The sequence below is a fragment of the Cervus canadensis genome, chromosome 3 (genome assembly GCF_019320065.1).
Source record: "Cervus canadensis isolate Bull #8, Minnesota chromosome 3, ASM1932006v1, whole genome shotgun sequence".
Classification (NCBI taxonomy): domain Eukaryota; kingdom Metazoa; phylum Chordata; class Mammalia; order Artiodactyla; family Cervidae; genus Cervus; species Cervus canadensis.
Window position 1 is genome coordinate 6,945,222 of NC_057388.1, and position 72,089 is coordinate 7,017,310.

At 40.3% G+C, this 72,089-nt stretch overlaps 1 protein-coding gene and 2 non-coding genes across 3 annotated transcripts; 1 reads left to right on the plus strand and 2 right to left on the minus strand.

Annotated features, from left to right (window-relative positions):
- The first annotated feature begins 17,687 nt into the window (after positions 1-17,687).
- Positions 17,688-41,702, plus strand: PTTG1IP2 (PTTG1IP family member 2). Its single transcript, XM_043462554.1, has 7 exons — positions 17,688-17,966; positions 24,831-24,877; positions 32,413-32,506; positions 33,898-33,991; positions 37,422-37,483; positions 39,825-39,890; positions 41,440-41,702. The coding sequence occupies exons 1-6, from the start codon at positions 17,819-17,821 to the stop codon at positions 39,836-39,838; spliced, it is 459 nt and encodes a 152-aa protein (XP_043318489.1). The 5' UTR covers positions 17,688-17,818; the 3' UTR covers positions 39,839-39,890; positions 41,440-41,702.
- A 17,061-nt stretch (positions 41,703-58,763) lies between these two features.
- LOC122438970 lies at positions 58,764-58,870 on the minus strand. The gene has a single exon (XR_006268715.1). It is a non-coding gene; the product is annotated as a U6 spliceosomal RNA (small nuclear RNA).
- A 5,589-nt stretch (positions 58,871-64,459) lies between these two features.
- On the minus strand, positions 64,460-64,564 carry LOC122438989. Its single transcript, XR_006268732.1, has one exon. It is a non-coding gene; the product is annotated as a U6 spliceosomal RNA (small nuclear RNA).
- Between the last annotated feature and the right edge of the window lie 7,525 nt (positions 64,565-72,089).

Sequence of the window (72,089 nt, forward strand, 5' to 3'; positions counted from 1 at the left end):
TTGATTAATTCTTGTAAGATACATTAACTGTAGTTTCACGTAGCTTATGGCTTACTTGGGCTTCCCAAGTGGCGATAGTGGTAAAGAGCCCGCCTGCCAGTGCAGGAGATGCAAGAGACGCAGGTTCGATCCCTGAGTCAGGGAGATCCCCTGGGGAAGGGAATGGGAACCCACTCCAGTGTTCTTGCCTGGAGAATTCCATGGACGGAGGAGCTTGGCAGGCTACAGTCCACGGGGTCACAAAACGTCTGACACAACTGAGTGAGCACACACACAGCACATGGATTACTTCCCTAAAGCCCTAGCACTGTCCACTCTTTCTTCCCCACTCTAGTAACCTATTTTATCAGTAAGAAGTTTGATTTGACATTTGATTAGACATTTCTGATAAAATAAGATGATATGCTCTTTAATACTTTTAAAGGGAGAAATTTCTGGTTCATGGAGCCAGAAGATAATTGAATACAAAAATATCTGACATGAAGTTTATTTCTTCCACCAAATTTCAGTCATGCAAGACTGCTTAATCCTAGGGTTTTTCCTCCACAGTTGACTGATTTCATCTATATTTTATGTGGAGTAAGTAGCAAATACTTTTGACGTTCTTAGAATTCTTTTAAAATTATTTATATAATTTTACTCAGTCTCGTTCCAGAAAGGATTTAAAGTCCTTAGTAAAAAAATACACAAGGTTTAAAAATAAGTAAAGTGTAGCCAGAGAAAGGAAAGTGTAAAATAACTGGGTGGAGAAATCAAGATAAAGAAAACAGGACAGAAGGAGAGAGAAAATGAAATCGCAAGATGAAATCTATCCCTTAAGAGCCATTTTTCTTTTGAGGGTGATCTGACTCTTCTAAATAGCTCCCTCACCCTAAAAGAAAGAGGTCAGAGTTGGGGAGGCTCAAACTGTTCTGAGATTGAGGCCAAAGGGAAATGAGTCAGTGCATGAGGCTGATATAGGACAGTGACAGTGGCCAGAGCTTCTACTCAGGCTTCCTGCGGGTCAGAAACCAGGCTAAGCTCTGTAACTCTGTTTTGTTTTTTTTTTAATTGATGTGTGGGTTTGTGCCATACGTCAACGCGAACCAGCCACAGGTAAACACAAGTCCCCTCCCTCTTGAACCCCCTTCTCGTCTCCCACCCCATTCCACCCCTCTAGGTTATCACGGAGCACCAGCTGACCCCCTGTGCTACGCAGTGACTTCCCATTAGCTTTCTCTTTTGCACATGGTAATGTGTATATTTCGACGCTACTCTCTCGGTCTGTCCCTCAGGGGTGTGTGCCCAGTAGTGGGGTTGCTGGGTCGTGGGCAGTTTTATTCCTGGTTTTTAAAGAAATGTCTGTACTGTTCTCCATAGTGGCTCTATCAGTTTACATTCCCACCAACAGTGCAAGAGGGTTCCTTTTTCTCCACACCCTTTCCAGCATTTATTGTTTGTAGATTTTTTAATGATGGTCATTCTCACTGCCGTGAGGTGATACCTCTCTGTAGTTTTGGTTTACATTTCTCTAATAGTAAGCAGTGTTGAGAATTTTTTTCATGTGCTTATTAGCCATCTGGATGTCATCTTTGGAGAAATGTCTGTTTAGGTCTTCTGCCCATTTTTTGATTGGGTGGTTTGTTTTTCTAATGTTGAGCTGCATGAGCTGCTTGTAGATTTTGGAGATTAATCTTTTGTCAGTTGCTTAATTTGCAGTTATTTTCTCTGATTCTGAGGGTTGTCTTTTCATCTTGTTTATGGTTTTCTTAGCTGTGCAAAAGCTTTTAAGTTTAATTAGGTCCCACTTGTTTATTTTTGTTTTTATTTCCATTACTCTAGGCAGTGGGTCATAGAAGATCTTGTAATTTATGATAAAAGTGTTCTGCCTACAGAATAGAAAGCCCAGAGATAAATCCACGAACCTATGGACACCTTATCTTTGACAAAGGAGGCAAGGATATACAATGGAAAAAAGACAACCTCTTTAACAAGTGGTGCTGGGAAAACTGGTCAACCACTTGTAAAAGAATGAAACTAGACCACTTTCTAACACCATACACAAAAATAAACTCAAAATGGATTAAAGATCTAAATGTAAGACCAGAAACTATAAAACTCCTAGAGGAGAACATAGGCAAAACACTCTCCGACATAAATCACAGCAAGATCCTCTATGACCCACCTCCCAGAATATTGGAAATAAAAGCAAAACTAAACAAATGGGACCTAATGAAACTTAAAAAGCTTTTGCACAGCAAAGGAAACTATACGCAAGATGAAAAGACAGCCTTCAGATTTGGGAGAAGAAAATAGCAAATGAAGAAACAGACAAAGGATTAATCTCAAAAATATACAAGCAACTCCTGCAGCTCAATTCCAGAAAAATAAATGACCCAATCAAAAAATGGGCCAAAGAACTAAACAGACATTTCTCCAAAGAAGACATACAGATGGCTAACAAACACATGAAAAGATGCTCAACATCACTCATTATCAGAGAAATGCAAATCAAAACCACAATGAGGTACCATTACACGCCAGTCAGGATGGCTGCTATCCAAAAGTCTACAAGCAATAAATGCTAGAGAGGGTGTGGAGAAAAGGGAACCCTCTTACACTGTTGGTGGGAATGCAAACTAGTACAGCCGCTATGGAAAACAGTGTGGAGATTTCTTAAAAAACTGGAAATAGAACTGCCATATGACCCAGCAATCCCACTTCTGGGCATACACACTGAGGAAACCAGATCTGAAAGAGACACGTGCACCCCAATGTTCATCGCAGCACTGTTTATAATAGCCAGGACATGGAAGCAACCTAGATGCCCATCAGCAGACGAATGGATAAGGAAGCTGTGGTACATATACACCATGGAATATTACTCAGCCATTAAAAAGAATTCATTTGAATCAGTTCTAATGAGATGGATGAAACTGGAACCCATTATACAGAGTGAAGTAAGCCAGAAAGATAAAGAACATTACAGCATACTAACACATATATATGGAATTTAGAAAGATGGTAACGATAACCCTATAAAAAAACAGAAAAAGAGACACAGAAATACAGAACAGACTTTTGAACTCTGTGGGAGAAGGTGAGGGTGGGATGTTTCGAAAGAACAGCATGTATATTATCTATGGTGAAACAGATCACCAGCCCAGGTGGGATGCATGAGACAAGTGCTCGGGCCTGGTGCACTGGGAAGACCCAGAGGAATCGGGTGGAGAGGGAGGTGGGAAGGGGGATCGGGATTGGGAATACATGTAAATCCATGGCTGATTCATATCAATGTATGACAAAAACCCACTGAAAAAAATTAATAATTAATATTAAAAAAAAAAAAAAAAGTGTTCTGCCTATGTTTTTTTTTTCCCCTAAGAGTTCTATAGTTTGTGGTCTTACATTTAGGTCTTTAATCCATTTCGAGTTTTATCTTTGTATATGGTGTTAGGAAGTGTTCTAATTTGATTCTTTTACACATAACTGTCCCATTTTCCCAGCACCACTTATTGAAGAGGCTATCTTTTTCTCCATTGTGTAGTCTTGCCTCTTTTGTCAAAGGTAAGATGCCCATAGGTGTGTGGGTTTATCTCTGGGCTTTCTATCTTGTTCCATTGGCCTGTATTTCTGTTTTTGTGCTAGTACCATACTGTCTTGATGACTGTAGCTTTGTAGTATTGTCTGAAGTCAGGAAGGTTGATTCCTCTAGCTCCATCCTGCAAGTCATGGTTTTGCTTCATCTTTACAATAAAACCATTCTTGGTGGGAGACAATTTTTTTCCTATTTACCATGTTTCTTCTCCACTCCCCAGGTCACTTTGGGAGTGACTTGTTGGGCTGCGTAATCTTCTCCTATGTAACTCCTTCCTCTTCAGGATGAACTTGGCAGAGTTGATGGTTTAGAGAAGGGAACGCAGCTGCAACTTATTCCCTGGGGGGCTGTGCCCCAGCCTAGGGGACTCTCGGTCCCTCTGTACACACTCAGAACCCTGCCTCTGTACTTCTGGGGTTCTGATGTGTTCCCAATTCAGCCTTATTCGTAATGTACCTGACACTACAGAATTCCTTATCTGAAGTTCCTGGGACCTGGTCGGTTTCAAATTTGAGAAATTTTCAGACTTCAGAAAGGTTATATGTCTTACAGGTTCTGGGACAACTCCCCATTGTCAAACACATGGTTATTTCTACAATAAAAGGTATGAATGTTCATGCAAAGTTAAGACTATGTCTTATTAAGTCAGATTAGATTTTGCTGTCAAATGAGTTCGAAGATGTTGGATTTTGCTACCAAATGATTTACAAAAACTCTTTTGGGTTTTGAACCTTTTTGGATTTCGAATTGTAGATAAAGGATTGTTTGGCTGTATTTTGATCTCCAACTGTGTCTACTTTCTCAGTTGGTTCCTGCTTTGGAGAATAGAGAAATGTAGAGGTAGATAAGGGCTTCCCAGGTACCATTAGTGATAAAGAACCCACCTGCCAATGCAGGAAACATAAGAGACACAGGTTCAACCCCTGGGTTGGGAAGATCCCCTGGAGGAGGGCATGGCAAACCACTCCTGTTTTCTTGCCTGAAGAGTCCCATAGGTAGAGGAAACTGGCAGGCTATGGTCCATAGGATCGCAGAGAGTCAGATATGACTGAACCCTTCACTGGCCTTATAACTTTGTATTTATACTTTTATATTCTTTCTCTTAAAGAGATCCCTAAAAAATACAAGCTTCAGACCCCATGAAACCTAGGGCCACCCCTGGGGAGAGTTACGATTGCCTTCTCTAAAACCCAATAGCCTGCAGTCAGGTACCATCATCATCCCCATTTTACTTAGGAAGGGACCGAGGGAAAGAGGTTAACAAGTTGGCATCAATCACAAGTGGCAGAGTCTGCAGTCAAATCCAGTCAGTGGAGCTAATGAGTCTGTGCTTTTAGCCACTGACTTTCTACATCTGTGGATAAAAATAAAGAATAGTTGACTGTCTCTTTTCAGTTAAGGTAAATCCTGGAGGCTCGCCCTCACCCCACAAAAATAACCTAAGGCATCTTAATTTCTACCAAACTCAGTCTGATAAGAGAAGAAGGAAACTCTTCAAATAATGTCCTCTAGTAACGTAGCGGGGGAAAGCACTAAAATTAACATCTCTGTACATGTTCTTCTAAAGAGAATCCTTGGGATTAAATTCTGTTCATGCATGATCATTCCCCTGATATTGAGCCTTTGATATTAGGCAGAGTTTATTCTTTTTCCCCCCAAAGTGATTGTCTTTGCACTCCCCTGACATCTTAACTACACTTGGCTTTTTATAATGTTCAGCCTGAAAATCAGTGAAAACCATGTACATGGGATCCTCTATCATTTCTACAACCGTAAACAGTGTCACATTTGCATCACTCCATTTACTCTGCACAACAAGTCTGTGAGAAGGGAAACGGGATACCCACATGTTACAAATGAAGAGACCGAGGACGGGAGAAAGGAGCTTCTCCAAAGTCACCAAGTAGCGGGTCAGCTGGCCCCAGACTCAGGGCACTTTCCTCCCGAGTCCAGAGCCACAAAAACCACGTCTGTTTCGTAAGAGCTGGAGGGATAATTTTCTCTATTAGGGGAACTGTAGGAGGTTGTTTTTCTAAAGCATCAACTCTGGTCATGTAGGTTCCAACTTATTGCATGTTTCATCTCTGGCTAACTTGCTGGCGAAGTGCCTAAGAAAAACAGAACTGTTCATTCATTCAGACTGATTCTTACTGCACACTCAGATTCTCCACTTGGTATAAGAGAACAATAAAAAAAATTTTTTGTGTGCCATTCCTTACAATTACAATAGCATTTAAAAGCATTTTTATGAAATATAAGTAGTTATCATGGCTGATTCATGTCAATGTATGACAAAAACCACTACAATATTGTAAAGTAATTAGCCTCCAACTAATAAAAATAATTGGAAAAAATAAATAAATAAAATAAAAATGAGCAGAAAAAAAAAGAAAATAATGATGATCCCTTGAAGAAAACAATGATGTTCACCACACAGCTACAACACACATGATCATTTTACCATGTGTTTGCTTCAGATTTTTTCTTAAGTAATAAAGTCCCAGTGAATGTTTCTCCAATTCCATTCTTGACTTGCACCTCCCAGAAGTAACCAGCAACCTAAAATTTTTATATTAATCCATAAATGTTTATATAGTACTTTAGCATGTAAATTTTTAACATCAGTTTTGTACTTATATAAAAAGATAAAATTTATCAAATTTATATGACTATCTATCTTGTGTCTACCATGCTGCACTTTGTTTTTTATATTCAATGTTGTTTTGGAAACTATGTTGATATTTAAAGCTAATAGATTTATATCTTTAGCTTTTATGATATTGTATATGGGCCCTTTGTTTCAATTACATTTTCCAACTGGTTTTGACTAGCGTATGAGAACACTATCGATTTGAAATCAAGGCAACTTTTTGAACTCATTAATTCTCATAACTTATAGATTCTCTTGGATCTTCCATGTGAGTAATCATCTGAAAATAAGAAGAGGCAAGCATTTTTAGAAGGATCATATTTCTTAGTGTGACCTGCTGTTATACAGAAAAGCAAGCTCCTAAGGTTATCTGATTTCTGAAATAAAATCAGTATCCAGTATCTACAAGCATATGTTCCAGTGATATTCAGGATATCCCAAATGTTTCTAGAAGTATATTAAGGGTGTCCCTGGTGGCTCAGATGGGAAAGAATCCGCCTGCAATGCAGGAGACCTGGGTTCAATCCCTGGGTTGGGAAGATCCCCTGGAGGAGGACATGGCAACCCACTCCAGTATTCTTGGCTGGAGAATCCCCATGGACAGAATATCCTGGGGATTACCGTCCATGGGGTCACAAAGAGTCAGACACAACTGAATGACTAAACAGGGTACACACATATGAATAGTTATAACCATGTTCTTTTCTTGCTCTGTTGCCCAAAGACTGTTCCTTGGTATGACTTCAAATGGAACAGCACAAAACCAAAGAATTGGAAGCAAATGGGTGATACTCAGAAGAGCATAGTATCCCACTTAATATCTGTGATTTAAAAAAAAAATTTTATTTGACTGTGCTGGGTCTTAGCTATGATACTCAAGATCTTTGATCTTTGTTGTGGCATGTAAGACCTTTTAAGTGAGACATATAGGATCTTGTTCCCTGACCAGGGATGGAACCTGGGCCCCCTGCATTGGGACTTTGGAGTCGTGGCCACTGGACCACCAGGGAAATCCAATACCTGTGATTTTTTAAAGAACAGAAGTCTTCGTGGAGAAAAGTCTTTAGATTTATGTAGCTTCTAATCACATTTCTCTGTAAATAGAATGACACAAAGCTGTTTTCTCTTTGTTGATCGGTAAAAACAAGCTGGAGGAGAGATGTAAAGTCAGCATCATCCATTCCCTTTGAGAAGTAACATAATGTCATATAATGAAAGTCAAGGTCAAAGACCCATTATTTTTGTGGCCATTTATTCTGACCACCTGTCAGTGCTAGGGAAAATGATCAGTAGTCTTAATAAAGCAAGAGTCTCCTGGGAGAACATAGTCTGGTTTCCATGTGAACTTGAAGCCACGGATTTACTGTATGTCCGTTCTTATTATTTTCAACTGACATTGTTAAGGGATATTTCCCCCAAATTCTGCTCAATAGAAAACATTATTGGACCTCCCTGGTGGTCCAGTGGTTAAGAATCTGCCTGCCAATGCAGAGGATGTGGATTCGACCCCTGGGCCGGGAAGATTGCACATGCAGAGGGTCAGCTAAGCCTGTGCATCACAACAAGAGAAGCCACCATAATGAGAGGCACATGCACCAAAACTAGAGAAAGCTCATGTGCACCAACAAAGAGGAGCCAAAAATAAAGAAATAAATAAAATTTTAGAAGAAGATAAAAACATGACATTATCAAATAAACTCTGTGTGTCAATTAGAATTCTTTGGATGCAAGCAATAGAACTTACTTTGCCTTTGTAGATTGGTGCAATTATCCTTGATTTTATTCCATGGTGCTTGCCAGATCACATAGCTTTGAATTCCAATCTATGAGCATGAAAATGTGTGTGCACGCATTGAATGAGAGAATGACGAGGGTCTAATATTTACTGAATGTTGCACATCAGATACTTTGCTAGGTTTATTATTATTATTATTATTATTTTTGGTAACAAACAAAAGCTAAGAATTTTCTGAAAAAGATTTTCAAAGCAAGATGCAAACATATCTCTCAGAACTGCAAACACTCTGCTGAAAGAAGGGGCAATTCAGCCATCCTCCTGAGAAATTTGAGCCTCATTTAAGACTGAAGCAAGGATTTAGATTTAATTTTCCTGCTAGGAATAGGTAAATTCTCTGCCAAAGACATGACCTTCAGTCCCCCCCGCCCCCCGCACCAAAAATGTCTTTCAGAGCCTGCAAAACAAATTCAACTCACATGAGAATGTAAATCAAGTTAGGATATGAGATCACACATGCTGCTTCCAGGCTCCACAGACGTTTGACTGCAGAGTTTAGGTTGCAACAAGCTTCGAGGTATCTGAGAAAACCTTTCATTTCAGGGCCTAAGATGATTAGCTGATTAAAATTGCTCTTTAATAATTAACATGCCATCTGTATAAGGCAGAGTGTGACCTTTCACCCAAGGTCTCTCAGACTGTTCTAGAATTTCTGCAGTTGGCACATATGGTATCAGAAATCCATTGCTGGTCTTCCTTTGAAATTTTAGAGCAGCAGACTTAAAGCAGCTGTTCTCCTGCTGCCAGGTTTCATTGAAATGTGGGTTTTAAAAGCCCGTGGCTTGTCATTTTGAGTTAGCTTACCTTAATCACAAAGTTCACCATAATATAATTCGACTGATGCCTGAAACTCAGTATCACGGAACATTTGATGAATAATGCACTTAACCACAATGACCAACCAGAATGTACATTTTCTATTGAAATGTCCTTTTCATGTTATACGTGCCCTCAGAAATGCCCAACAAATCATAAACATTCCTTTTCTCCTGTAACAACAAAATACCAAGAAAACAATCCCCACTATGCTTTCTTTCCACTGGTTCAGAATGTAAAAAGAATGTGAAGTCTAGAGAAATATCTACTGTATTACCGAAGTATTGCTGAAAAACTGGTGCAACCTTGTCATTAAGCCAACAGCAGTGATTAGACAGTAAGTGATGAGTACACTTGCATGCTTGCCTTAAACGTCATCTCACACAACTTTCAAAGCTCAGTGACCCACAGGTAAAAAAAGAATATCAGTCACCAAAACACAATTTCTCTATATTTTGTGGGAAAGTGGCATCGGCACCAACTTTAACAGTACTCACTAATTAATCCAGTAGTATCCTGGGGACTTTTCGTCTACTTGCCTTTGATAAGCAGTTTAGTTATTAAGGTTCAGCTGTCAGACAACATTTGAATGCTTTAAATTTTCACTTTAGTGCTTCTTTTGGGGATAAACTCAATTTTTCACTTCCTTAATGGAAGGAATTAATTAATAGGTTATTAATTAACCTATATTGGAAAAGAATCTGAAAAAGAAGATGTATGTATATGTATAGCTGAATCACTTTGCTGTACATCTGAAACTAACACAGCATTATAAATCCACTATTCCCCAGTATAAAATTAAAAGATTAAGTTCAAAATAAGAAATAAAACTGTGGACTTTCAAAGCCAAAACCAAAGATAAATGAGCTAGTCTTATTTTTTTTAAATAAGGGAAAATTAATTTTTAAAAGGCAAATTGTGAAAAATAAATGAATAAATAAATCAAAGGCAAATTGTGGTCCAAATTCTTAGATTCTGCTGTTTGTTTCTCCTGTCCACATGTAGCCAGCAATCAGGAGAAATTATCCTGTTTGTCTTATTGATGTCTTTATTATACTTGGGAGCCAGATGGAATTCACTGGTCATTAAAATATAACACAAAATAGTGTACATTTTCTCTTATTCTCCCAGCAAAATTTTAAGCCATGGGGACAAACAATAAGTATTCATTCATTTAGCTATTCAAAAATTATTTATTTATTAATTCTTCCTATAGTGGGTACTGGCGTACTTAACACCATGAATGAGGCATGTAAGAACTGAGTCGAGTTAGTACAGGGAGCCAAACACATAAAATGAATATTCATAATACAACGTGACTTTATATACAAATACATATTTGTGTGTAAGTGTATATCAGAGGAGAGGGCTATTTGTTTTGTGAAGTAGAGGTATGGATTATTTACCAGCTAAGCTTTCAGACCCTTTCTCCACCCTCCTCTGCCCTGCCCTGACGTCCATAAATTGCATTATTACCTCCGTTTCTTTGCCTCTTTGGCTTTGGGAGGCTTGTTGTTCAGTCACAGAGTCATGTCCTACTCTTTGCTACCCCATGGACTACAGCATGACAGGCTTTCCTGTCCTTCACCATCTCCTGGAGTTTGCTCAAACTCACGTCCATTGAGTCAGTGATGCCATCCAACCATTTCATCCTCTGTCGTCCCCTTCTCCTCTTGCCCCCAATCCCTCCCAGCATCAGGGTCTTTTCCAGTGAGTCAGTTCTTCACATGAGGTGGCCAAAGTATTGGAGTTTCAGCTTCAACATCAGTCCTTCCAATGAACACCCAGGACTGACCTCCTTTAGGATGGACTGGTTGGATCTCTTTGCAGTCCAAGGGACTCTCAAGAGTCTTCTCCAACACCACAGTCCAAAAGCATCCATTCTTTGGTGCTCAGCTTTCTTTATAGTCCAACTCTCACCCATACATGACTACTGGAAAAACCTTAGCCTTGACTAGATGGACCTTTGTTGGCAAAGTAATGTCTCTGCTTTTTAATATGCTGTCTAGGTTGGTCATAACTTACCTTCCAAGGAGTAAGCGTCTTTTAATTTCATCTGCAGTGACCATCTGCAGTTATTTTGGAGCCCAGAAAAATAAAGTCAGCCACTCTTTCCACTGTTTCCCCACCTATTTGCCATGAAGTGATGGGACCAGATGCCAAGATCTTAGTTTTCTGAATGTTGAGCTTTAAGCCAGCTTTTTCACTCTCCTCTTTCACTTTCATCAAGAGGCTCTTTAATTCTTCTTCACTTTCTGCCATAAGTGTGGTGTCATCTGCATATCTGAGGTTATTGATACTTCTCCCAGCAAGCTTGATTCCAGCTAGTGATACGTAAGATATATATACACAAATTTGGTCTTCATCCCATTTCTGGCACAGAGCTCCTAAAACTCTTGGAATTTCTTACAGCCATTATTTTGTGATAAGTTTCAGTGGAGTACAGCCTGTAAAATTATTGACTCACTATGCGGCACTCCTGAAACTAGTATACTATTATAAATCAACTATACTTCAATCAAACAATCCCTTGGGATTTCTAAGTAAGGACCATGATGGCTGTGTGCGTGCATGCTCAGTCACTGCAGTTGTGTCCGCTCTTTGCGACCCTATGGACTGTAACCTGCCAGGCTACTCTGTCCAGGGGATTCTCCAGGCAAGAATACTGGAGAGGGTTCCTCACTGCTGAGCCACCAGGAAAGCCCCAGGACCATGATAAAGGTGCCTCTTTTAATGTAAATGAGGTGACTTTTGGAGCCTCACCTAAGTAAGGGAGCTGATTGCCAATCATCCCCTCTTCCCTCCTTTTGCACCCCCCACAACCCCCTCCACTCAAGAGAGGCTGGAGTTTGAATCAGTTGCCTGTGGCCAGGGACTTAATCAAACACATCTATGTAATGAAGCCTCCATGAAAACCACAGAGGAGTGGGCATGAAGAGCTTCCCAGCTGGTGACACAGGGAAATGGGAGAGTGGTGGGGCTGGCGAGCCCGTGGAAGCCCCTCACCCTTTCCCTGTACCTTGTCTAACGTATCTCTTCCATCTGGCTGCCCCGGAGTTGTGTCCCTGTATAATAAACTGATGATTTTGTAAGTACGATGTTTCTCTGTGTTCTGTGACCCACTCTAGTAAATTAATTGAACCAGAGCAGGATGTTGTGGGAACCTCGAAAGCACAGGTGATAACATGAACTTTCTGACTGGTGTCTAAAGTGTATTGGGGTAGGGGTGCAGTCTTGTGTGACTGAACCCTTCCCTGAAGAATCTGAGGCCATCTCTAGGTAGACAGCATTGGAATTTAGTTGAATTGTAGGACACCCAGCTGTCGTCCAGAGCACTGTGGGGGAAATATCCCCCAACATGTTGAAATTGGTGCCCAAAGCCTAAAAGAGTTGTTTTTTTTCCCTATTTTTTAAAATGTTTTACAAACAATTCTCTCCACCCAGTAAACACAAAAGCAGGGAATATACTGAAAAACTATTTTCACAGGCACACATTTGCTTTTGATAAAGGCAAGAACAAAGATGAGCTGGAAAACATGCAAACTAGAGAGAAAACAAAGTTTGCATGTGCACAAGGAATGAATTTTTTTGACAGGGATAATTCTAAAGGACAAAGAGTGGAAGTGCTATGTCTGACTGTTAGGGACAGAATATGCCCCTCGAATTCATATGTCTGTGGAATTTCTCAGGCAAGAATACCGGAGCGGGTTGCCATGCCCTCTTCTGGGGATCTTCCTGACCCAGGGATTGAACCTGCATTGGCAGGTGGATTCTCTACCACTGAGCCACCAGGGAAGCCCATGTACGCCAAGAGGAAAGGCCACATGAGCGCACAGCATGAGGGCCTCAGGAGAAACGAACGCTGCTGGCACCTGGAACTTGGACTTCCAGCCTCCAGGACTGTGAGAAATTAACTATGTAAGCCACCAGTCTGGGATATTGTCATGGCAGCCCAAGCAGACTTATGCACTGTTGCTGCTGCTAAGTCGCTTCAGTCGTGTCCAACTCTGTGCGACCCCATAGACGACAGTCCACCAGGCTCCCCTGTCCCTGGGGTTCTCCAGGCAGGAACACTGGAGTGGGTTGCCATTCCCTTCTCCAATGCATGAAAGTGAAAAGTGAATGTGAAGTTGCTCAGTTGTGTCCGACTGTTAGCAACCCCATGGACTGCAGCCTACCAGGCTCCTCTGTCCATGGGATTTTCCAGGCAAGAGCACTGGAGTGGGGTTCCATTGCCTTCTCCAGACTTATGCACTAACCAATGGAAAATAATCCACAAGAGACTAGGACAAGTGACTAAAGCAATTAAAAAATGTTTGTGTATGTGGCTAAAGGGCTGTAATTGATATCAAATGACTGTTCGCCTCTGGAAAGGGCTAGGCATTTGTTCCAAAATTAAAAGTGAGGAATGACTCTGAAGCTTCCCTCTTAGGTGACTGGATGGATATTGGTGCTGTGAATCTAACTGTGGGAAGACAGGAGGAAGAACAAATCTGATGGGAAAAATGCGACTGACCTTGGGCATACTGGGTTTGAGGCATCTGAAGGATATTCAGGTAGAGATTTCTTGGAATATAAGACCAGAGCTACAGTGATGAATGCTTTGGGATATAGATTCAATTTGAAAAATTGAGCATGTACTATGTGGTAGGCATTCTTCTAATGTTTGCGTTGTATCGGTAAACAGAAGAGACGAAAATCCTCTCTCTGTGGAGTTTATATTTCCAGTGGACAGGAAAAAGGAAAAAAGCAATAACGTAAGTAGTAAATTTTATAGTATTTTAGAAGTGAATACAAAGCCTAAAGACAACAGAGCATGCTAAGGGGATTGGGAGGACCGTTATAAGGGGGTGTGGCTTGCAATATTCTCCAAGGGGGTTCAGCTGAGGCCTCACTGAGAAGATGCTGTTTAAGCAGAGACTTGAAGGAGCTGAGGGAGTTAACCAAGGGGCTATCTAAAGGAAGTGCGTTCTAGGCAGAGGAAACATCCATTGTAAAGCCCTGTGGTGACAGCAAACTGAGTATATTCGAGAAACAGCAGAGATGCCAGCATGGCAGTTGCCCAATCACACGAGGAGAGAGAGTAGATGATGCCAGAGAGGCCAGGTAGGGAAGTGTCAGATCACACAGTCATCAGCTTTTTGTAAGGAGCTTGAGTATTACTCTCAGATGGAAGTTTCCAAGTAGACATGTTACCTGGTCTGACTCTTAACCGAGTTACTAGCTGCTGTGTTACCGATGGGCTGGGAGAGTAGGGCAGGACAAGGTTGTGAGCAAAAAATAACAGAAGAGGAGGGAGAGGTTTATGCATTTGAAGACAAGAGGTGATCTGCTAATGAATTTGGGTGCAGAGTTTCAGAAAATAAAACAACAAGGTTGTTTAAGGTTTGGGGACTGAAAAATTAGAAGGATAGGAACATGGGTGGAAGATCATGAATTTTGACTGTATAGAGATAAGATGTTGTTTGAAGCTGTTGAATAGGCATTTTGATATATTTGTCTGGAGTTTAGGAGAGAAGTCCAAGTTGAAAATAGAAATTTAGGAGTCAGCAGCATATTGGATGATATTTGCCATGATATTTAAAACCGTATCACTAGACGAATAAATGTATTTAGAAAAGAAAACGAAGGATTCACTCTAGACTACTCAAATATGAACAGGTCTTGGAGAAAAGTAGCATCAAAAAAAAAAAAAAAACTAAGCAGGAATAACCTGAGGGGTATAACATTCAAGAGAGCTTGGTGACCTAGAAACAAAGCATGAGGGGGTATCAAGGAAGATGGTGTGAGCAGCAATGCCAATCGTTGGCCATAAGTCAAGGAAAAGGAAGGTTGAGCTTTGATCATTGGATTTAGTACATGGAGATCATTAGTGTCCTTGACAAGAAGTGCTTTGGTGGAGTTGGGGTTGGGGAGTATGATTAGAGAGGGTTTAAGAGACAATTTGGACTCTTTTAGGAAAAGACCCTGATCCCGGGAACGATTGAAGGCAGAAGGAGAAGAGGGTGACAGAGGATGAGATGGTGGAATGGCATCACCGATTCAATGGACCTGAACTTGGGCAAACTCCAGGAGATGGTGAGGGACAGGGAGGCCTGGCGTGCTGCAGTCCAGGGGGTTGCAAACATGAGTTGGTGACTGAACAACGACAACAAGAGACAATAATGGATGAAAATTGAAATCACTTAGTATAGGCTCCTCCTGAGAAATGAGGTGATACCCAATAAAAGAAGTAGAGTTAGGACAAAGTTTGTATGTGATTTTAAAGACAGAATCAATAAGAGCATGTTGTATACTATTGAGAATGAACCAACAGAGACTGAAAAACAAATAATGCAGAAGAAGAACAAGAGGAGAGTTGATCAGTTTCAGTTTAGTTGCTCAGTCGTGTCCAACTCTCTGTGACCCCGTGAACCGCAGCACACCAGGCCTGCCTGTCCATCACCGGCTCCCAGAGTTCACCTAAACCCATGTCCATTGAGTCGGTGATGCCATCCAGCCATCTCATCCTCTGTCATCCTCTTCTCCTCCTGCCCTCAGTCTCTCCCAGCATCAGAGTCTTTTCCATTGAGTCAGCTCTTCATATCAGGTGGCCAGAATATTGGAGTTTCAGCTTCAGCATCAGTCCTTCCAATGAATATTCAGGATGGAGCAAGGCTATTGGAGAGACATGGAGGGTGAGATCTAGTGCCCATGGAGCAGCTTTGCCTTTGAACAGGAGCACGAAAAATTTCTCTGTGGTTACGAACAGGAAAGCAGAGAATGTGAGTGCAGATGCTGGGCGAAGTTGGAAGTGAAATCTAGGTAAATTTCCTTTGGACTGGTTCATTTTCTCTGGTGTAGTAAACAAGGCCATCAGTTACAAGTGGTTTGGGAGGGTGATGAGTAAGTGGCAATTGTTATGTCGGAGTATATGAGGCTGGTTTCAGGTCAGCCAGAGTTGGGGCAACCTCTCTGGGCATGATGGTACTTGTGATGAGGTGATAAAACCTAACTCGTGTAGTGCCAAGAGACTGAGGTCAGTCCAAGAGTTGCAGGCGTGGTGGGTGATCACATCACATTCTCATCCCTCTGCCTGAAGTGGAATGTTGCAGTTTTCTGAATAGATTCAGGGACTGAGAGCTGCTGAGGTCCACATCAGGACCAGGGAAGGCATTAAGTAGGCACAGGAGAGAGATGCCGTGGGAGAGTATCCTGACCAGGCTCTACAGTTCTGCTCTAGAAATTAGGGTTCTCCTGTGACAATCACAATGCTCTGTTCTGAATGTGGGACTATATAGAAGTGGTACCTTATCTTTTATGTATTTGGATAGATAATTTTGCTTATTTGGATAGGTAATTTTTAATGTGTATGTACATATGCAAATGAGTATATGCATACATAAGTATGGAAATATATATGTAGATAGAACAAGAGAGCAAGCCTCATTTATGAACAAAAGGAGCTTCATACATGGGATCTGTCGAGTTACAGATTCCCTTTCCTCATTACAGATATTCACATCAACTCCAGGAAGGAGAACAGGGACTTTGCTTAAGAACAGTGTCACAAATCTGTAATCACCGCTTTTCCTTCCTAGGAGGAGTCTTGATATGTTACTGTTGAGGAATGCTCAAAAAGACAGAAAACATAACTCAAATTGGCTTAAGCAAAAGGAGACTTATTGAGTCAGATGATTGAACAATTTGATTCCAGGCACTGTCTGATTCAGTGTCCAAAAGGATCGGCCGGGACTTACTTCTTCTTATGAAATGACTATTGTTTTTCTTTCTGTCCTTACCTTGTCAGTTTATGAGTACTTTTCATATTATATTAACAGCTCTATCTGTCCTCTGCATTACAAAGAGGTGAGGAAAAGAGACTCCGTGCCTTGTCCCTTTCACTGTCTTTATTGTCAGTACTGAATCCATTGTCCTCAGTGTGAAGTCTAGATCAATGTGTCAAGGCCATGGGACAGCTCCATCATTCAGCTTTAAAAAATAGAACAAGATAGAGACTTCCTGGTGGGCCAGCAGTTAAGACTTCACATTCCAAAGCAGGGGTTTCGGGTTTGATCCCTGGATAAGGAGCCAAGATCCCACATGCCTTGGGGCCATGAAACCAAAACAAAAAAAAAGATGCAATATTGTAACAAATTCAATAAACACTTAAAAAACAACAAGATATACCCTGATCAAGGAGAGGCCTCTATGCCCTGTTCCTCCCCACCATACCCCTGGGCACTGGGGCACCTTCACAATTTTGCCTTATCCTTTAAATCATACTATTTATATTTCTGAAACATGACATTTTTACCTAGATTATTTTAAAAGAATAGCATATATTGTTGCCAATATATCATTATGACTTTATTGTTCAGTCGCTCAGTCGTGGCCGACTGTTTGCTACCCCACAGACTGGAGCACGTCAGACAGGCTCCTCTGTCCTCTGCTGTCTCTCAGAGTTTGCTCAGATTTGTATCCATTGAGCTGGTGATGCGATCTAACCATCTCATCCTCTGCTGTCCCCTTCTCCTTTTGCCTTTAATCTTTCCCAGCATTAGGGTCTTAACTACTAGTTATATTTTCCGCATCACTTTAAAAATAAAAACTAATAACCAGGCGAAGAAAGCTGCTACTGCTTTCTAGCTATTGAATGGTGGAACTTAGAATTCAGGCCTTCTTCAAAAGCAACAACCCAGCAGGGAAGCACTGTGGGTTTCGGAGGGTAATAGACTTTGATCGAGACCAGTGGACAAAGTGTAGGTGGTGACCATGGCAGGCAGCATTGCATGACAAACATTCTGCATTCTGGCTGGAACATTAGTGGTACTAAAATTCTGCAAATTATGCTGGAGTCCAAGGCTCTGAAAGCGCTGCCTCAGAAGGGACTGCTTGGATGGCTCATGGTCCGTGAGTGGGTCCGCAGGTCCAGATAAGTACCTGATGCCTACCGCAGTCCCTCTAGCCAGCCACTGGTGGCACCCAGGTCTGAGGAGCTATGTGCTGGCTGCGGTCGTGGAGCCAAATCCTCCTGCCAGTTTTTCTCTCTCTCTTTCTCATCCAACTGTTTATCAGCTTCTCAGAAAATAGCTTTTCCCAAATCTCCAGATACCAGAGCAAGCACAGACCAAAATCTGTGAATGACGGTAGGTAGGCCATCCTGAGCCCAGAGGCACTGCTTTATGTGTGCAGTGGCTTTTATATTTGAGCCTTCCTGGAAGGCTAAAAGTTTCATCTCTAAAGTTGCTTTTGGGTGTTGATGGTGTTGACTAAAAAGATGCACAATGTGTGAGATACCAATTAAGTTTTTGGGGGGCAAAATAAGGACTGCAGCCTGGGAGACAGCACCTCAAATAGCTCTGAGAGACTGCTCCAAAGAGGCAGTGGGGGAAGGTCAATATGTAAGGTTTTGGTGAAGGGAGAGCTCAGTGCAATCAAACACTTACTTTACAAGAGATTTTCTGCCAGTCACCAGGAGCTGATGTCCTCATGAAGGGATTTAGTGATTTTTCTATATATGAAGAGATGCAAGGATTGGGATTATGCAGTCAGTTCCTGAAAGTATCTAACTTTCTAAAGACCTGTCCCACCAGTTTCCCTGGAGCATAGAGTACCTCATTCCACCGTGAACTCCTTCAGGGAGTTTGAATGAAGGTCAACAGCTACAGCAGCATAGGGTTCAGTCTCCACAGGGGCAGATGGCAAATGCCCTTGGCAAGTGCCAATTTGTAGTTGACAGTCGGAAGACATTTTTAAAAGATCTTCACGTTTTTGGTGAAATCCAGTTAAATTGGGGTCTTCCCAGGTGGCTCTAATGGTAAAGAATCCACCTGTAATGCAGGAGACAATCTTTGGGTTGGGAAGATCCCCTAGAGTAGAAAATCAGAACCCACTCCAGTATTCTTGCCTAGAAAATTCTAAGGACAGAAGAGTCTGGCAGGCTACAGTCCATGGAGTCACAAAGAGTCGAACACGACTGAAAGTCTGACTGAGCACACAGTTAAACTGGATTCAAATTCATTTGCTTTATTTGAAATGTGAAAAGTGGATTAAAACTTTTCAGTGTGAAATGCATGTTCCGCGCCCCCCGCCCCCCCACCCACATGATTTGCAAGCCCTGTACTGCAAAAGCTTTGTGCTATGAATAAGGTCTTGGCTTTTGTTCTAATCAGACCCCACCCAGTGTCTTGCCTGGAGAATTCCCATGGACAGAGGAGCCTGGAGGGCTGCAGTCCATGGGGAAGCAGAATCAGACATGACTAAGCACGCACACAGTCTTTTTTTTTTAGTGTTTTAAGGTCTTAACTAATAAATTACTTAGTTTGGGTCTTATCAAGTCATTACTTTGGTTTAGAGACTTCCGTTGGTTCCCCTCCCCAACAGAAGAAATGTTGAAATGTTAAAAGCCTTACTGAGTTAAATTTATGAACCTGCAGATGAAGTTTCCAGTATCCTAAAATGAAATTGTATAGATAGAATAAGGATGGGATTTGAACTACTTGGAAAATGCCGTGTAAAGCCAAGGTTGCCATTTTTATGAAGACTCTGAGACAGAATAATTACTGCTTTCTGGTTTTCAGAGTCAAAAAGATAGTATCTATAACGAAGTTTGTCTTCCTTCCTAAAACCGAACCCAAAGCTCTTAGCTTTGCCCTGAAATGAGAAGTTCCTTTGAGAGGGTGGGGAGTGGGGGCGGCTGAACCAGAAGACCTGGCTTGTTCCTTTGGTCTCCTCTCTCCCGTACATTTTCCTCTCACTTAACCTCGCAATCATTCCTATACAGACTTTAGGCAAAACAGTGTTCTCTTACCACACCTGTCACCTTCTCCCCATGAAGAGTGCCTAAAAACATAGGCTGAACGTAGAAACACACCTTTCCCTCTGTCCCCTAGCAAACTGGAGTCATACTAGAATTTTTCAGAAAATCTTGTTAAAATACTGAGGAAGAACAAAAAGGGAGGAAACAAAAGTAAATCAAGAATCATAGATGACAGCCATGAAATTAAAAGAATGCTCCTTGGAAGAAAAGCTATGACAAACCTAGACAGCATATTAAGAAGCAGAGACATTACTTTGCCAACAAAGGTCCATCTAGTCAAAGCTATGGGTTTTTCCAGTAGTCATGTATGGATGTGAGAGTTGGACTATAAAGAAAGCTGAGCACTGAAGAATTGATGCTTTTGAACTGTGGTGTTTGAGAAGACTCTAGAGAGCCCCTTGGTCTGCAAGGAGATCAAACCAGTCAGTCCTCAAGGAGATCAGTCCTGGGTGTTCATTGGAAGGACTGACGCTGACGCTGAAGCTCCAATACTTTGGCCACCTCATGCGAAGAATTGACTCATTGGAAAAGACCCTGATGCTGGGAGGGATTGGGGGCAGGAGAAGGGGATAAGAGAGGATGAGATGGTTGGGTGGCATCACCAACTCAATGGACAGGAGTTGGAATAAGCTCCATGAGATGGTGAAGGACAGGGAAATCTAGTGTGCTGCAGTCCATGGGGTCACAAATAGTTGGAAATGACTGAGTGACTGAACAACAAATAGATGACAGAGTTTGGTCTTCTAGCCAGCTTGGTTCTGGGGCTGACCAATCTTGGTCAGTGTTTCTAAGAAAACAACTTCCCTTTTGGAGGGAAGACCTGGTTCAGCCTATTTCTGAGCCTGTCCTGAGTGTTGGCTTCTTAGCGTGGGGTAATTTCCCCCTTTGAGCTCACATTCAACCTTCCCCTTTTATAAGCATATGGTTTCTTAGACATGATTCTTTCACTTCCAAAACCTCCTCTAACCTCTCACTGAGATTTCCACCTCCATCATTTCTAACACTCCGAGTGATAGACCTTCCCACAGGCAACCCACAGGCATCAGTGAATGACCCCACATCAAGTGAGATCTCCTACCTAGTGGGTTACTTTGATCCCCAGAGCTTTTAACCCTGATGTTCACTTACATTTGAGAGTTTAGTAAGCAATATCTGAAGAAGTTCTAGTTTGCTCTTGGTACTTTTAATTAAGAATCTTCTTCTCTAATACTAGTGAATGAACAAAAAATACCAAATATTGTAGAGAAGTTCTCTTACTGTGAGCAACCAGACAACAAAGGGCAAGCATGGGAAGAAATAGAAGGCTCTGGATCAGACTAGAACAGCACAGCATGCAACACTCCAAATGCCACCATCACCCCTTAGAAATGACTGAGTCACTAAATTCCAAAAATTTTCATTAGTACTCCCAGATCTAGAGAGATGCAAACTGAGTCGGTGTCCTATTTTTCACCCTGTTCTGAAGAACAGAGGAATAGTTACAGAGAAGACATAAGGAAAACAGAAATTGAACAATGGATCTGACTCTGATGGAAACACTAGTTCCTGGGCTACAAACTGGCTTTAGGGGGCAGTTCTACAATTCAAAGATACCCGCTGTTTGGAAATTAGCAACTTTAGCAATTAGCTGGAGTGAACCCTGGCAGTGGAAAAATGACAAAAGCTCAGAAGAGAGGACAGAGTCCGGATATCGTAACGAAGTTTGGTGGCACAGACTCACGTGAGTTCTCTCCCTTTGTCAAATGCTTAGAACAGCCAAGTGGAAAGAATGTGCTGTTTGTGTGCTCAGTCACTCAGCCGTGTCTAACTCTTGGCAACCCCATGGACTATAGTCCACCAGGCTCCTCTGTCCATGGAATTTTTCAGGCGAGAATACCGAAATGGGTTGCCATTTCCTACTCCAGGGGATCTTCCTAACCCTGGAATCAAACCTGTGTCTCTTGCCTCTCCTGCATTCGCCAGTGGATTCTTTACCACGAGCGCCACCATAAAATATGGTAAAACTGTAGTTTGTCAGAAAAAAATTTTCAAGGACAGTGGTAAGGTGACCAAGATGTCACTTATACTATGTCAGCACACATGGAAGGTCTAAAAAAAGCTGTCAAAGATGAAAATAGACAATACAGAACCTAAGCAAACACTGCACAGCTAACAGTAAATAATGAAGGAGTATATGATCACATGGGCTTCCCAGGTGGCGCAACAGTAAAGAACCCACCTACCAATGCAGGAGATGCAGGAGATGTGGGTTTGATTCCTCGGTTGGGAAGGTCCCCTGGAAGAGGAAATGGTAACCTGTTCTCTAGTATTCTTGCCTGGAAAATTCCATGGACAGAGGAGCCTGGTGGGGTACAGTCCATGAGGTCGCAAACAGTCAGACACAAATGAGTGACTGAGCACACACATATGGTCACATGCAGAAAAACTGATAAACTATCCTAGAAGAATGCATAACTCGAGGAGCAGATGAAAATCTCCCCCACAAGGGCTGAGCTAGGAAACCACCAAAGGAGAAACAGACTCAGTGAAACGTATCTCAGAGTCAGAATGAGATGAAAAGTCAGGTCTCTCCAAGGAAATAAAATGAAGGCTTCCTATTTGAAAATGAGGCAAGGCTTGCAGGTTTTCTCTTTATTTCCATAGTATATATTTGTTTATTTCTGCTAATGCTGAATGCACCAAGAATATCTGTCATGCAGACTCTACATAAACTTATTACACTGGATTCTGGTAGCTGCCTCCTTCCTCTGCCCTCTAGCCTAGCATGTGCTGGTATCTGGGGTGAGCTGGGTCTTCACTGTCTTCCTCCTGGCAGATTCCTCAATCTTATCTATCACCTGGGTACCTGATTCCCAGGACTACACTCCCTATATTATATATAATCAAAGTGACTTCTGTCACTCTTCAGACCCTCTCTGAGAAAGGTGTGCTCAGGGATATGTTCAGCAAAATGAAAATAAACTGAGGGGACAGGTGGGCTTCAAAAAAGAGTAGGAAGCAAAGAAGCCAGTGCACCAGAATCAAATATAAATGATTGATTACAAGTCGATAGCCGTGTAAATGCATTGATAGTCTAATAATAATTGATAACTATTTAATAATAATTGAAATTCAAGATGATTTCTTCCTGGGGAGTGGTGTGGGAAGGGAAAGGAAGAAAGTTAAAGCACATTAAGATCCTTGTATAGGTGGAGAATGTAGATCTTTATGAATCAATGATAGAAAGAAGAATATAAAACATATCTCAAAAATTTTTAAGGAAACAGAAACAGGTGTGACTGCAGGGTGTGACTAGAGGAAATAAAGGAACAAACAATAAATTGATGAAATAATATATACATTGCAAATGCTAATGAAAAATAAAACAAGTGTAGCAACATAGTTAGATGAAACAGAATTTAAATAAAAAATATTTAAGGAGGATAATAAGCAATATTCCATACTGACATATAGCACAATACATGGAGATGACATATTATGAATCTTTATTCACTTAACAATATAATTTTGAAATATAAACTATGGAATAGAACTACTTTCTAGCCAAAGCTGATAGAAATTTAAAAAAGCACTTAACAGATTAAAAACCCCATGGACTCACTTTACATGCCTATATCAGAAATCAATAAAGTAAATAAAATATAAGAAGGTGGTATAGAGGATATTAATAGTAGTATATGAAATCTTGTTATCCATTGCCTAAATTTTTCTTATACCTGTTCGTCAGAAAATTTTGATTCCAAAAATATTTTTACTCATCCTAGATAAACTTTAGAATCAACTTGTCAGATTCAGTTGTTCAATTTTTAAATTATTAATTATTTGCAACACCAATCAAAAAGAAAGTTTTTGTTTTGATATCGAGTATAATATATGTTGATGCCTGGCGTCTCTAGGTATTTGAAATTGTGATCCCTCATGGAAGAAGAGAAGAAGACCAAGAATGGAACTTTATGGAATAACAACATTTTAGGCATTAATTGAGGAAATAGAACCAACCAAAAAACTCAAAAAGGATGGCCAGTAACATTCCAAGAGAACTAGGAGAGAGCGATGCTACAGGTATTAGGGAAATGTATTCAGGAGGACGGAAGTGACTAGATAGAAAACAAATACACACAAAAAAGTCTGTTTTCAGAGTACAGGGAGAATCTGGCCCTGAGAATGCTGTGGAAATAGCTAATGTGTCTTTCTTCAGGCACAGAGTAAAAGAAGGAAAGAACATATTGCTTCATGTAGCAGACGGTCATATAGGTCAGCTGTCCTTCATTGGTTTTTCAGTAATAGGAAGGAAGACTACAAGAAGGATTACTGGTTAGTTCTACAAATACTTAGTCTCAGTCTCTGAGATGGACCGAGATCAGGTCATTCCCTGACCTGAAGTTCAGGCTGGAGAGAAAGGAATGAAGCCATAAGGAGCAAATAGATTTGGAAAACAATTGAGACGTCAAGAAAAGTAAAGGTCTGAGTCATGTCAAAATGCAAACTAGACGAAAGGAGAGAAGATTCTATTCAGAGACTAGAATATTGGTATTTAAGATTTCATGGTTGCAGTCCTCTGCAATGATGGCAAAATTCAAATTTAGATCATGGTAATAATTTGTTTAAAGTAAGATGAGGCATCAGAATTTCTCTGGATGGTGGAATTTCAGCTGACTTTTGATTTTTATGTATACTTATTTCTTATATTGAATATGTATCACGTTTATAATTACACAAAGGTAAAAATCATATTTAAATTTTTGAAAAATTAGAGACCCCTGACCCTCAAGTTCCAATCTGTAAATCATGGAAGGAGGCTTCTGATTGGTCTGACTTGGTCAGATTCCTTCTCCCTGGATCGATGAATGCGCTGTGGGATTAGTCCAGTTTGCTTCAGAGGTGTAGCCTTTAATGTCTGGTGGGACCAGGGAGTTAGTGTAGGAGAGGGAGGTTATTTTTTATAACTTTACTTGTCTCATCAAAGTTGGATGATGCTCTCTCATTTTTTGAGTTTAAGAGGAGAAAGTAAGAAGGAGTTAGGATTTAAATAGTATCAATGAGAGAGTGTCTAGACTTATGAAAATAATAAAGGAAAATGCTCCAGGTATGGATACATTTGCCTTGAAACAGAAATGACTTAACAAAATGCATTTTATCTAAAATTGAGTGATAAAAATATTTATATTTTTGTACTTAATTTTTTTTTCAGAATGTACTGCAGTGAATAATTGCCAATCATGTATAAACAGAAAGAAAGTAAGTTAACTTTTATATGAAGAAATTGTCTTGGGAGTATTATAAAGTCATGTAATTTACAGTTGTAGTCTAAAAGGTATGCCAAACTTCGTTTTACACAGTTTTTTAATAATAGGAATGACTGGTCACAGTTATTAAGATGTATTTCTTCATTTCAAACCGTTCCTTGAGAACCTAAAAATAAAACAAAGGAAAAACTTAGTGTGAACATGTACTTCCTTCTAGAAAATTATACTTCAAAAACAAAATAATTTTTTGTTTGAAAAAAATTATAATTCAATTTTTAAAAAGAAAAGAAAAAACACACTCTTTAGTCTGGTTCAAAGTCCATCTCCATTTGAGAAAAGTTTACCTTTCCAAATAATTCCACAAAATCCCATGATGACAGATTTCACTTCTACCACTGTGGAAGCATGTTCTTTTGTATTTTTCATATTTCATAATTTTACTGATTTATCTTTGGCCGTGCTGGGTCTCTGTTGCCGCTTGGGCTTCTCTAGCTGTGGAGAGCAGGGGCTAGTGTCTCGTGGTGGCGCTCAGGCTTCATCTGCGCCGGCTTCTCCTGTTGGGGAGCACAGGCTCTGGGGCATCGGGGCGCTCAGCAGCTGTGGCACGTGGGCCCTGCAGAGCCCCTGACGCTGGGAGCGCCAGGCTCCCGGGCTCAGGAGTTGTGGCGCAGCGGCTTAGCTGCTCTCAGGCATGTGGGATCTTCCTGGATCAGGGATTGAACCTGTGTTTCCTGCACAGGCAGGCAAATTCTTTACCACTGAACCACCAGGGAAGCCTGAAACCTGTTCTTTTTTAAAATTTTATTTTAATTGGAGGCTAATTACTTTACAATACTGTAGTGCTTTTTGCCAAACATTGACATGAATCAGCCATGGGTGTACATGTGTCCCTCATCCTGAACCCCCCTCCCACCTTCCTCCCCATCCCATCCCTCTGGGTCATCCCAGTGCACCAGCCCTGAGCACCCTGTCGTTGAACCTGGACTGGCAATCCACCTCACATATGATAATATACATGTTTCAACACTACCCTCTCAAATCATCCCATGCTCACCTTCTCCCACAGAGCCCAAAAGACTGCTCTAATTTACATCTGTGTCTCTTTTGCTGTCTCACATATAGGGTCATTGTTACCATCTTTCTAAATTCCATATATATGCATTAGTATACTGTATTGGTGTTTTTCTTTCTGACTTATTTCATTCTGTATAATAGGCTCCAGTTTCATCCACCTCATTAGAACTGATTCAATGAATTCTTTTTAATGGCTGAGTAATATTCCATTGTGTATATGTACCACAGTTTTCTTATCCATTTGTCTGCCAGTGGACATCTAGGTTGCTTCCATGTCCTGGCTATTGTAAACAGTGCTGTGATGAACATTGGGGTACGTGTGTCTCTTTCAATTCTGGTTTCCTCGGTGTGTATGCCCAGCAGTGGGATTGCTGGGTCATATGGCAGTTCTCTCTCCAGTTTTTTAAGGAATCTCCACACTGTTCTCCATAGTGGCTGTACTAGTTTGAATTCCCACCAACAGTGTAAGGGGGTTCCCTTTTCTCCACACCCTCGCCAGCATTTATTGCTGAAACCTGTTCTTTATTCTACCATAGCTTCTGTGTCTAAAGCCCTCTCTTCCTATATAGATTTTTACCTATTCTTCAAAAGTCAGACAAATTCTTCCTATTCTCTGAAAGAAATCTTATATAGTTAATCAACTAGGAGTGAGTACTTTCTCTTATGAACTACTATCACATTTATTACCTGTTCCACTCCTTTCAAAATTATAATATTTTTCCGCTTAGAGACTTTTTTTTTTAATAGAGTGGACATATTATATCTGCTGGTTAAATTTTCAACCTCTAGAAAACAATGCTTTAGGGCTTCCTTGTTGGCCCCCAGTGGTAAAGAATCTACCTGCCTATGCAGGAAACAGCTAGGTTTGATCCCTGATCCAGGAAGATCCCACATGCCACGGACTGTTAAGCCTGTGCTCCAGAGCCTGGGAGCCACAGTTACTGAGCCCACGTGTCCCAGAGACCATGAAAAGTCACCACAATGAGAAACCTGAGCACTGCAACTGGAGTAGCTCCCGTTCGCCAAAACTGGAGAAAAGCCTCTGCAGCAATAAAGACCCAGTACAGTCAAAAGTAAATAAATGAATGAAATTATAGAAAACAATACTATATATATCAGTGTAATCTAACCTCTATTATCTCTAACATTTGCCCTTAAATAATTAGTAAATACTCTTTTTATCCTACGTCCACTACTATAAAATCCCTCTTTGCACAATAAGTACCTTCCTCCTCTCTGCATTTTTTTTCCATTTTAATGATATTATCCATCAGTCTAAAGTCTGTTAGCTGACTTCTCACTTGTCACTCTCTGAAGGGTCTCTGGTTGGCATGGCTTTGTATTTATACAGGTCATCTTCCTTAGCTACCAGAAAAAAAAAAATCCTGTAATTTGTCTTAAATTCAGTTCAGTTCAGTCTCTCAGTCGTGTCCGACTCTTTGCAACCCCATGAATCGCAGCACGCCAGGCCTCCCTGTCCATCACCAACTCACGGAGTTTACCCAAACTCATGTCCATTGAGTCAGTAATGCCATCCAACCATCTCATCCTCTGTCGTCCCCTTCTCCTCCTGCCCCCAAGCCCTCCCAGCATCAGGGTCTTTTCCAATGAGTCAACTCTTCACATGAGGTGGCCAAAGTATTGGAGTTTCAGCTTTAGCATCTGTCCTTCCAATGAACACCCAGGACTGATCTCCTTTAGGATGGACTGGTTGGATCTCCTGGCAGTCCAAGGGACTCTCAAGAGTCTTCTCCAACACCACAGTTCAAAAGCATCAACTTTTCGGCGCTCAGCTTTCTTCACAGTCCAACTCTCACATCCATACATGACCACTGGAAAAACCATAGCCTTGACCAGACGTACCTTTGTTGGCAATGTAATATCTCTGCTTTTTAATATGCTATCTAGTTTGGTCATAACTTTCCTTCCAAGGAGTAAGCGTCTTTTAATTTCATGGCTGCAGTCACCATCTGCAGTGATTTTGAAGCCCCCCAAAATAAATTATGCACTACTAATTTAGAGAGGTTAAATATATTCTACTGTTCTTCTGGGTAATTTGAAGTTCTGCTCTTTGAAGACATTTTAGCCTCAGTTAAGGAATTAGATCTCCTTGTGGTAAGTGACAGACACCCAGCTCAAACTAATTTAATCAAAAGAATATATTGACTCACAAACCTGGTAAGCCCAGGGTGGCCTTGACTTCATGCACAGCTGAGTCTTAGGAGCTGTTATTCACATTTCCTCTCTTTCTTTTTATCTCTCAGCTCTGCCTCCCTCTGGATGTGCTTAGTCGCTGCAGTCATGTCTGACTGCCACGCCATGGACTGTAGCCCGCTAGGCTCCTCTGTCCATGGGATTCTCCAGGCAAGAATACTGGAGTGGGTTGCCATGCCCTCTTCCAGGGGATCTTCCCAACCCAGGAATCAAACCCAAGTCTCCTGCATTGCAGGTGGATTCTTTACCGCTGAGCCACTGACCTCATTGTGTTCTATAGTGAATGAACATTCCATCGAGCTGGGGAAGAGGCAGCTCTCCGCAGACCTCTCCCAATGTCTGTACAATTCCCTGGAAGATTCTGGTTGACCCTATTTGTGTCTCATGTCCGGTTCAGCACTCATTACTGGGCCAGAGGAATGGGCTGCTCTGGGTGCCATTACCTGCATCAGGTGATTCCAGTAGAAGCAGAGTGGTGGAGCAGAGCTGGCTGATTGCTGTAGCACCCCAGAAAGTTGGGGAAGAGGCCCACAAAGGAAAGAGGATGTGGTTACCAGAGGAAGCAGGGTGGTGCAGAAGTCTAGGCAGACAGAGAGGAAACAAAGAAACTACTTAGGTGCCTGTGTTTCGTCCTTTGACCTTTAGGAAGCACAGATTTTATCTTCCTCATCCCTACATTTTTAAAAAATGCTCTTGGCAAAATAATGCATCTGGCCCTCAAGTAAAATTGGACTTACCCAGAGTCATTGTCAGTTATTGCCCCCACTGCCCCCAGCTATAACTTTGGAATATCTCAGGGAAATGTGCAGATATTCTGTGGAATTTCCCTAACCAGACAGTAAGCTATTGATCACCCAGTCGGGCTGCTGCCCGCCCCCCCACGCCTGACGCCCTGGCTCAACCTGCAAAGCAGCTCCCTCTTGTACTGTTCCCTAAGCTCCTGTCAAAGAGAGGGATAGGGGATAAAGTCTCTTCTGGGGACTGTGCTGCCTTAGAAGCTCACTACTGTGAACCTGGTGTCCAGGGCCAGGCCACCAGCCTGGTGCTGAGTGACCACAGGCTCCTCTCTGACAGGTTCAGGTTTTCCCTGGCAATTCATCTCCCATAAAACCCTGCTAGAGCTTCAAGAAGAAGCACAAGCTGGAATCAAGATTGCCGGGAGAAATATCAATAACCTCAGATATGCAGAGGACACCACCCTTATGGCAGAGAGTGAAGATGAACTGAAGAGCCTCTTGATGAAAGTGAAAGAGGAGAGTGAAAAAGTTGGCTTAAAGCTCAACATTCAGAAAACTAAGATCATGGCATCTGGTCCCATCACCTCATGGGAAATAGACGGGGAGACAGTGGAAACAGTGGCTGACTTTATTTTTTTGGGCTCCAAAATCACTGCAGATGGTGATTGCAGCCATGAAATTAAAAGACACTTAGTCCTTGGAAGGAGAGTTATGACCACCCTAGACAGCATACTAATAAGCAGAGTCATTACTTTGTCAACGAAGGTCCGACGAGTCAAGGCTATGGTGTTTCCAATGGTCATGTATGGATGTGAGAGTTGGACTGTGAAGAAAGCTGAGCACCGAAAAATTGATGCTTTTGAACTGTGGTGTTGGAGAAGACTCTTGAGAGTCCCTTGGGCTGCAAGGAGATCCAACCAGTCCATCCTAAAGGAGATCAGTCCTGGCTGTTCACTGGAAGGGCTGATGCTGAAGCTGAAACTCCAGTACTTTGGCTATCTCATGCGAAGAGTTGACTCACTGGAAAAGACCCTGATGCTGGGAAGGATTGAGGGCAGGAGGAAAAGGGGACGACAGAGGATGAGAAGGCTGGATGGCATCACCGACTCGATGGGCATGAGTTTGGGTAAACACCGTGAGTTGGTGATGGACAGGGAGGCCTGGCATGCTGCCGTTCATGGGTTTGCAAAGAGTCGGACATGACTGAGCGACTGAACTGACTGAACTGAGAGCTTCCCTGGTGGTCCAGTGCTTAAGAATCTGCCTGACAACGCAGGAGACGTGGGTTGGATCCCTGGTGCAGGAAGATCCCACATGCCGCAGAGGAAATAAGCCCCTGTGCTACAGCTGCTAAGTTGCCCTGGAACCCGTGCACCACAAGAGAAGCCACCACAGTGAGACACCTGTGCACCATAATGAAGACCCAGGACAGCGGGAAAAAAAAAACAAAACCCTGCTAGATGGCATGAACCTGATTCTTAGAAACTTCAAGATCTAGTAATCAAGGCCTGAAGTCTCTAGGGTGTAATCTTTGATTCTAGCCCTTGACTTTGAAGTTCCAGTCTTTAAGCAAAAGTCCAAGAAGCCAGGACCCATTTAGCCTAAATGATTTCAGTCTGAAACTTACCTTCACTTGACCTTTGATCTTGGTTAACACGAAACGAAAGCTGACCTGTGATGTATCTCTTACTCTCAGGAAGTGTCTGAAAAGTGTTAGTTGTTCAGTTGTGTCCTATCCATGGAGTGTAACCCTCCAGGCTCCTCTGTCCATGGGATTTCCCAGGCAAGAATATTGGAGTGGGGTGCCATAAGGAGTGACTTTTTGCATTGGAATGTACTGATATATCCTACTGGTCTCAGGATATACAGCAGGAGGTGATTGGGAGGGGTCTGGGGTCAGTCTCATAGAATTGGTTACCAGCATAGAACCAAATTGGTAACATTAGAACCTAAGCTTCCCTATTTACTAGATGTGTGACTTCATGTGAGTTACTTGATGGCTCTGTGCCGCCCTCTGCTCCTCTATAAAGTGGACATAAAAGTCCATAGCTTATAGGGTTGTCATGAATGTGAAATGAGTTAATACATATAAAGGGCTCAGAATAGTGCCTGTCACGTGGTAAGCCTTATGTAAGTGACAGTGGTTTTTACCACTCTGCTGTCCTTTTTTTTTTTTAACTCTTCTAGATTCTAGTCTTATCTCCCACCAGTGGTTGCCACCTTTATACCTTGCTTTTACTTACTTCAACAAGGGACTTAGAATTCAGCTTTCCTATTTACGAATGATCATCAACCACCAGTGAGCAAAAGGGGGAAGGGGGCAAGGCAAGGCTGGTTGACAGCACCTCCAGGCCCATGTGTAATAGAAGAGGAATCCCCAGAGGAAAGTGAGAGTGCTGCAGACAAGGGGAGTCGGAAAGAGTGTTAGAGAGAGGGGGCAAAAAGCAACCTATCTACTGAAGTGTCCTTATTAATGCTCTGTGAAATAATGTCTAGTGTTAGTTCACTAGGGCTTCCCAGGTGGCTCAGTGGTGAGGAATCCATGTGCCAGTGCAGGAGGTACAAGAGACGCAGGTTCGATCTCTGGGTTGGGAAGACACCCTGGAGGAGGAAATGGCACTCCAGTATTCTTGCCTGGGGAATCCCTTGGACAGAGGAGCCTGGTGGGCTACAGTTCATGGGGTCCAAAGGAGTCGGACGTGACTGAGCGCACACACACAGTCTAACCACAGAGCCCGAGAAAGAATTCAGGTACATGTGACTCCTTGAGTGACTGTTGTTCAGCAAAATTATTAACATGAAGGAGTAAGGGGCTCAGAGAAGCTAAGGGACAAGAGCCAAGCAAAGACGTGATCTCGGCCAAGGCCTACACTTGGCCTGAACCCTGGGCAGCCCTGGGGCCAAAGGCTATATGGTGGACTGGTGCCTGCCGTGAGGCAAGCAAACCCATCGTTCAGAGCCCCGTGCATCTGTCAGCTGGGGATGCACAGTGGCTCAAGTGATGAAGAATCCACCTGCCAATGCAGGAGATGCAGAAGACGTGGGTTTGATCCCTGGGTCGGGAAGATCCCCTGGAGGAGAGCATGGCGACCCACTCCAGTATTCTTGCCCGAAGAATCCCATGGACTGAGGAGCCTGGCGGGCTATAGTCCATGGGGTCACAAACAGTTGGATACGATTGAGCACACACATGCAACAACACAACATACCTGTCAGTTACTGATGGAGGTGGAAGTAACCTCATAGGCACGTTGCTGCCTATCCTTGAGGACAAGGCAGGAAAAAGGGCAGCTTGAGCCACTGTCTGTCACCACACGCTGCAGCTGGGTTTGTGTGCGTGAGTCTGGTAAAGCAGATCTGAGCAGCCCACCAGCAGCATCAACCACAAATAATAATATGGTGACGATGATGGTGGCTGTTACAAGTCGAATACTTACCAAACCTGTACCAGAAACTTACTGAAATTGCGATTATTATACTTTTTTTCTCTTTCCAAATGCAGTGTTTTTGGTGCAGTGAAGAAAAGGCTTGCAAAAAAATTTGTTTTCTAAATTCTCAGTGTCCTGTCAGTTGTTCATTTTGGTTAAACTGTCAAGGTGAGTTGTACATATTTGAATTTTTATGTACTTTTTATAATAGACTTGCAAACACTAGTGATTTGCTACAGTTGAAGAATTATTATATTTACTTTATTAAAATGCAGCAAATTCGTTCATTTCTGTTTCCCCTGGTTGCTTCCAGCCAGTGTTGGTTCAAACTAGGTCAAGCTTTATTCTGATTGGTGGGTGCCTTACCTTACTGATTGTTAAATACTTCAAATTTCATCTCTAAAATACTCCTATATACAATGACTGTAACCCAGTGAAAGGAGGTTTGTGTTCTTCAGTTGCTTTAGGAACTCCAGGAGTTTCTTATAAACTAATCCTGGGGATTGAGGACATACTGAGCCCAGTAGTGTTATTATAATTTATATTGTCTCAGCTACTGTGTTCAATACTGAGAACTGCCAATCAAAAAGAATGATTCCCTAGGACTAAAATCATCTCAGTCATCAAAGAATCTTTAAATTATTTCTGTAATACTGTATTTTGTTTTTTTTTTAATTAAAGTGAAAGATTACAAATTTTTCTCACAAACCCTTGTTTTCTTCAGATACCACCAGGTAAATTGAATTCATAATTGTTTGTTGCAAAGAGCTGATATGAATGAGTGACACTTTGTGTATTTAGTATGAATGGGGAACCCCTAGTCTCCTACTTCATCTTCTGCCTGCTGGTTTCATTTTACAGGTACACCAGGCTGATAAGTTAAATAGTATCGAGAGGAGATAAAGTTTCCAAGTGCTGGAGATCTGATTCCCCAGCAAACACTGGTTGTCTTTTTGATAAGGAACTCTTGAAACTCATCCCCCACTACCTGCTGTTTGTATTTGTACAGAAACAGTAGCCTGGAGGATTTTTTTTTTTTTTTCCTGTTGAGATATTGCCTGGGAATGAGTTTAGAGATAAAATAAAGGAAAAAAATAAGCTAGTGGCCTAATAGTTTACCAATCTAGAGATGAAAGTAGCGTTAGTCATTCAGTTGTGTCTGACTCTTTCTGACATGATGGACTGTAGCCTTCCAGCCTCTTCTGTCCATGGAATTCTCCAGGCAGGAATACTGGAATGGGTTGCCATTCTCTTCTCCAGGGAATCTTCCCAACCCCGGGATCGAACCAGGTCTCCTACATTGCAGGCAGATTCTTTACTGTCTGAGCCACCAGGGAGATAAAGAACATTTTTTAGCAACCCAGATTATTTTCAGATGTTAGTGATTATTGCGTTAAAGATGGTTTTATTGGAGTGTATAATGTACGTTACTGTATAATTTTTAATAATGACCTGTGAATTTGTATTTAAGAATCAGACTGCATGGTAGTAGAAATGATGAAACTATGAGAAATTAACCTTCTGTTGGCTTAAAATATAGTTCTTTTCATTCATTTCAGTTGACATGTTTGGATTCCTGATGCTCCTACTCCTTGCGGTCATGGTTATAGCGTTCATTTGTCAATGCTGCATTTATCAACATTACCTACAGAGGTATGTTCATTTATCCTTAGTGAGAATGCACTTTGGGATAATATCACTGAAGAGAATGAGCTAGTAATCAAGGAAGGGTTTATCTTTTTCATGTAATAAAAATAATACATGTATCCATATGATAAGGACACATCACTTTTTTGAAAAGTATAGAAAAGTGCCAAATAAAAAGTTTAATTTTCAAAAAAAAAAAGTTTAATTTTCCCACTCCCCACTCCACCTCTGACACCTCCTCTCCAAAAGTGATCCTTTTAGTATGATTCTATTTGTAGTTCTTCTCTTGGTTAACTCCAAGTCTTTGAACAATATGGCTTTTTCTCTTTTTCATGATTTATTGACTTTAGATATTATCTATCTGCTCCCCATCATGAAAACTGAAAAATGTATCTTGTATGATCCATATTTCTTTTTGTTTTTCAGTGTTACAGGATATTATTATTTTGCTATTTTAGAATTGTGACTATCCTTGTTCACTACAAGCTGTTAAGATGCCTAATATTTCTTCTGTTAGCTATCTTTTTTACTTTGAGTAATCTATTTAGCCCTCTATTTCTCTACCTATCAATACTTTTCCTATTAATTAAAATAAGAAAATCTGGAAACCTGTTTCCTTCCATTTGTCGTCTTCTCTCTCTAGCTCCTAAATTCAGTAAGCTTTCTCACTCATTTGACTTTTTTCAGTGTATAATATTTGCATTCTGTTCTTTATATCTTGAAATTTATATTCTTTATTTATATCTTGAAATACTCTATAATTTGAATCTAAATTTTTTTAACTATTAAAAAGAATAAAACATATTATGATTGTGTAAATAATGTTTAGGAAAGAACTGAAGTGGAAATAGGAAAGGTAATTCTATGTCACAAACCTGTATTGCTTAACAAAGAATTACCTAGTGTTCCAACCAAATAGTCTCTTTCTTTACTCTCCATTTCTCAAAATCATGATACATTTCAGCTTGTTTCATGTTTACATTGTAACTTTCTTACACAGCTTTTGGATTTCCTAGAGTTTTAGCTACCTTCATTATTTCTTGACAAAAAGGACACAGGACACATGTATCTTTATTCCTAACACTGTGATTATTCATCTAGTATTTGGTAAAATATAGTCATTTTCTTCTTATAAATATTCTTTTAAAAGTCCTCTGACTTCCTGTTATAATTTACAAAAATTAGTTTCTTCACTAATTTCACTGCTCTACTGAGTTAGAAGAACTTTTTGGATCCCATATCTTCATTTTTTTAGAATTCATTCTTTTTTTCTTTTGCTGGAGTGTATTTTCAAGTAATTGTTTCAAAAGGAGTTCACAAAAGGTATGGAAAATATTTTCATAGTCCATACACTTTGAGAAGCTTTTCTCTATTCTCCTTCAAGCCAACACAATATTATTTTCTTTCTTCAGTTTGTGTGCCTTTTTCAAGAAGAACCCATAGACAAGATAGAAAGACCCATAGATACGGCAGAGGCACATTAATAGGCCCATCTGTAACTAAAATGTGCCTGTGTGAAAAAGTAAGTGTTGGCCAAATGTTCTGTTTGCTTACTTAAGACCACTAGTTTGTCCAGGACTTTGTATTTTTCTGGCTATGAGACTTTATATCCTCTTCTTATTAACATATTAGGATAAAAGAAACAGTAAGATAGAAGATAACTCCTTATTCTTTACATCTCATTACAAGTATATACCCAAGAGTGAAGTCGCTCAGTCGTGTCCAACTCTTCATGACCGCATGGACTGCAGCCTGCCAGGCTCCTCTGTCCATGGGATTTTCCAGGCAAGAGTACTGGAGTGGGTTGCCATTTCCTTCTCCAGGGGACCTTCCCGACCCAGGGATCGAACCTGGGTCTCCCACATTATAGACAGACGCGTTACCGTCTGAGGCACCAGGGAAGTCCCATATACCCAGAAGGAAGAACCAAAAAGTGTACACTACATGTGTGCCAAGAGGCTGTAACAAACATGTTGCTTTAAAAAAAAAAACAACAACATATATTTTCCCCTAAGGCCCTGGTCTTTTATAAATGTCATCACTTTTTTGCATAGTTGCTTATCAGTAGAGTGGCTAATTATTCCCACAAGAGAATAGGGGCCCGAGCAAATATCCATCACTGAAGCTTCTGCAGTTTGAAAGGAAAGCTCTGAAACTTCTGCAAATATGGGCCAACAACTGCCCTCATTCTGGTTTTGCTCTACTATTCACCTGCTATCTATCTCTTCTTTTTTTGTTTTCATTTAGAGATCTGTTGTTGTACAGTCGCTAAGTCATGTCTGACTCTTTGCGAGCCCATGGACTGCAGCACATCAGGCTTTCCTGTCCTTCACCATCTCCCGGAGCTTGCTCAAACTCAGATCCATTGAGTTGGTGATGCCATCCAACCATCTCATCCTCTGTCTCCCCCTTCTCCTCTTGTCCTCAATCTTTCCCCGTTTCAGGGACTTTATCAATGAGTTGGCTCTTTGCAGCAGGTGGCCAAAGTATTGGAGTTTCTGTTTTAGCATCAATCCTTCCAATGAATATTCAGGGTTGATTTCCTTTCTGTCCAAGGGACTCTCCAGAGTCTTCTCCAGAACTACACTTCAAAAGCATCTTTCTTCGGTGCTTAGTCTTATTTATGGTCCAACTTTCACATCCGTACATGACTACTGGAAAAATAACAGCTTTAACTACACAGACCTTTGTCAGCCAAGTGATATCTCAGCTTTTTAATACACTGTCTAGGTTTGTCACAGCTTTTCTTCCAAGTGTCTTTTAATTTTGGAAATCTTACTAATTCCATGAAAACTACATTCTGTTAGGGGAATTTGTGTTAAGGACTTATTATGTTTCATAATACAAAGATTGTTCTTGGGTTCCAGAAACATCCATATTTCAATTAAAAAATGAATGAGTAATGGGGCATTAAAATATTGATTACTACATCTGATCTAATAGTCTTGTTATCTAGCAGATATGATTCTAAGTTAAAGCACTTTTTAAAGTTCCAAATGTCAGATAACATAAGTATTTAACTATTCATGTACTCAATGCCTCCTTGACTCTCGTCTATTTCAGTAGATATTTACTATTTATTATGCCTTATGTAATGTGGTTGTCACTAGGGACATAATTATAGCAAGAAAAGAGAAATCCTTGCCTTCATGTAGTTCACATCCTACTGAGAGATGTGGACAAGTAAATTAGCAGTTGTTAATTCTATTGCTAACTTATTGAAATTTTAAATGACATTTCATTTATTTTAATTTTATTACCATATTCTTAATCAAACACTTTAAGTCTCCTGATGGATAAATATAAGGAGAACTTAATATGTAATAAAACAATGGTAATAGAACATTACATAAATGTCGCCTAGTGAAATAAAATTACTCCAATTTATTTTCAAAATAAACTTCACTAATTCTAAATTTACCATCCTTTTGAACAGAACTCAAGTCTATATTGGTAGAAGACCACACACAGTTTACCTTCCTCATGGGGGTGATCCTGGCAAGTATTTTAATTTATTTGATGAGATGCCCCATACTCTTTCAGTAACTCACAATTGGAATTCTTTCCTTTACTTATTCCAGGCATCAAAATTAAAGTATGAGTACTAAATACTGTTCTCATTTCTAAAACATATTCTTGTAACCTCAATAGCTAATCTAAGATGGGTAAAAACCATAATATTGATAGAGAAGACTAAAATTTCCAGTCAGAGTTGGATATTAATAGCTTTCCCAGTTTCCCCTATTCTAACTCCACAAAAAGAACTCAACGAAAAATTAACTTTGCTTTAAGAAATCCTTGAAGACTTTTCCCAAATCATTTTGCCTTACTTAGTTGACTGACCCTCTCTACTTTTTTCCAGCTTGATTCTTTAAACCTTCCCCTACTTACAAGATACCTCCTTAACCAGAACTCAAATCTTAGCTTCCTTCAACTAAACATGGACAGCTCTGGGTAGGTTCTCACATGCTTGCACCCATGCCTGGACCCTGGAAAGTGAAAGTGAAAGTTACTCAGTCGTATCCGAGTCTTTGCGACCCCATCAACTGTCCATGGAATTCTCCAGGCCAGAATATTGTGGGGAGCCTTTCCCTTCTCCAGGGGATCTTCCCAACCCAGGGATTGAAACGAGGTCTCCTGCATTGCAGGCAGATTCTTTACCAGCTGAGCCACAAGGGAAGCAAGAATACTGTAGTGGGTAGCCTATCCCTTCTCCAGGGGATCTTCATGACCCAGGAATCGAACCAGGGTCTCCTGCATTGCAGGAGGATTCCTTACCACCTGAGTTATCCGGAAAGCCCCTAGATCCTGGAAGCCCAACTAAAGTCAGAACCGTTGTACCTTTGTTCACCTGGATGACTGAACCATAAAATATTGACTGATGAAAGGGTACTGCAAGGTCCTTTATAATTGCCATTAAAAATAATGTCAGGGGATATCCAGGTTATTGTGTTGTTTGGGGCCTCTGGGACATGATACTATATCTGAATGAGAAGCAGGGTAAAATTTGTATGGTTTAAGGATCAACTGTCAAGCATATATAAACTCCATTGCTAGCCCCTAGCTCTTGTTACATAGAAATCGTTTTGATGGTAACAGGATCATGAACTATTTGGAAAAGCTATTTGAGAGAGTGGCATTAAAACATACACATTACCATATGTAAAACAGATAGCCAGTGGAAATGTACTGGATGATGCAGGCAGCTCAAAGCCGGTGCTCTGTGACAACCTAGAGGGGTAGGATGGGGCGGGAGGTGGGAGGGAGGTTTAAGAGGGAGGGGATATATGTATGCCTATGGCTGATTCATCTTGATATATGGCAGAAACCAACACAATATTGTAAAGCAATTATCTCCCAGTTTAAAAAGAAAAAACTTTTTGAGGAGAGGAGCTGAGGTGCAGCTTTTCTGCTGCCTCCTAGGATTGAAATCAAACCAGAGGACCGCAGAGAACGATGTGGCATTTCAACTTGTGTCCCTCCATGTTCAATCCCATAGCAAACTGGGCCAGGAGAAATGCTTTGAAAAGAGCACAGAGTTGTATGTATGTGGCTGAGTTGCTTTGCTGTGTACCTAAAACTATCACATTGTTAATTGGCAATACTCCAATACAAAATAAAAGGTTGGTATTTTTTTTTAAAGGAGCACAAGGTTGGATATTCATTTTAGATAGAAGCAGTTATCTGTTCACAGATTGGGAACAGTTAGTTACACGAGATTCATTGTAGGAATATAATGTAATCAAATTCACAAAGCAGCTTTACTTTTACCCGGAAGAAACATCTCAGGCTTAAGGGACTGCCTATATTAAAAGGTTGAGTAAAGGAAACTAGATTCTTCAAAAGGAATTCATTGAACATCCACAGGCTTTCTGTCATCAGAGACAAGTCATCTTGTGGTCACCACCAAATATTTGGCCTTTTTTTCTTTGTTTGACTCACACCCAATTTGATAATACCTCACGTCATTTCAACCTTAAATATTAAAATAGCAGTTGTGTGGCTCAGCAGTAAATAATCTTCCTGCAATGCAGGGGAAGTGGGTTTGATCCCTGGGTCGGGAAGATCCCCTGGAGGAGGAAATGGCAACCCCCTCCAGTAAACTTGCCTGGAGAATTCCATGGACAGAGGAGCCTGGTGGGCTGTAGTCTGTGGGGTTGCAAAGAGTTGGACACAACGTTGTAACTAAACAACAACAACAATATAAAAATCTCAGAACAGAAGTCATATGATATTCATAAATATTTTATGTTTAGCATTTTTTTGAAAATTAGGTAAGTCATCATTGACTTTTCTTAGGAAGACTTTGAAAAGGTAAATTGATTGTCTCTTCTCACAGTGTATAATGAATAGATAACTGAAAAGCTGGATTGCCCAGATAGAGAAGAAGGAAGTTTCTTCAATGGTAAGCTTTCAAATTATATTGCATGAATTTTCTGCATGACTTCCCTCCCTTCTATAATGAAGCTTTTCAGAAATGTAATCAGAGAGGTTCAGAAAGTAAATGGAAATAAAATCTGTGAAATGTAAAGTGATTTTCAGTGCCTGAAACATGAAACAGAAAATGGAGCTATAACAGCTCCTAAGTCAGGCTGCCTTAGTTGAGATCTGGGCTTCATTTACAAAGTATGTCATACTAGACCACTAAGTTGACCTGTCTGTGTCTTAGTTTACATATTCATTAAAACTCTCTAGTAATAGTGACTAAATCAGTCATTTTGTCTGAAGACAAAATGAGACTTTATGGGCAAAATTTTTAGAATTTCCCTCATGCTCAGTAAGCCCTTAATAAATGTTCATTGTTTCTAGGGGAGTCATAGAATCTCAGCCCTTGGAGGCAAATAAAGGTCACCCTGCTCAGCTACTGCTCCAGTGCTAGGACCCTCTTGCCAACACCTCTGGCATGTTGGATGGCGAACATGTGGGGACTGTCACTTGGATTTAAACAATTACTAAGTTGGCTTTGTGTGGTGTGTGTGCATATACATTGTGTGCCCACACAGGTGCTTGACTTTCAACAGGATCAACACACAGGCATATTTTATTGCTACCTCCTATATCCAGCATCTGCGTACAGAGAAAGGGAGTCCCTAACTAGAGGCATGCTCCGTAACTGTGTGACTCTGCAGTTGTCAGTGCTGGTGAATAAGGAAGGAGGGAAAAGAGAATGCAGGTAACTCCCAGAAGCCTGTAGGCCCCCGAGAAGCCAGAATGATCTCCAGGAGGAATATTAGAGTTTGTTTAGGAATTAACAAACTTTTTCCATAAAGGGCCAGATAGCAAATACTTTAGGCTTTTGGTGTTTTCAGGTCTACTCAACTTCACAATCATTCTGCTAAATCAGCTATAGACAACACATAATTGAATGTGTGTAACTGTGTTCCAATAATATTTTATTTGCAAAAACACAAGAGGGCCAGATTTGGTTTGCCAGCCATAGTTCATGGATTTCTGGTTTAGATGATGAAAAAGACCATTGAATAGCTAACTGGTGTTTGCCTATCTCATTACATTGTCTTATAACAAATATTTCCAAAGATTCCAAATAAAATAGTCAAGACACAAAAGGAAAGCCCAAATAGGGTAGCCATTATGTAACTAATAATCCCATCAGTTTTGTTACATGGTTAATATTGTATACACAGGCTTTCATTTCATGATATCTTCCATTTTTATATTCTTCTAAATATTGAGTTTTCTGAGATGGAATAAAAAATTAATCCAGTCAATATATGCCACCTTGATAAATTCAGCCAGGTTTTGGCAAACACATCTTAAAAAGCAGCTAATCTCATAAGAAATGTAGCAGTAATACAAAAGTAATAGATTAGACTTCTGAAATATACATGTGACAGGTGTCTTTCCACTTAATTCATGTGATTCTTGACAGATCTTTTACCTTCTGTACTTTATTATTCAACTGTCCAATAAAAACACCTTTGATACTTTTCCAGAGTTTTGAAATCCACCTGACAAAATTTTAACTCCTTTGAAAAGGATGTTCAATGCCTTTTTGGAGTAAGGCAGTATTTTCCACATTCAAGTTGCTGCCTGGCCAAATCCACAAACAGGAATGTTATTAAAGAAAGTCTTCGTTGGATTGTAGGTGAGATGAGATGACCCTAATCATCGCGACTGTACAACCAACAGAAATTTACTCCAAACTTTCACTTTCTTATAAATTCGGTCCTCATATAATAAAAAGGGAGAATAAAAAGAGATGCCTTTATGTCTCTTCTGTTTTTTTGGTAAGCATATGCTGTTGAATTACCTATCGAGCATGCCAGGTCCTCATGAGCAAATTTGTGACTGAAAATCATGGAGGCAGATTTAACTTTCTGTTTCTCTTGGTAGAGGAGAGCAGACAGTTAGGGCTGAGGGTGAGTGGCAGACAACAATAGCTTTGTTAACCTGACTCTGTAGATTAGATGATCATTGCCTGAAATACAAACGTCTGGTTGGCTTTAAGAAAATGCCTTTTTCTCATTTCACTCCTCAGCTTTCTCTCCCCATTTAAATGGTAATTATACATTTATAATGCATTGCAAATATGTCCAGTTTTCCTCAGAATCCTCTAGAAGCTCTGGAAACTAGTGTTTCATAATGAAGGTTACTATAACTCCACTCTTTTGGAGTTATTCTTTGCTTGGGAAGATCTTGGTTCCATTGATTTTCTTCTACTTTCACTTGCCCACTGTTTACCCCCAAAACCAATAGGATATTTCCGGTCAAATAGTGAGCACTGGCAAAAGTGAATAATGATATTTAAGTCATGTAACTTTAAATAATATCTTCTAAGTATCTTTTAATTAACTTGGAAGCTGCTGCATATTAACTTGGTATTATTGCTTTCCCATAAATAAGTCAGACTAATTTCCAGTAAAATCACCCTCCCCTCAAGTTTTTCCTTTTTTAACATTGTATTCTTACAAACTCTTAAATAAATCTAGTGGTTGACGCTGATCCTGCATCTTTCCTTTCCCCCTTCTTCTCTCTGTGCCTGGCATTTAGTTCAAGATCTATTTTGGTATTCATTGTCAGTGCCTATTGTTTAGGTTTAGCATTTTATCTTGACCTTCCAAATAACTTGAATATAATAGAAATACAGCACAACCTAATGATCTGGTGAAATTAATAATGACAAATACTAAGTGTAAATCTCTGAACATACTCCTGACCTGATATTTACTTACTATTTTTTCTATCGATATGAGTATATAGTGATACTTTCTGTCAAAAGGGTGTCTAAATCATTTTATATCAATAACTTTTTCTGACATCAGTGTCATTTTTATGTAAATTTCTATCAAATTCTTTGGGGAACAAGCATTTTTCTGCCAAGTTATTTATAATAGGCAGGATTAATTGTTGATATATAAAGTTAAAAGTTGATAAAATATAATGCAGGGATTAACTTTTTTCTATTCAATATAAATGTATATAGAGATACCTTCTGTCAAAAGGGTATCTAAATGAAACAGAACAACCTAAATGAGACTCTGAGGAATTTTTAAAAATTAGTGAAGGCAGTAACATTTTTCTAAAGGGATCCTCCTAAAATGTGACAAGCCTTTTGGGAAGATGGGCGAGTTCAGGGGTCAGATTTACAAGATGTGTCTGGAATTTATTCACTGTAAGATCTCAGGTAAATTGCTGAATATCTCTGAGCCTTGATTTCTTCATGCATATAGGAATAATGGGCTTCCCCAGTGACTCAGCAGTAAAGAATCTGCCTGTAATGCAGGAGATGCAGGTTCGATCCCTGGGTTGGGAAGATCCCCTGAGGGAATGCATGGCAACCCACTCCAGTATTCTTGCCTGGAGAGTCCAATGGACAGAGGAGCCTGGCAGACTACAGTCCACAGGATTGCAAAGAGTTGGATACGACTGAAGCAAAGTTCAGTTGCTCAGTCGTGTCCAACTCTTTGCGACCCCATGGACTGCAGCACTCCAGGCTTTCCTGTCCATCACCAACTTCCGGAGCTTGCTCAAACTCATGTCCATTGAGTCGGTGATACCATCCTCTGTTGTCCCCTTCTCCTGCCTTCAGTCATTCCCAGCATCAGGGATGCTTTTCAAATGAATCTGTTCTTCACATCAGGTGGCCAAAGTACTGGAGTTTCAGCTTCAGCATCAGTCCTTCCAATGCATATTCAGGGCTGATTTCCTTTAGGATAAGAACAGTAATAACTACTTTGCAAGGAAATTGAGGGAAAGTGTAGGAGAAGTTATTAGAATATAATATATAGTCAGTAAGTGGTAGCTCCTGGGCAAGGGAAGGAGCCTGGCAAGATACTACCATGAAGTAGAGTCTAGTCCCTGAACCAGCAAGATCCTAGATTCTCATCTCGGCCCAACACTTTTGGGCTGTTTGCTTGCATGCTCCGTCATGTCCGACCCTTTGTGACCCTTTGGACTGTAGCTCACCAAGCTCTTCTCTCCATGGGATTTTCAGGCAGAAATACTGGAGTGGGTTGCCATTTTGTCCTCCAGGGGATCTTCCTGACCCAGGGATTGAACCCACATCTCCTGTCTCCTGTGTCTCCTGCCCTGAAGGCAGATTCTTTACCCACTGAGCCATTGGAGAAGTCTTTTGAGCTGTTTAATGCTAAGCAAATTACTTATTTTTTGGTGTTACTTTGGTCTTTATTGTAGATTTTACTATAGAGTAATAAAAACTGGATAATTAGAGAGACTGATTATAAAGATTTTAATATATGATTAAAAACCCAACTTGAATCAGCCATAGGTAAAAACCCAATTAGATGATGAAATATTAGTAGTAGTAACTAAAAACAATTCTAACACCCAAATGTTTACAGTGCTTGTTTTGCAGTGATGGGATTTAGAACAATTTTACTTTTTTACATTTTCTAAATTTCCTCAAAAAATATTTATTATTTCATAATAAAAAATGAAGTATACTTCAAAAATTGTAATGAAACTCTCATAAATTTAAATTTATGAATTTTAAAGTTGAATTAGATTCTTTGCTTGCTTGTTAAGCAAATTATTTAAATACTAAGTCATTCTACAGGAAAGGGAAATAGCAATACTAAAATTGTTGTGACAAGTAATTTTTGTAGTGCCTGGCATATAGTAGATACTCAATAAATGGTTCTGTTATTGCCTATTATGACCCTGTAGGTCTGTAGGCACTATAGAAACATATGGAGGAAGCTTACAGGTTACCTTTAGACACTGAAAATCTTTTGAGGAGGACAAGTTCTTAAGATATACAAGTTTAAGTTTAGGTAGTACAAATAGTAGTATAGTCAAGTTCCACAACAGGGGTCCATAGGTGCCCCAGAGTTGAGTTAAAGTCTAGGTAGCTCATATTTGTAGGGGTCACGTCAGTCAGTCCTTCATGGCAACAATCATGGCAGCTCCGTTGAGTTTGAAGAGTGGCCAGAATTTATCGACAGGCAGAGATTAGAGCTGCTAGGGGAGACAGTGTGGGGGAAAGAAAGCAGAAGGATTGATGAAAGCCATGAAGGTGGAAAAGCACAATTATACATGAGTAAAATAGTAAGCAAATTCTACTGTTTCTTTAAGGTAGAAGGAACAGGGAAGAGGCATAAATCACCGCTGACGGTTGCTGGGCACTTGTTGCCCGACACTGCCCTGAGGGCTGTGATTCACTGAATTCTCACAACAGCCCCACGAGAAAAGTCTTAGTGCTTGCTCCACTGAATGTATAAGGGAATAGAAGCTTAGCAGTGCCTATGCGTGAAACAGAAAATGGCGTCCCTTCTCCTGAGCCGGTAGAAGCCCTGTTGTGAGACGCAGCTTGGTGAGTGGTGGGCTGCACTTCCGCCCCTGCTCACGCCTCCCCCTCAGTCGCTCAGGACGCCTCACCTATACTGGTGCGTGCAGCTTCCTGCGTGGTGTCCCAAGGCGGGGCACTCCGGAGCTAGGGGCTGAGCTTTTAATCGCGATACTACATCATGAGAAAGGCCTTTTTAATCACGGTACTACATCATGAGAAAGGTCCTTTTTCCTGGAGAACCTTGAAATCCCCACTAAGGAATTTAAGCTTTATTTTTAAAGTAAAAGGAGATACTGACTTTATTTTGAAGAAATGTAGCAGCACGCTTTGGCAAAGGTGAAGAATAGCAATCACATTTGTAAGGAAATATATCTTGATAGTATCATTTAGGGGAGCAGGACAGGAGATGGGATGAATGGATGATTTAGAGAGGGGAGATTGAGGCAGGAAGACAATGTAGGAGAGTGCCAGTCATTCAGGTGGGCACAGCTGACAGCACGAAATTGGGAGGAGACTTGAATGACATTTTAGATTAGAATTCACAAACCTTCTTGATCATTTTGGGCTTCCCTGGTGGCCCAGATGGTAAAGAATCCACCTGCAGTGCAGGAGACCTGTGTTCAATCCCTGGGTTGGGAAGATCCCCTGGAGAAGGGAATGGCTACCCACTCCAGTATTCTTGCCTGGGAAATTCCATGGACAGAGGAGCCTGGTGGGCTACAGTCCACGGGGTAACAGAGTCGGACACAGTTGAGCAACTGAGCATAGGAGGAACTCAGACTTCAAAGAGTATCATCACTGCCATGCATAATACCTAAAATTCCGCCACAGAAGATTAATTTACATTCCCAGGTGGCTCAGTGGTAAAGAATCCACGTGTGGGGAAATCCACGTGTGGGGAACCCAACAGATGCGGGCTCAATCCCTGGGTCAGGAAGATCCCCTGGAGGAGGAAATGACAGGCCACTCCAGTATTCTTGCCTGGGAAATCCCATGGACAGAGGAGCCTGGTGGGCTACAGTGCATGGGGTCACAAACAGTTGAACATGACTTAGTGACTAAACAACAAAAAACCAACAAAGTATTGTTGAAATACTAAAGTTCTGTAAACATCAGATCCTAGTTTATCATATACATCAATTTTTTTAAGAATGCAAATGATTTTGTAGCACAATTTTCCAATGAGGCTTGTAAAATGAAGACTGAGTATGAGGCACTCTAGAATGAATGAATGAAGACAAATTATATGCATTCAATAGGATAAATAAGGGAGAATCACCCCACACCTTCAACTCAGTTGGTTCCTAATACAAGCATTAGGGGTGCGTGTGTGTGTGTGTGTGTGTGTGTGTGTGTGTGTGTTGTTCGGGACTTTAGATAAATGTTCTGATGGGAGAGTGGTGGGAATATGTGAAGAAATTGAAAATGATTTCTTTTTACAGAAAGTGGAAGAAGAGTTATTTAAATTTCTCCAGTCAAGAACTTTGATTATAGAAAGCCATAGCTAGGGAACATAAAAAAACTGATGCTAAGTTGGATTATTCACTGAGGAGAATTCATAGTAAGTACATTAATAAAATTTTAGATGAGACTCTTCACTGTTCTATGTAAATAACTGTTGCAAAGAGGCTTTTATTCTATAAGTATTCTTTATCATAGAAATTTACTGTTCTTAGTCTTGAAAAAGTTGTCCATAAACACTTTTGGAAAATGTCAATGTAATTTAAATACCTATTGGAATTAATTTTTAAAATAATTTTGCCTTATGGAATTCTAGAGCTCTAGCCCTTTGTATTAATATTTCTTCTAACATATCTGCTGTATTATATAAATTTACACAAATCATTTCATCTCTGTGTCAGAATAGAACTCCATAAGGCAAGCGCAGTATGTTATTGTTGACATCTCTATGTGCAATGCCTCTCCCTGGTGTCTCTGACTTTTCTCCTTGTCCACTGACATTTTCAAGAGTTAGCTTTTATAACCCCACTGATGAAGGTGTAAGACAAGGGTTGTTGTTGTTTAGTCGCTAAGTCGTGTCCAATCCTTTTGCAATCCCATGGACTGTAGCCCACCAGGCTCCTCTGTCCACGAGATTTCCCAGGCAAGAATACGGCAATGGTTTCCATTTCCTTCTCCAGGGGATCTTCCCGACCCAGGGATCGAATCTGCATCTCCTGCATTGCAGGTGGATTCTATACTGCTGAGCCGCCAAGGAATCCCATAAGACAAGGGTACAAGCCATCAAAAAACTTAAAATCCAGTTGATGAGAGAATAGTTACTAGAAATAGGGATTGAACAAGGGAGTAACTAATAACTTACAGAATAGGTCCACAGTAATTGATATTTTAAAACGTTGATTTCATTTTCATTCTTCCTTTAGCCACAGGTAAATTCCCTGGTGGCTCAGACGGTAAAGCATCTGCCTGCAATAAGGAAGACCCAGGTTCAATCCCTGGGTTGGGAAGATCCCCTGGAGAAGGAAATGGAAACCCACTCCAGTACTCTTGCCTGGAAAATCCCATGGATGGAGGAGCCTGGTGGGCTACAGTCCATGTGGTCGCAAAGAATCAGACAGGACTGAGCAACTTCACTTTCACTTCCAAATTCTCAATGATGTAGGCAAAGACATACATGACTGGGTTCAAAAGATGGCACAACATGTAGTAACTCTCCTATTACTACTTCCTGTGCCCATTTGCGGTCTCTTTCCCTGTATTTTTGTTCTCACTGAATTTTTTTTTCTGATGTGGACCTCTTACACCAAGTCCTCATATTCATTTGTCAAAACGCTTTTTTTTTTTTTTCAAATCTTGTCTTAAATGCCACCTTGAAACACAGTTTCCTGGCCTCCCTTAAGCAACTGTAACCTCTTCTCTTTGCATTTGCAGATCACTTTCCTTTCCCCTCTCTGTGTTTTGTTGGATAGAATACAGAATTTCAGCTTTATCACAGTTTGTGACATCTGGAGCACATGTTAACCTCTGTCTGTCCCGGCTGCCTCATCTTTCAAATAGGGATAAAACTAGTTGTTTTTTACCTAGTTATGGGGACATAACGTGACATCACAGGTAAAATACTTCTAACATGTAATGAATATTCAGTAAATAATGGCTATATGGCTGCACCTTACAGTTCCTGGCGTATATTAATAATAGGTATCTGTGTTGCCTTGAATAATAATGATATTTGAGTAAATCATGAGTTAATTTTGCTCTGAGTCCAATAAGAACAAAGGGAGTTAGAAGAAGATCAGGAGAGGATGGATTTGATCGAATAAGCATTTATTGCATTTTGCTTTGTGGCCAGTCACTGGGCATACCATGTAAACAAGACAGACAACATCAGGGAAAATGGGGGCTGTTGGTTAAAGGGTACAAACTTCCAGTTGCAACAATAAGTTCTGATGATCTGATGTACAGCATGGTGATTATAGTTAATAATATCACATTATATACTGGAAAGTTACAAAGAGAGTAAATCTGCAATGTTCTTGCCCCAAGAAAAGAAATGATGTTTATGCGAGGTGATGGATGTAATAGCTAGGGTCATCATTTTGCAATATATAAGAGTATCAAATCAATGCATTGTATACCTTAAAGTTATGCAATGTTTTATATCAATAATATCTCAATAAAGCAGGGAAAAAAAAAAAACCATGGTCTCAGGATAAGTACAAAAGAAGTGAGGAGCAAAGGAAAATAATTAAAAAATTGTGACACTGCTGGAAAGAACAAAAGGACTGAAATTGGGGGAAATTAAGGTGGTGAATGTACTTGAGATAAATAGCAAAGGCACCAGAGGAGTGGAGTTTAAACAGGGACCCAGACATGATGAGGAGCAGTGTGCATAGGAGGAACATCCCAGGTGGAGACTCCAGAGTGAGCCAGGGCTTGGGGTTTTGGAGAAACTGAAGTTCAGTGTGGTTGGAGTGAGCAAGGGTTAAGCTGGAAACATAGGAAGGGATCAGATTATGTGGGATTTATAGGGTATGGACCTAACAGAAGCAGAAGATATCAAGAAGAGGTGGCAAGAATACACAGAAGAACTATACAAAGAAGATTTTCATGATCTAGATAACTACGATGGTGTGATTGCTCACCTAGAACCAGACATCCTGGAATGCAAAGTCAAGTGGGTCTTAGGAAGCATCACTACGAACAGTGGTAGTGGAGGTGATGGAATTCCAGTTGAGCTATTTCAAATCATAAAAGACGAGGCTGTGAAAGTGCTGCACTCAATATGTCAGCAAATTTGGAAAACTCAGCAGTGGCCACAGGACTGGAAAAGGTCAGTTTTCATTCCAATCCCAAAGAAAGGCAATGCCAAAGAATGCTCAAACTACTGCACAATTGCACTCATCTCACAGGCTAGCAAGCAGAGAAGGCAATGGCACCCCACTGCAGTAGTCTTGCCTGGAAAAATCCCATGGACGGAGCCTGGTAGGCTGCCGTCCATGGGGTCGCACAGAGTTGGACACAACTGAAGTGACTTAGCAGCAGCAGCAGTAGCACAGGCTATCAAAGTAATGCTCAAAATTCTCCAAGCCAGGCTTTAACCATGAACTTCCAGATGTTCAAACTGGATTTAGAAAAGGCAGAGGAAACAGAGATCAAAATTCCAACCTCTGTTGAATCATCAAAAAAGCAAAAGAGTTCCAGAAAAACATCTACCTCTGCTTTATTGACTATGCCAAAGCCTTTGACTGTGTGGATCACAACAAACTGGAAAATTCTAAAAGAGATGGGCATACCGGATCACCTGACCTGCCTCCTGAGAAATCTGTATACAGGTCAGGAAGCAACAGTTAGAACTGGACGTAGAACAACAGACTGATTCCAAATCGGGAAGGAGTACATTAAGGCTGTATATTGTCAGCCTACTTATTTAATTTATATGCAGAGTACATCATGAGAAATGCTGGGCTGGATGAAGCACAAGCTGGAATCAAGGTTGCCAGGAGAAATATCAATAACCTCAGATATGGAGATACACCACCCTTATGGCAGAAAGCGAAAAAGAGCTAAAGAGCCTCTTGATGAAAGTGAAAGAGGAGAGTGAAAGAGTTGGCTTAAAACTCAACATTCAGAAATCTAAGATCGTGGCATCTGGTCCCATCACTTCATGGCAAATGGATGGGGAAACAATGGAAACAGTGAGAGACTTTATTTTGGGGGGCTCCAAAATCACTGCAGATGGTGACTGCAGCCATGAAATTTAAAGACGCTTGCTCCTTGGAACAAAAGTTATGACCAACCTAGACAACATATTAAAAAGCAGAGACATTACTTTGCCAACAAAGGTCCATCTAGTCAAAGCTATGGTTTTTCCAGCAGTCATGTACAGACTAAGAGTTGGACTATGAAGTAAGCTGAGTGCTGAAAAATGGATGCTTTTGAACTGTGGTGTTGGAGAAGACTTTTGAGAGTCCCTTGGATTGCAAGGGGACCCAACCAGTCCATCCTAAAGGAAATCAGTCCTGAGTATTCATTGGAAGGACTGATGCTGAAGCTGAAACTCCAATACTTTGGCCACCTGATGCAAAGAACTGACTAATTTGGGAAAGACCCTGGTGCTGGGAAAGATTGAAGGCAGGAGGAGAAGGGGACGACAGAAGATGAGATGGTTGGATGGCATTACCGACTTGATGGACATGAGTTTGAGTAAACTCTGGGAGTTGGTGATGGACAGGGAGGCCTGGCGTGCTGCAGTCCATGGGGTCGCAAAGAGTCAGACACGACTGAAAGACTGAACTGAACTGAACTGAAGAGCTTCCCAGGTGGCGTTACTAGTAAAGAACCTGTCTGCCATTGCAGGAGATATTAGAGACACAGGTTCAATCCCTAGGTCTGGAAGATCCCCTGGAGGAGTGCATGGCAACTCACTCCAGTATTCTTACCTGAAAAATCCCATGGACCCAGGAGCCTGGCTGGCTACAGTCCATGAGGTTGCAAAGAGTTGGACACAACTGAAGCGACTTAGCAGCAGCAGCAGCTTAGGTCATTAAAAGGAGTTTGGGTTGTGTTAGACCTGACTGAGAGGATCAGATTTTCAGCTGACTTTGTTGTTGTTTAGTCACTCAGTTGTGTCCAACTCTTTGCAGCCCCATGGACTGTAGCCTGCCTCCTCTGTCCATGGGACTTTCCAGACAAGAATACTGGAGTGGCCTGCCACTTCCTCCTCCAGTCAACTGTCTTTAAGACTATGTAAAATGTAGAGAAATGTTTGGGATTAGGCGTTTGAGATGGACAAGCAAAGCCATGGGGTTGTGAGAAAGAATGGTGTCAGAGGAGATGAAATAATCAGAAGTGGAGGAGTTGCACTGGGGCTTATGAGAAGCCATTCTCTTTTGGAGGCTATCAGTCTATAGAGCAGCTGCTGCCTTACAATAATGGACTGGACAGGATTTTTATCACCGCAGATGAAAAGTCGAGTTGACATGGTAACCTTTTGGAATAGATGGTTTCTTTTCTGCCAAGTCGAACCTTTTCTGGGAATATTTGTGCTGAGTGAGCTCCCTGACCTTGGAGTAGGGTGGATGAATGCTATCCTTCATGAACATTCAACCCTTTTCCTTTCATGTCAGCAGAAGGAAATAAATCACGTATGTTAGTTTGAGTAATTGAAGAAGCTTTTCGTTTCCAATTTACCCTGGTGTGTGTGACTAATTTGAGTTGATAATCACTATTACTCACGCACAGCTTTTCAAGGGAAGGACCATGAGCTGGAGAATGTTACATTTCTATGAAAATTGGTGTAATGGCCTTGAACTTAAGCTTTCTAGTCTAACGTGAAACCTGAGAGTTAACATTGTGTTACATTTCCAGTAATGATTGTGTCCTTTTTCTTTCAGGCTTCCTTTAGGATTTTAATCTTCCTTACAGCCTCCATGAGAATGATTGAACTTCCAAATTCCCTTAAGTTAAAAGTTTAAATTCTATTGAACACTTTTGTAGAGTATTTCATTACTTTTACATTATGACTTGTGAAGTAATTTGTGACTCTAAGGGTTGAGAAAACTCTTGAAACAAGATTTTATGGTTAGTTTAAAAAAATTTTTTTAAACTTTTGAATAATCTTCCTAACTAGCTTTATAATCTTAATATTCTTCCCTTTGCATAGAATAAATATAGAATGTACAAGCACCTGACATATAAATTTATGCATGGCAGAAAGATTAGTAGCTACACTGTCTGTTTATGTGGACTTCCCCAGTGGCTAAGCGATAAAGAATCCACCTGCAATGCAGGAGATGTGAGTTCCATCCCTGGGTCAAGACCTCCTGGAGGAGGAAATGACAATCCACTCCAGCATCCTTGCTGGGAAAATTCATGGACAAAGGAGCCTGGTGGGCTCTGGTTCATGGGATCGCAAAGAGTCGAACATGATGTGCACGCAGCACCTGTGTTTGTGTCTGACGTTGCTGTGATGACCAGACAAGATTCTGATCTTGCTTACATTTATTATTACAAAAATGCTCCACTATTCCAATCTTCCCTACAGTAGTAAATTTTAAGTAATGATCGATATTATTAGAATCTGTGTTGATGAATATATATCAATGATAATATATTTTTAACGCTATAGATTGTTTAAAAATAAAAGAGATAATGTGATTGCCGGGGGAAAGATGCAGGGAGGGGATAGTTAGGGAGTTTGGGGTGGACGTGTACACTCTGCTATATTTAAAGTGGATAACCAACAAGGACCTACTGTCTAATACATGGAACTGTGCTCATTGTTATGCGGCAGCTTGGATGGGGGTGTAGTTTGGGAGAATGGATACATGTGTATGTATGGCTGAGTCCCTTCACTGTTCACCTGAAACTATTACAACACTGTTAATTGGCTATACCCAAATACAAAATGATGTGGTTTTTTTTTTTTTAAGAGATAATGACTCTTAACAATGTAAGAAAAGTACTAGAGGATTTTTTTAATAGAACAAAATTATGCCAGTCTTGTTTCAATACTAGTTTCTTCCCTAAAATTCAGTAATGTTCTGAAATATTCATTAAGTGTGTTTCACCAACATTTTTTTAAAACTTTACTTATTAGGCAGAATTTGGAAAAAAGGAGGCATAAACTTATATTTGATATTTTTGCTACTTGTAGTACTTTCATGTAAACTAACATGGCTTCTAGTCAAATTGGGATTGGGGGGTGTGATATAAAGAATTGTGAAGAAAACAATCAATTATCATAATAGAGGGAATAAAACTTGATTCTGTGTGTATTTAGAAGTGCTTCTCGAAGCTATCAAGGCTGGAATAAACTGAGCTAGGGAAAAACAAATTTAAGTTGAAGTGGCTGTAACTCCAGCAAAACAGATCTTTCACTGGATCAAAGATTGATTTCTATGCTAGGCAGAGAGAGTCCATCTGCAGTCGCCGGGGGGTTTGATCCCTAGGTTGGGAAGATCCCCTGGAGGAGGGCATGCTACCAGCTCCAGTATTCTTGCCTGGAGAATCCCTTGGACGGGGAGCCTGGTGGGTTACAATTCATGTGGTCGCAAAGAGTTGGACACCACTGAAGCAGCTGAGCATGCAGTGAACTGTAACAGCAGTGCAGAAATAAGTAACTCTTTGTTCCACCAAAATCTGAGAAGTGAAAGTCACTGAGTCTTGTTCGACTCTTTGTTACCCCAAGGATTCTACAGTCCACGGAATTCTCCAAAGTACTGGAGTGGGTAGCCATTCCCTTCTCCAGGGGATCTTTACAACCCAGGGATCGAACCCAGGTCTCCCTCTTTGTGGACAGATTCTTTACCAGCTGAGTCACCAGGGAAGCCCAAGAATATCGGAGTGGGTAGCCTTTCCCTTCTTCAGGGGATCTTCCTGACCCAGGAATCAAACCGAGGCCTCTTGCCTTGCAGGCAGATTCTTTACCAGCTGAGCTACTAGGGAAGCCCAGCATATTTGAACCTCTTGTCTTTTTCCTCATGAGGTAACAAGCCTAATCTTGCTCCTGTCTGTCTCTTTCTGCTTTTGCTTGCTCCCTGATGTTTGTCCTCACTTTATTTCCAGCTTTGCTGAGGTATAGTCGACAAATAAACTTACATATATAGGGAATTCCCTGCTGGTCCAGTGGTTAAGACTCTGCACTTTCACTGCTGAGGGCCCAGGTTCAGTCCCTGGTTGGGGAACCAAGGTCCCACAAGCCACATGGTGTGGTGAAAAAGCAAATCACGTAAATAAAACAGTGCAGCATGATGATTGATATGCGTATATATTGTGAAAAGAGTACCATAACCAAGTTAATTCCTACATCCATCACTTCACCTACGGATCTGTGAACATGTATATGTGATGGGAGAGTTTAAGACTATGCTTTAATTTCAAGTGTAAGGTACAGCGTTACTAACTAGTCACCATACTGTACATTATACCTGCAGAATTTATTCCTCTTATGACTGAAAGGTTGTATCCTTTCTTGAGGGTCTCCCTGCTTCCTCTGCCCCCAGCCTCTGGTAACCACTATTCTACTCTGTTTCTATGAGTTTGACCTTTTTTTTAATATTCTGCATGTAAGTGAGATAACACAATATAATGTTTGTCTTTGCCTGGCTTGTTTTATGTAGGGTAATATCTTCCAGGCTCATCTATGTTGTCACAAATGGCAGGATTTCCTTCTCTCTCACGACTGAATAATATTTTGCTGTATGTATACATATTGGATGGAGGAAATGGCAACCCACTCCAGTATTCTTGCCTAGAGAATCCTGTGGACAGAGGAGCAACCCTATGGGCTGCTGTCCATAGGGTCGCACAGAGTTGGACCCGACTGAAGCGACTTAGTTAGCATGCATGCATGCATTGGAGAAGGCAATGGCACCCCACTCCAGTGCTCTTGCCTGGAAAATCCCATGGATGGAGGAGCCTGGTAGGCTGCAGTCCATGGGGTCGCTAAGAGTCGGACATGACTGAGCAGCTTCACTTTCACTTTTCACTTTCATGCATTGGAGAAGGAAATGGCAACCCACTCCAGTATTCCTGCCCAGAGAATCCCAGGGATGGGGGAGCCTGGTGGGCTGCCATCCTTGGGGTCCCACAGAGTCGGACATGACTGAAGTGACTTAGCAGCAGCAACATATATTGACTATTTAAAAAATTGCCATTGCCAGATTTAAATATATCTTTTTTATTAGAGGAATTCATATCTCAATAGCATGCTAGCTTTCAGAATGTTAAAAATACATTCATTTTGTGTTAATACGTATGACCATTTTCAAGTCTGTCAAAATCTCATTAATTAATATTTGGAGAGAGTTTCTTTTTTTGTTTTGTTTTGTTTCACCAAGATAATTCCAATTTAGGTTCTTAGTTCAAAATAATTCAGTATAGGCTATATTATCTTCTGTAGAATGTCATTTCATCTCTACTAAATTGCAAAAAAAAATCATATTTTAGTTATATAATCTGAGTGTGGCTCTTGATTATCAGTCATCTAAAAGAGGGCTTCTATAAGTAAATACCAAAGAAAATAATAAAATATTAAGCCATACTTATTTTATTTTAATAGACTTTTTCAATTAATTTTTTCATGACTGTTCCTAATTAATTCATTTAAAAAATTCACTATAATTCTATATTTATAAAAATGATTTACTAAATAGTTTTAGAGGTTTTTTCTCAATCACTTACTTTATATAGTCAGATTGAATAATTATCAATATATCATAATTCCAAATTGAACAATACTATATTTTTTTAAACAATACTATATTTAAAGGATTAAGGACTTTGGAGTTGTTTGGTGTTAAGTGAAAATATGAATAACCCTGTTCTCTGTGCTCTGTTTGACATTTTCATTTCATCACCTATCAGGGAATCTAAAAAAGTAAAGTGCAACTCAGCTGGCTGTCTTGAAGAATAATAATTTGAGATGAGAGTAAGTTGATAGTGTAGTCATGGTCTGGTGATAGCTTTCCCAGGAGACATCTTATGCAAAAATGATGGAGACCTGCCCATCACAGCACATGGAGTGCTGGCGTTCTTGACTCTAATAGGAAGGCTTTTATCTTTTGCACCTGCTCCAGTATATGAATAGCTGTCATGTACTCCATCAAAAGAGAGGAGAACTGTCACTGTGATTTACGAAATATGCATTGGTGTAAGAAAAAGCAAAATATTTTGAGCACTTAGAATTTACTTTTCTTGCTCTATTAGGCCTGGTTTCTACAGTGAATTATTTAAATTGTGTTTAATAGTATTAGAATTTTCCTATTGAGTTCGTCAGTATGACTTCATCATTATAGAAAGCTCTTTGAATTATTAAAGAGACCCTGTGTGTGTGCTTCAGGAGTAAAAGATGGTGCATTTATGATTACTGGATTTTCAGTAGTGTGTAAAAAAATGAAATACCTAGATAAAATGTAAATGTAATCTTCACAAGTTTATCAGTAAGACAAAAAATGCTTATAAAGTTTAAAAACTTATTCCTAAAAGTTCATTAATTTAAATGAGTAAAATAATGGAGTAAAATGCACATTGAAATAGATTAATTGGAAAAACAGAAGGTTTTCTTAAAGGCTTTTAGATTCCTGACAACTTGACAATGGAACCAGAGCCTTTAAAGGTGTTAAAATAAAATGTGAAATGTTACTGCTTCTCCACAACATTTTGTTTCTAAATATTACTGCTTTATGGGGTGAAATCATGAAGGAAGGCTGTCAGATCTTTTTTACATTTATGCTTTCCCAGCAGGTGTTTCCTCCTGTGGCATTTTACCTGCTGGTATTTTTTCTCTTGCTGCCTTTCAATTTTCACTTTCCTTTTAAAAATATACAAGAGATTTCAAGATGATGTACATGAACACGCAGTGTGTATATGTGTGTGTACATATATACATAAAGTATAGCTATAATTTAATCTGTCTCATCTTTTAACACTAAAATTAAGAACCAAAATTAATTTTCTCCCTTGAGGATATTCACTATTTGAAATTATTCATGTATTTCACTTCTGATGTTACTTGAAATGTCTTTAAGAACCTGGAGAACATATAAAAAAACATCTTCAGTGGTGGCAAGTCATCATACTTTAAGGATGGTTGAGAGATGGGAACAAAGAATTTGTTTTTGAAATAGCAGACAGGCATTCATACCCATATGTGATGAGAACAGGTAACTGACTGCTTCAGAAAATCCATTTTTGGTCCAAGTCAAGGATAGGCTATGAAAAAGTTGGAAAAATGAAAAGGCAGGGAGGGAAGGGAAGGGCTGAAATTGATTATGATAGGATAGCAATTTGAAAAGAAAAATTCAAAACAATTTCAGCAGTTGTTGAAAAAACTTTGAATTTTCTATGGTGACTGTTTTGAAAGGATGCAAACATTTGGAAGTAGTGGTGGCGCATGAAGTGCTAAAGTTGTATATGATTTTAATTTGTATTTCTGGGTTCATATCCATATTGGGACTCAGAGTAAACAGCATATAAATCAAAACTGAATCTGATTACTTCTTCCCAAGGCTCTTCCATTCACCTGGCATCCATCTGGACAAAAGCCTCATTCTCCAGCTTGTACCAGCCTGTTTGATTCTTACTAGGAAGACATCTTAGCCTTGTTGAGTTTCTGAAAGCTCTTGAGCTACATCAGTGCAGTGCAGTTCAGTTCAGTCACTCAGTCGTGTCTGACTCTTGGCAACCCCAGGGACTGCAGCACGCCAGGCTTCCCTGTCCATCACCAACTTGAGTTTCGTAGATGATGCTGAATCAAGGTGACTCCAGAAAACATTAGCTGTGAAGAGAGGAAGCAAAGTACTTTTATAAAGGAGGAGAGGGATTTAGATTCAGAGAGAGAGTCTCCATTCCACATCAGAACTTTGGTTTACCTTAAAGAGTGAAAATGCTAGTTGCTCAGTCATGTCTGACTCTTTGCGACCATGCACTGTAGTCCACCAGGCTCCTCGGTCCATGGGATTTTCCAGACAAGAACACTGGAGTGCGTTGCCATTCCCTTCTCCAGGGGATCTTCCTGACAAGAACACTGGAGTGCGTTGCCATTCCCTTCTCCAGGGGATCTTCCTGACCCAGGGATCAAAGACCCAGGGTCTCCTGCTTGCAGGTGGGTTCTTAACCAAATGAGTCACCAGGGAAACCCATGGTTTTCACCTTTGAAAGATATAATCTGCAGAGATATCAAAAATGAGCATTTTGATACAAGCTGCTAACTGAAATTTCACACTGATTATTCAACTTTCTCTGTCTTAACCTCATGAGATTGGGTGGTATGCTTGGAAGAGGCATTCAGATTTTATATTCAGGACACCTGGTCCTAATTTCAACTTTTTTTTAATTGGAGGAAAATTTCTTTACAGTGTTTTGTTGTTTTCTGTAACACAACACAAATCAGCCATAATTATACATATATCACCTCCCTCTTAACCCTCTCTCTCCTCCCCTCATGTGACCCCCTAATTTTAATCTAGACCCCAAATTATTTGTGATCAAGACAAATTAATTCAAGAAAATGGTGTTTTTCTTATTTTCTTTCTTTATTTTTTTTTTTAAAATATGGAACGCTTCACGAACTTGCGTGTCATCCTTGCGCAGGGGCCATGCTAATCCTCTCTGTATCGTTCCAACTTTAGCATATGTGCTGCCGAAGCGAGCACTTTTCTTATTTTCTAAATGGGTATTTTGAACTAGACAGGTACTAGTGTCTCTGTTTTATAAATAAGGTATTTAAACAAGGAAGGCTCTTCTGTCCATGGGATTCCCCAGGCAAGAATATTAGAGTGGGTAGCCATTCCCTGCTCCAGGGGATCTTCCCAAGCCAGAGATCAAACCTGCGTCTCCTGAATTGCACCTGCATTGTGTCTGAGTTACCAGGGAAGCCCCTTAAACAAGCCAGCCACAGCAAAATGAATTGTCCAAGATCATAATGGGTTTAAGATGTGGAAGTAGGCTTGGAAGGACACAGTTTTTGTCACATAAAAAGCTGCTTCTCAGTGAGATAATAACGCAAAAAATTTCTTTCCATTTTTCCAAAATCATGCAAAAAAGAGGTTATTTTGCCATTAAATAGAAAAGACATCCTTCTCAGTGAAACTGAACAATTCTGGAGGAAAATACTTTTTCAGCTATACAAGAGTAAACCAGAAAAATCCATACTTGGTTTTTGAAGTGAAGGATTGGTATGCTTTTTATTACCCTTTTAGTTGCTTCAAACACTTCCACTGACGTACAGCTCAAATGTTTACTTTGTTCATCATGGTGAAAATCCTAAATTTCAAAAGATTATATTAAAGACAGTCTTCTAGTCATCTGGAAATCATGTACTAAAACCTTAGTGAAACAGGTTCCATTTTGGGCAATAGTTTTGTGCCCAATGTTTAATCCTAACAATATTTGAGGCCCTACTCTGTACAAAGCATTATAGGTTGTTCATAATAATTGCAATAACAGTGCAGCATATAAAAATATGACATAATGCCCCAGACATCATTCACTGTAGATACAGATTCTAGCTAATAGGATGTTTTCATGTTTGCTTGCATGCTCTAAACTTCATTCTCTAGCCAATAGACAGGTTATTTAATCTTAAAACATAATTACAATAGAAAAAAAATCAATTGAATATACATAAACCTCAGCAATTGCCAATATTTTTCCTAAGTCTATGTATTTTTTTAGTCAGTAATATATTTTATCACATGTATCTCCCTTTTTTGTTCCAAAATCTTCTTGACTTAATTCTTCTTACTTGAAAATTCTTCTAACGTTTTCATTAAAAAAGAAAACAACAAATAAGGACTGTGGCTTGTCTCAGTCTTTTCACAGCTAGAATGCTTTTTTTCTAATCTTGTATCAATCTTTTATGTTGAAAAATGTGAGTTAAACGAGATTTTTAAAAACAGATACTCACTACCATATATAAAATAGATAACAGCAAGGACATACTCTATTAGCACTGGGAACTATATTCAGTAACTTATAACCTATTATATATTATAACCTATAATATATATATAAGTATATATATTATAACCTGTAATGGGAAAGAATCTGAAAAAGAATAGATATGTATCTGTGTGTATAACTGAACCGCTTTGTTGTACACATGAAACTAACATAACATGGTAAATCAACTATACTTCAATTTTTTTTAAAAGTAAGGGGACAAATGATTTTTTAAAAATCCAATATTTGTTTTGTCTTTTAGAAGAAGAGGACAGAAAAACAAAAAATCCATACTTCAAAATGCATAATAAGTATCTTTTGTCTCTTCAGTTGTCTCAAAGGTGACTGGCAGACTGTCTCCAAAGAGTACTCAGCATTCTGTAATCTTACACATCCTGGCTTGTTGCACTACGGAAAAAAGAAAGACTAGAATTGTTTTAGGAAGAAGAGCTATTTACAATGTTCTATGAAATTGAGCTGTTTTAAGTACAGCATTATGAGATGGTACATTTTACTCTTTTGTATATTCTGTGTTGTTGGTGCTTAGTCACTACGTTCTGTCCAGCTCTTTTGTGACCCCATGGACTATACCCGCCAGGCTCCTCTGTCCATGGGATTTCCCAGGTAAGAATGCTGGAGTGGGTTGCCATTTCCTTCTCCAGGGGATCTTCTCAGGGGTTAAACCTGCATCTCCTGCTTTGGCAGGCAGATTCACTACCACTGAGCCACCAGGGAAGCCCTATACACTATCTAAACCATTTGGTATATACTATATGTGTGTGTATGTGTGCATTTTAAACATAGCAGTCTGGTAACTTTTATAAAAATTTTGAATATGGGATCCCTTAATCAAGAATGTAACATTTACCATATTTTTCTTTGGGAAAAAAATCAACTTGAATTATTATTATTAGATTATATAATAACAAAATAAAATTTTATGCAACTTTATGTTAACAAAGCATTGCCAATGAAGGGCTTTTTTTCTTCTTTCCCTACATCACTCTCCCTTTCTCTCCTTCATTCTTCCTTCCTCCACTCCCCCAGTTTTTTGACATTTAACTAACATGTAACATTGTTTTAGATATTCTATATAATTATTTGATACATATGTGTATATATATATATATGTGTATATATATAGCAAAATGATGACCACATAACTATAATTTTTGATTTTTTGCTATAAAGTTGTAAGAGTTTTTTATATTTTTTGAATACTAACACTTTATCAGACCTATGATTTGTGAATATTTTCTCTCATTCCATAGGTTGCCTTTTCACTTTGTTAATGGTTTCCTTTGCTGTTCAGAAGCTTTTTCTTTTCATGTAGTCTCACTTATTTTTGCTTTTGTTATCTTTGTTTTTTGTCAAAAAAAAAAAAAATCATTACCAAGACTGATATCTCAAGGAGCTTTCTGCCTATGGTTTCCTCTAGAAATTTTATGGTTCAAATCTTGCATTCAAGTCTTTAATCCATCTTGAGTTGATTTTTGAATATGGTTTAAGATAGGTGTCCAGTTTTATTCTTTTGTGTACAGCCTGTTGAATTTTCCCAATACCACTTATTGAAGAGACCGTCTTTTCCTCATTGTATATTCTTGGCTCCTTTCTTGTAAATTAATTCACCCTGTGTGTATGGGTTATTTTCTGGGCTCTCTCTGTCCTGTCTGATGGGGTTATGTGTCTGTCTTCATGCCAATACCACACAGCTTTGACTACTGTGGATTTGTAATGTAGTTTGAAATCAGGGAGCCTGGTGCCTCCAGCTTTGTTTTTCTTTCTCAAGATTGCTCTGACTATTCATGGTCTTTTGTGGTTCCATACAAATTTTAGGATTGTTTGTTCTACTGCCGTGAAAGATACCATTGGAATTTTGACAAGGGTTGCACTGAGTCTAGATTCAGTATTTTGGGTAGTATGGACATTTTTAACGGTATTAATTCTTCCAGTCAATGAACACAAAATATCTTTCCACTAATTCATGTCTTCTTAAGTTTCTTTCATCAATGTCATAATTTTCAGTGTATAGGTCTTCCACCTCTATTGTTAAATTTATTCCTATGTATTTTATTCTTTTTTAAATTTAAATTTATTTCTTTTTAATTGGAGGATAATTGATTTACATTATTGTGTTTGTTTCTGTTACATATCAACTATTTTATTCTTTTTGATGCAATTAGAAATGGAATTGTTTTCTTAATTTCTCTTTCTTATAGTTTGTTATTAGTGTATAAACATGTAACTGATTTTTTAATATTGATTTTGTATCCTGCAACTTTACTGAATGCCTTTATTATTTCTAACAGTTTTTGGTAGAGTCTTTAGAGTTTTCTTTATATAACATCATGTCATCTGCAAATAGAAACAATTATGCCTTTTTTTCTTTTTTTTGACTAACTGCTGTGGCTGGGACTTCTGGTACTATGTTGAATAAAAGTGGCAAAAGTTTCAGATCATAGTAGAAAATCTTTCAGTTTTTCACCATTGCACATTTTAGCTATGGGCTTGTCATATATGTTGTATCACATACACCATGTTCAAGTGGGCTTTATTCCAGGGGTATAAGGATGTTTCAGCATCCACAAAGCAGACCTTCATTTACCTTTGTTTAGGCCATCATATGTCCCAGTTTGCCTGGGACATTTTTACTTTATGCTTGTTTTCTTAGTGTAATTAAAAATAGTGCCGCTCAGATAAGCTCATGAAAACATGTGCAACATCATTAGTCATTAGGAAAATGCAAATTAAAACCAAAATAAGATACACAGTCACTAGAATGGCTAACATAACAAACATTGATCATAACAATTGTTGGTGAGCATATGGAGAAAGTATAACTTTAATACAGTGCTATGTGACATGAAAGTGTAAGTCACTCAGTCATGTCCATCTTACTCTCTGCAACCCTTGGGACTGTAGCCCACCAGGCTCCTCTTTTCATGGCATTTCCCAGGCAAGAATACTGGAGTGGGGAAGCCATTCCCTTCTTCAGCAGATCTTCCTGACCCAGGGATCAAACCCAGATGTCCTGCACTGCAGGCAGATTCTTTACCGTTTGAGCCACCAGGGAAGCCCAATAAAGAATGTTACATAGTGCAGCCACTTCAGACAATATTTAACAGTTTGTTTGTTTGTTTTTGGCCACACCACATGGCTTGCAGGGTCTTAGTTCCCCAACCAGGGATTGAACTATGGTATTGAAATCTTGGGGGGCTTCCCCTGTAGCTCAGTCAGGAAAAAATCCACCTGATATGCAGGAGACCCAGGTTCTATCCCTGGGTCAGGAAGATCCCCTGGAGAAGGGAATGGAAACTCACTCCAATATTCTTGCCTGGAGAATCCCATGCACAGAGAAGCCTCACAGGCTAAAGTCCATGGAATTGCAAGAGTTAGACATGGCTGAATGACTAAACCATCACTTTTGAGACCTCGAAGTCTTAACCACTGGCGTGGTGTGTGGGTAGTCGCTTCAGTTCTGTCTGACTCTCTGCAACTGTAGCCCTCAGGCTCCTCTGTCCATGGGATTCTCCAGGCAAGAATACTGGAGTGGGCTGCCATGCACTCCTCCAGGGGGTCTTCCTGACGCAGGGATCAAACCAGCATCTCTTAAGTCTCCTGCATTGGCAGCCAGGTTCTTTACCACTAGCACAACCTGGAAAACTCTCCTTACCACTGGACCTCTAGGGGATTCCCAATAGTTTCTTAAAAACTGAAATGCACCTACCATATCACCCAGCCATTCCACATGTAGATGCTTATATAAGAATGAATACATATGTTTGTACCAGAAATCCATGTGAAAAAGTTGTTGATACATAACATACAATGTTTAAGAATCACTATGTGGAAAAAAGTTCAACAAAAAAGAATGTAGTGTGTGATTCGTGAAACAACACATTAACAAAATGAATTTTAAAAGCATATGATCATCTCAATAGATAAAATCCAACATCCATTCATGATAAAACTCTCAACAAACAGTGTATAGAGGAAACATATTCAACATAATAAAGGCCATATATAAACGCCTATAGCTAAAATGTGCAATGGTGAAAAACTGAAAGCTTTTCTACTAAGATTCTGCCAATATAAAATTCTATAAAATACAAATGTGACAGAAACCAGATGAGTGGTTGTCTGAAGATAGGGAAGGTAGGGGTGAAAGGAGAAGTACAAAGAGATATAAGGGAACTTTTTGAGATGGTGAATATTTTTGTTATTTTATGGTGAATAGTTTCACAGGTATATGCCAAAACTCATCAGACTGTACATTTGTTTTATTATTATTTTATTATTTTTAAAATATGGAGTGCTCCACAAATTCGTGTCATGCCTGCACAGGGCTCATGCTAATCCTCTCTGTATTGTTCCGATTTTAGTATATGTGCTGCTGAAAGGATCACAAACTGTAAATTTAAATATGCACAGTTTATTGTATATCAATACACCTCAACTGGCTGTTGAAAAATAATGCCACCTTTCATTCTCAAAAATATTTCAGCTTAGGGAATTCCCTGGTAGTCCAGAGCTTAGGATTTGACACCCTCACGGCCGGAGCCCCAGTTTGATCGCAGGTGCTGTGCCAAGTACATTTAAAAAAAGAGAAAATACCTGAGCTTAAATGTTGGTCATACTCTATTCCTTAGTCTGGGTACTGATTTTATAGATTTTTTAATCTGGTTGTTTCATAATAAATCTATTTCATAGATATATTCTGTTTTTGAAAATCCACTTATGATATGTACACTTTTCTATATATGTATTAAACTTCAAGCAAAACTTCCCCCATAAAAGGACCTGAAAGAATTTCTGCGGGAAACATTCAGAAAGTGTCCCAGCTGGACAATAAGTTATAGGCCGACCCTATCCTTTGTCTGGAGAAGGAAATGGCAACCCACTCCAGTATTCTGGCCTAGAGAATTCCACGGACAGAGGAGCCTGGCAGGCTACAGGCCATGGGGTCGCAAGAGTTGGACACCACTTAGCGACTAAAGAGAGAGAGAGATTCTTTGTATTTTTATTTTTTCTACTGTAGAGAAAAGAAAAGTAAGATTTAGGAACAGCTTTCAAAAAAGCCACAGAAATAGTCAATATTTCAGTGTAGACTTCGCTAGGTTTTTGTTTCCTGAAAAATCTAGGTACTTTCCTGTGTCTTTCAGCCCAGTGATAGAACTGGCTTATCCTTAATGAAGGTTTGTTATGTTAAATAATAATTAGCCTTATTTTTTTCATAGTCACTACTTATATACATTTATATCATAATGCTTGATGATTTACATTATATTCCTTCAGAGCTGAAGAAAAATATTCATTTCAATTTTTATAGCAGGGTTTGGAACACAAGGCAACTGACCCCTGTCAGTTGTACAACAGTACCGGTATGGTTGTCAAGACAAGGAACTGTAATTTGAAAGGATTTTAAGGAAATGAGACCTCCCTACTAGTGGAGAATGTAACTCTGATTATAGAATGAAATGACTAGTAGAGAAAATAATACATTCACTGCATTTCGAGATACAGTGAACACGTAAGGAAAAGCTCCACGCACTGATGTGGATTCTCACGTATCTTGGTGGCTCCACGTGTGCTGTGTGTTCCGTCGTGTCTGACTCTTTGTGGCCCTTTGGACTGTAGCCCACCAGGCTCCTCTGTCCATGGGATTCTCCAGGCAAGAAAACTGGAGTGGGCTGCCACTTCCTCCTCCAGGGAGCTTCCTGACGCAGGGATTGAAGTCTCCTGTCTCTCCTGCGTTACAAGCAGATTCTTACCCGCTGAGTCATTGAGGAAACCCTCTTGGTGGCTGTAACTCAGTGTAAATCTTTTCTCTTGGAAGATCTGTGATTACCAGGGTGAAAAAAAAGAAAGAAAGCAAGAAACAAGTTTTGGTATCAAATAGCAATTTCATTAATATTATAAAATAATTAAACTGACTTAAGGAATATGGTTTATAGTGTTTGTAATAAACACTCCCCAAAGATTGTTATATTAGTATGATGCTTTGCATACGGTAGACCCTGAAAGTGGTATACACTAATTTTAGTTCACAGCCAGTTTAGGGAAAATGTAGGGAAGGAGAAAGTGGGGAGGCAGACAGGAGAGAAGAAAAAAGAATTATTTGGTTATTTTTGGCTGTCCTGGGTCTTTACTGCTTCGGTTGGGCTTCCTCTCGTTGGGTGGAGTGGGACGCCTCTGTTGTGGTGTGTGGGCTTCTCACTACAGTGGCTCCTCTTGTTGCAGAGCATGTGCTCTAGGTGCATAGGTTCAGTAGCCACGGCGCTCGGGCTGAGCTGCCCCATGGCCTGTGGGGTCCTCCCAGACCAGGGATCGAACTCCTGTCACCTGCATTGGCAGGTGGATACTTAACCACGGGACCACTAGTGAAGTCCGAAGAGGAAAACTTTAGGTGCAACAGAGCAAGAGACAGCAAAGAAATGCTCTGCAGGTTCTAAAATAAATCATTTCCAGTGACCTTCAGCTGTTGCTTGAGGCTTGGGGTGCCTAATAGATTTTAGAAGATTTTTTTGGTTGCCTACTCAATATTTATTTCTCTGCACACATGTGCTAAAATGACCCAGGTTTTGTTCAAATAGCTACCCTCCTCCATGTGACCACGTGCTAGTAAGAGGCTGGCCCTATTCCAGCCCAAGAAGGTAAATCTTAATGGCTCAACGGCACTCTCATTTTACTTGCCATTGTTTAGGAAGGATACATGACCCACTTCTGACCAATCAGAAATGAGATATCTGCTGGACTCCTCTAAGAAAGGCTTTCTGACTCTTAAAGACACCTTCCTCATTTTCTGTTGGGCAATATTATATCTAGCTGTGATTCCCAGAGCTGCTCCATCTACTTTCCAATCATTGAGATAAGCAGGTGAAAAAAGTGAATACCTTGAAGGAGGCAGACCTGGCAACTGGAAAGAACCCAGGTCTTCAGTGATGTCCTTGAGCCACTCATTTATCCAACCTTGGGGTTGCTACTAACCAGCCAAGGGATCTGGGCCTCAGCTTCCTCAACTATAAGATGAGGAAGATGATTTTTCAGCCCATCCATCTGAGACCATTCTGCTCTATCACCATCCCATGCTTCTTGCAATCCACTAACCATGACACTGAAGTTACTGCGTCCCTCTTGCTGGTGAAAATACATAATCCGGAGAATGAAAACATCATTGAGCTCTAATGTGATTTTCAGTGTAGTTTCTAGAAGCATGAGTTTTAAAAGATGCCTGGGGCTAAGTTATTAAAAGATTTCCAGGCATTTCAAAAGTTGATATGTGCCCCATGTTGATATAATGTGAGAAATAATTGGTAAGAAAGTTGAGTAAGTGCCAAGCAGCAGAATCTAGACTGGGAGTCCCAGCATTCCAGTACTGGCCTATCTCTTTTGCTTTCTGTGGTATTGCTGCTGCTCCTGTTGACTTACATCCAGTATTTCTAAGCCATTTTCTCCTTGTTAATGATGTTTCAAAATTGCCTAACCTTGCAATAATTTTGAAGGCAATAAAAAAGGATTCTTGCATCACATTGGGTTTTAAGCCAACTGATCTCCAAGGCCTTGTCCCATTCTTGAGAGTTCCTGAGAAGTAAACATTTTCTCCAGTGGAATTTTTTTCTGTTTTCAAAAACAACTATTAACATTTCCCAGTTATTGATAGAAATTTTAAGTTAACCCATCTCAAGCCAATTTTATATGTAGACAAAGAAGTGGTGATTTTCAGGTCTTTCAGGATATTCCCATTATCTAGTACTTGCCTTTGAAATGCCTTTGTAAGGCAGTTAACTATATGAAAAGTTCTCCTCCTCTGTAAAGAAAAGATGGACAAGAGAGCTTTCCAAATATTTTTCTAGGCTCAAGTTTCTCTGAGTCAGTATGATATGAATTAGGACATCAGTAAAGTCTATCTTACTTTCTTCCATATAAATCATATATTTGGTTAGTCCCCATAATATACGAGTTGTGTGTTTGTGCTGAGTCTCTCAGTCATGTCTGAATCTTTGCAGCACCATCGCCTATAGTCTGCCAAGCTCCTCTGTCCATGGGGATTCTCCAGGCAAGAATACTGGAGTGGGTTGCCATGCCCTCCTCCAGGGCATCTTCCCAACCCAGGGATTGAACCCAGGTCCCCTGTATTGCAGGCAGATTCTTTACCATTTGAGCCACCAGGGAAGTCCATGAATACTGGAGTGGGTAGCCTATCCTTCTCCAGGGGATCTTCCCGACCCAGGAATTGAACCAGGGTAACCTGCATTGCAGGCAGATTCTTTACCAGCTGAGCCACCAGGGAAGCCCAATATATGAGTTACTATAATTTTATTTTGGGCTTTCCCAGTGACTCAGCAGTAAAGAATCCGCTCACAGTGCAGGAGACCCAGGTTCGATTCCTGGGTCAGGAAGATCTCCTGAAGAAGGAATGGCAACCCACTCCAGTACTCTTGCCTGGGAGATCCCACAGACAGAGTCTGGTGAGCTACAGTCCCTGGGGTCGCAAAGAGTTGGACATGACTGAGTGACTAACACTTTGACTTTTGGACAAATATACTCTCATAATGACCTTGAAGGCAAGGTTCAAATCCTCAGACTCTTCATATTTCTGCTCTGAAACACAGTTGGATGAAAAGATCTGCACACCATGGTCCAACTCCTTCTCTCCTTACTCTTGCCTCAATTCTGTGCCAGAAGGGGCCTCATAAGACATGTAAGAGAAGCCCAGCCTGCTCATCTAAATTCCATATGCGTCATCTGCAAGCAGCTCACTCTCGAGCCTGAAGATGTGAAGTTGTCAGCTTCGCTCACCTTCAGGGGGATGGACTAAAGCAGAGTTCCCCTCAGGACTGAGAGCTAGCTTGCAGATTTGGGGCAGGGAATCCTTGGGTCTGTGGTACCCAGAGTGTGATCTAGAGGGATGTGAGAAGCTTCTAGGGGAGTGTGTGCCTTTGGCTGCTGAGGCTCTTTGCCTCGTAGGGAAGGGCATGGCTGAAGGAGATCCAGAGAAGAACTCCCTAGAGTACAGGGTCCTATGAGCTGGGGTGGGGGAGAGGGGTGGGTCCCATTTCATGGGACTGAAGGATGGCAATGCTTCAGGAAGCTGTCTCACAACCATAAAGGTAGGATGTGTCTTAAATCCAACACATCAGAGACTTCCCTGGTGGTCCAGTGGTTAAGACTTGGCCTTCTAATGCAGGGGGCATGAGTTCAATCCCTGGTTGGGGAGCTAAGAGCCTACATTCCTTACAGCCAAAAAAATATGAGAGAAGGAATATTGTAACAAATTCGATAAAGACCTTTGAAAAATGGTCCACATCCAAAAAAATTAAAAAAAAAAATCCTACATATCAGAGAAGAACCAAGCCAAACCAAAAGGTGGAGCGAACCAGATTATGGTTATATCATGTAAGTTTCCACATAAGCCACACCTACACTCTCCTGGGACTGTCCAGTTTATGAGCTGATTCATCTGGGTTTTGCTCAAACCAATCTGGGGTAAGGTTTCTATTATTTGCGACTGAAAGAATCATGTCTGGTAGATTTCTTGATGGTATTGTGTGAATGACTCATGTCTGGTCTGCTCCATTTCCTAAGGCTGTGGATTAACCTTGATCCAAACAATCTCCACAAATGAGAGAGCTGCCCCATCTCCCTCCCGTGCATCTTGGTGGAACAGGGCTCTACATCCAGTGTAAATCCTCTTCTTCATCAGCTCTATTCTGCCTGGGTACCAACCTGCCTCTTACATGTGTCCTCCTAGTTTCCAAGGGGAATGAGCTATAAACTGCCAAACAATGATCCATTCTTAAAAGTATTGGTAAATTTATAACCCCCAGCAGATGGGCCAACTGAAAATATGCTATAGTGTGATAGATGTCAGAGAGAGACTCAAATAATGTCATGAACTCTATATTCTTGAAAGCATCAATTCTTCATCATCAGCTTCTTCAGAAAGAGTACTCTAAACATGTGGGATAGAAATACACCTACTTTGAAAACTGGTTCTTCTGTTTATTGACAACTGCTGTTTAAGATGTGTGTATGTGTGCAGGGCTTCCAATGTGGCATTAGTGTAAAGACCCCCCTGCCAATGCAGGAGACCCAGAAGACATGACTTCTATCTTTGGGTTGGGAAGATCTGTTGGAGTAGGAAGTGGCACCCCACTCCAGTAGTCTTGCCTGGAAAATTCCATGGGCAAAGGGACCTGGCAGGCTACAGTCCACAGGGCTGCAAAGAGTCAGACACAACTGAGCGGCTGAGCACACACACATGAAAGAACTTTGCTTCTCATTCCCCATTGCCAATGGTCTGCCTTATTTCAGTACCAATCAATAAAGGTTCAGCTCAGGTACCCTAGGGCTTTCCTGGTGGCTCAGTTGGTAAAGGATCCACCTGCTATGCAGGAGACCCAGGTTCTATTCCTGGGTCGGGAAAATTCCCTGCAGAAGGAAATGGCAACCCACTCCAGTATTTTTGCCTGGAGAATCCCATGGACAGAGGAGCTTGGTGGACTACAGTCCATGGGTTGCAAGAGTCTGACATGACTTAGCAATTACACCACCACCAGCAGATACTTTAAATCCCAGAAATTAACTGGAGGTCACAGGGAATACTACATGAAAACAGAGCTTTATCAACTTCAGTTGACTTGGTTCTCTAGAAAATCGTACCCTAATCATCATCATCCCCTGATGAAGTGTGTGATTTTTTTTTAAAGGTAAAATGTCTCTAGCTTTAAACAATTAAAGCTTAAAAAAAAAAGAGCAAATAAATCGGTATGAAATATCATTAGTCTTGTCAGTGAAGTTATAAAAATACAGTGCCACTTAAGTCTTATAAACTCTTGAAACTGTCTAGAAGTTCACACTCAGTATTACATAAAAATGCACAACGAGATGATTTTAAAAAATAAAACCACCTCATAAATACAATTAAAATTGCCTTGAGTAAAATTCTTAGGTATAGATTCTTAAGTGGAATCTAAATAGGACTTCACTTTTTCTTTTCTAAAATGAAGATAGTGTTTTCCCCATGTGTTGCCTGCAGGCGTTGTAAATGTAGACTGCCTTCTCCCACCTTCTATGCTTTTTGCTTTTTTTAAACACTCTCAGAACAGTCAGTAAGATTTACCCTCTTCTGGTTATATCTTTTTTAAACTTTTTATTTTCTATTGGAGTATATCTGATTAACAGTGTTGTGACAGTATTAGGTGAACGGCAGAGGGACTCAGCCATACATACACAGGGATCCATTCTCCCCCAAACTCCCCTCCCATCCAGGCTGCCCCATAACATGGGGCAGAGTTTCCGGTGCTATACAGTAAGTCCTTGTTGGTTATCCGTGTACGTATCCATCCTTAACTCCCTAACTATCTCACCTTCTGTTTTTGATCTAAGTTAACAGAACTGCAAGCTCAATTCATTTTTCTTCAATTTAATATTTCTTTGGTTTATGATAAAATGATTAATTTGTAAGCAAGATCTTTTAGAATGCCCAGCTCATGTTCATTTTGTTTCAAATCACAATTTATTGAAAAAAAAAATAGGAAGACAATGATGCAATTTTTTTTAAGTATTTATATTCAGCTACCAGAAGTGTGTGCTTTTTCTAACAAAGAAAAATGTCAAGGATGAGAATTCATACATGTGGATTTTTTTAAGTGAACACGATAACATAACCTTTTGCGGGTGTTAGCCCAAACACAGATCATCTCCAGTTCTCCAAGAATCAAGGTCCCCTGCTCCTGTAGATGGAGGATATGTCTACTCTATATACAACATGCCTTACCACTACCACTTCCACCTTTGACCCCAGAGAGCAAGAGAGGAGGAAGGGGACAGGGGTGGGAATAAAGCTGAATAAAGGGACAGCGATGAGAGAGCAAGAGAGTCCAGAGGGACACACACATCGCGAAAGAGTGATGGTGAAGACCTTGGTCA

Bases quoted from the DNA above. Each gene is read 5' to 3' on its own strand.
- PTTG1IP2 (XM_043462554.1), top strand. From the start codon at position 17,819: ATGTGCTGGCTGCGGTCGTGGAGCCAAATCCTCCTGCCAGTTTTTCTC. The intron at 17,967-24,830 runs GTAGGTAGGCCA...TTTTTTTTTCAG, and splicing joins ACCAAAATCTGTGAATGACG to AATGTACTGCAGTGAATAAT. The intron at 33,992-37,421 runs GTATGTTCATTT...CCTTTTGAACAG, and splicing joins TATCAACATTACCTACAGAG to AACTCAAGTCTATATTGGTA.